The 72089-nt window shown below is 33.0% G+C and overlaps 3 protein-coding genes across 9 annotated transcripts; all 3 read right to left on the bottom strand.

Annotated features, from left to right (window-relative positions):
• Positions 1–1182: 1182 nt before the first annotated feature.
• Positions 1183–10092, bottom strand: LOC148613681 (uncharacterized). The gene is made up of 5 exons (XM_088587184.1): positions 9884–10092; positions 6051–6164; positions 5611–5732; positions 4145–4195; positions 1183–2996 (listed from the first exon to the last, which is right to left on the bottom strand). The coding sequence occupies exons 1-5, from the start codon at positions 9946–9948 to the stop codon at positions 2611–2613; spliced, it is 738 nt and encodes a 245-aa protein (XP_088443310.1). The 5' UTR covers positions 9949–10092; the 3' UTR covers positions 1183–2610.
• Positions 10093–17115: 7023 nt separating this feature from the next.
• Positions 17116–26500, bottom strand: LOC148613680 (uncharacterized). The gene is made up of 5 exons (XM_088587183.1): positions 26254–26500; positions 22728–22835; positions 20442–20563; positions 18170–18211; positions 17116–17677 (listed from the first exon to the last, which is right to left on the bottom strand). The coding sequence occupies exons 1-5, from the start codon at positions 26313–26315 to the stop codon at positions 17256–17258; spliced, it is 756 nt and encodes a 251-aa protein (XP_088443309.1). The 5' UTR covers positions 26316–26500; the 3' UTR covers positions 17116–17255.
• A 3957-nt stretch (positions 26501–30457) lies between these two features.
• Positions 30458–71215, bottom strand: LOC148613679 (uncharacterized). 7 transcript variants are annotated; one of them, XM_088587175.1, is made up of 16 exons: positions 71055–71215; positions 57587–57739; positions 56228–56337; positions 55726–55830; positions 54922–55029; positions 53671–53775; positions 50319–50645; positions 49030–49275; positions 43038–43256; positions 41356–41442; positions 38114–38335; positions 37453–37497; positions 35774–36028; positions 34584–34823; positions 33364–33435; positions 30458–32650 (listed from the first exon to the last, which is right to left on the bottom strand). In XM_088587175.1, exons 1-16 carry the CDS (start codon positions 71123–71125, stop codon positions 32280–32282), a joined length of 2736 nt encoding a protein of 911 aa, XP_088443301.1. In that variant the 5' UTR covers positions 71126–71215; the 3' UTR covers positions 30458–32279. The 7 variants fall into 7 exon arrangements, with proteins under 7 accessions (XP_088443301.1, XP_088443300.1, XP_088443304.1 ...); XM_088587174.1 differs by lacking the exon at positions 71055–71215 and adding an exon at positions 63581–63818; XM_088587178.1 differs by lacking the exons at positions 38114–38335; positions 71055–71215 and adding an exon at positions 63581–63818.
• Between the last annotated feature and the right edge of the window lie 874 nt (positions 71216–72089).

Here is a 72089-nt window from a genome sequence, read left to right as displayed (position 1 = left end):
TCTACTGGAATAGTTCCCAGTCTCATGGTGTGCGACTTTTTCCAACGCTGTTGTAAAATTTATTTTGTACCATTTGACGTCTATAGAAGATATTTTTCCTGACTATCAAACTGTTTCCCAATCGCAGTATCATGTGTTATTTAAGAAATAAATCACAGAAACTCTATTTTAGCATTGATTCACCACACCACAGGATGGCCATTTATGTCGCATTGAGCGATACGGAAGGGTGAAATAACGACATGAATTGCCAGCCCGTGGTAAAACAGTGATAAAACGGAGTTTCCTTGATTTATTACGATTCTAATATATTATGGAATAAACATAGCCTATATGTTGCACGAAATTAGTAAAATTCCGTTGACACTTGTAAAAGTGGGTAAATATTTATACATGACGTCGCTACAAAGACCGTCATACGTTGTTCATATGTTTTATCACTTTATTACCACGGCTACGGTCTAAAGAGGTTTAAAGCACATCATGTTATAATATTTATAATGAAATGTAGAAAACTATCAGCGTGTGACGACTTATAAGAATCGACGGCTAAAAAAGCAGAAGACGCTTATCCTACCTTTGAACTAGGTAAATGTCCCAGTTTTAAGAGAAGTCTGGTTTGCTAACTTTCTGTCATGTTATTTTAGTTATTTTATGTGTTTTGTATGTGTCTATATTCTTTGTCTAGTTGTATTTCCTGGGTAATATTTTTATATAATCCCAGTTCGTTCCCTTGATTTGTTGTTGCTTTAAAAAGATGAAAAAAATATATACAAATACGTAGTGCTTGGTAGAGAATTGCGAAAAACAGACAGTTCACTGAATGAGGGTCTCAAAGAAAATCAATAGATATCCGATGATTTTTTTTTTCATGATTGAAATGATGAAGAATATTAAAATGTCTTCTTTTTTTACTCAATCGTTCCAATTTGACGAATTCACTGATTCTGTAAAACAATTTAAATATTTGTAAATATGACAGAAAAGAAACACGTGATTGTTATACAACTACAGAGTTGAATGATTAATTTGGAAGTACAACGCCATAGTGCATATATTCATTATCATGTTTATAAATGCAAATACAATTTTAATTAAGTATCTACATTGTTTAAAAATATTATCGTACTAGACGGTGAAATTACAAATCGGTACAAGTAGCCTTTCAACAAACATAACTGATTAAAAGTAATCCATATTTTTATCAAATTACTACCGTACTAGTTACAGAAGTCACACGTTTGTACAGATATTTTATCAATTAGCTCAAATGATTAATAATAACCTTTATTTTAATCAAAATACCTCCACACTCACTCATGCGATTATATCGTAAAACAATCGGTAGTGTATTTTGTATTCTGTAAACAGTCAGTCTGATCAATATCATTTTATTTCACAAGTGTTCAAAACATTCAATCGTTTTTGTAAGAAATTCATCAATTAAGAGGGTATCCATGCAAAAAAAAAAACAGGCAGTAAGTTGCACATGACTAATTTCATTTTCAACTACATTTTATTTCATATCACAAAGGCATCCTTTAAAGAGGACGCTTACCCTACCGGTGCACCTGGTCCATGCTCCCAATTTTTAGTGGACTCCGAATTGCTCATTTACTTTTTTTTACTTTGTATGTATGATTTTAGTTACTTTATGTTCTTTGTTGTGTATGTCTGTTTTCCATGTCTGGTCATTGTCCCTGGATTACATTCTTTTGATTACCGCTATAACCTTGGTTCCCTTGATTACTTTTTCTACCCCGGACTTGACTTTTTATGAGCAACTCGGCGGGTGTTTCTAGAAAAGCAGAGGACGCTTACCCTACCGGTGCACCTGGTCCATGCTCCCAGTTTTTAGTGGAGTCCGAGTTGCTCATTTACTTTTGTTACTTTGTATGTATGATTTTAGTTACTTTATGTTCTTTGTTGTGTATGTCTGTTTCCCATGTCTGGTCTTTGTCCCTGGATTACATTCTTTTGATTACCGCTATAACCTTGGTTTCCATGATTACTATTTCTCTTCTCAATGAATGTGGAATGTTGGATTTTGATTAAAAGCAACGCTTAAAGGAAAATACATTACATAAAAACATTGACTTCCATTTAAAAGAGAGATAACTCTTTATTTTTGTGCAAAACTTTGTTACTTAGGGAACTTGAAAAAACACTTTTCGAGGCATTCAAAATCAACTTATATATTTGGCATACATATTATATAACATTTCATTAGAACAAATAATACAATAAGATAAAATTCACCATGCGCCAATCATATCATGCAATCTGTCTGATGTTTTCATGGACAGCTTCTTATTAAACTAATAACTAAGTAAATATCGGAAAGTTTACTGTATCCTAAAAGCAGAGGACTCTTACCCTTCCGGTGCAGCTGGTCCAAACTCCTAGTTTTTAGTGTAGTCTAAGTTGCTGCCGTAGGTCGGCGTCATCTTGGATTGGAAAACATTTTTACTACAGCATGATCCCGACCAAGTTTTTAAAAGAAAACAATTGAAAATGATGATAAAATCAGTAAACGATTAACAAAATAAAGCTACACAAATCATAATGATAGAGCGTTATCATTTTCATAGGTTGTAACAGCTGTATAATTCATTGGCAAATTGTAGACCCACTGGCTGTTTGTTCATTTGTACATACAAGTTGTGCTCCTCTTTCATTATTTACAGCATTGGACTTCACGTGAGACGACTGTGATTCTTCGGTCCTTCCGGCCGCTGCACAGAAATTAGTATTTTCATAGGCATGAGGTGATTGGTCGGTTTCACTATACGCGGGTAATTTTGATTGGATAACGATGTCGTAAGGAGGTGGTTCATTTTCGTATATAGTGTAAATTGACGACTGTCCATTTGCATTTGTAGAATCTGTTCTTCTATTAAAAATGAGGTTCGATGTACGACGAGCTTTTTTGAAACGAAACATACACACAGAAATGATGACCAATATCACAATTAGAATCGCCACTAGAATTCCGGCTAAAAAGAATAAAATAAAAACATATGTGAAGTCGTTTTAAGTAAGAATTAAATGTTTTGATGTTTCATCAACATTGACCGTTATACAATTTCAAGGAAGCGTACTAGTGATTGTCAACGCCTTTTCACGACGATGAAACATTTAAACTGAAACATTCATTTCTACATGTTATATATATATATAAATATTTATATATCTTTATTCATTTCTGTTTATATTTTTTAGAAATACATAAGAAAAAGTAAATACAGTGTTCAAGTAAACTAGGCAACTAATCGTAGTCATGTCCTGTATAAAGGGCCAGAGGAATTGTTTCGGCAACCATTAAAACATTACGTTTTCATTTATAAAGACAATTGAGAAAAGCGTATTTTGATGATAATTGAAGTAAATGTTATTATTATTATATCAGCCTACTTAAACAATTTTATGTATTTAAATGGGCGTGTTGATATTTCTGTTGTAAACAATTTTTGTTATTGTTATTGACTTTATAATGAGGACTCAAAAGCTTAAAACACTAGCCATATGAAACCCTACCGAGAGTGACATCAGTTGGCCTGGAAGATTTAACCTGTCCAGCTCCGCAAACAGCACCCATGATATCGTACAATAGCATGGCCAGAACATGGAGACAGGAAACAAGGGGACATATAACAAACCGAAACAAACAGATAACTTATAACAATTGAAGTTAAGAGTTAAGGAAAAGAAGACGTCACAAGTAACACTTAAAGCACTAGGAAAATGAATTAAAAACACAAGTCATAAAAGAGTGCCGTCATCAAAAATTCACATTTTGACTATACATGATGTATATGAAGTAAACTTACATCACGAATATTACAAATGAATTTTGTTTGAAAAATTTACGATAAAAACGAATAAGATTGAGAGAATAAATAATCACTATTAAAAAATGGGACAATACCCTATATATTATAAAAAAAACTCGGGGTTGAACATGAACTTATCAATAAATCATGGGAAAAAATTAACATCGTGCCAAAACTGTTTTGTTGCTTAGGATATTATTGGTGTTTTTGTGTGTATTTGCACATTAATTTGGATATGTTTTGTGTATTAAATTTGGCGCCGTGGTATCAATGTTTATTGCTTTAAGTGTTTATCTGAAAGTTTAACATACTTATCACTGTTGGTACATTCAGATGTTTCTTACTTGACTTGCTGTCGGATTCTACAAAAGAATCAAAATGCTAATAATATCTTTGGGATGATTAAAATAGTTTCTTAATGTTAAATATAGTGAAAACTTGCATATATTTAAAAATTGCGTAAAGTTCCAAATAAAAAAATTACGTTATTCTGAAATCACCCTTTAGAACCTATGGGATTGAAAATGAATCAAGTTCAAGGCTTAGTACATGGACAATGTGTAGAAATCCCAAACGAGTAAGTATTTTTACAGTGTTTACCAGGACACTACAGAAAAAAATACGTTTGTGTGACCTTTATATTTGTTATATTAATTCTGTATTATTGTCAAAATAAAAAAATGTTCTTTGTTTAATCATATGACAGGATGTTGTTGTGAAGAGTCTAATATTATGTGAATTATTAAGTAGCACTCCAGCTAAAAATCATGCAAAATGTGATACATGGGTAAAAAACCTAGATATTTTAATATTTGATATTTTGTTTGAATACCCATAGTAAACAGAAATTTACATTCAGTATTTCATATAACCCGTGCTTTTAGGAGATAAAAATTATACAGAATGCACTATAGATTTCAAAATGAAGGGAGATAACTCTGTAAATAACACTCAAATACAATAGAATCTATTGGATTTTAAATGTTGATTATCTCCTAAGAGCAGGCAGATTTAAATGAATAATTACACATTTCATAGTATAGACCTATAAAACAACTTAATTACAAAATTAAAATATGTAGCCTTTTTCGGGGTGTATCACATTTTGTTCTGATTTTGCAGGATTCTTACAAAGACATCTACTTAATAGTTTAATAATGTATCATCTTCATCATGAGTTTTAAACTGTTATACACAGCAGTTTTCATAAAAACAGACAGGAGGAGAATCAGGAAACAAGGGAATCAAAATTCGAGCAGAAATCAAAAGAATATAACCAAAGGATACACACTACATAAGAAAAACATGAAAAAGCCAAAATTATACGATTAAAGAAACAAAACTAAGTGAGCATTTCGGACACCACCAAAACTAGATGCACCGATAGATAAACCTTGACTATTCTTGAAACACCCACTGAGTTGCTCATAAAATGTCGAGTCTATGGTAGATAAAATATAACTTTGACATGGTGAACAGATCGAATCTCATGGAGGAGATGGATACACCGGTAAATCAAGCATGCCAAAAACCGCCAAATTTACTTTTATTTCTCGTTCAGATACAGTTACGGATTACAAACCGTGTTTTGGTTTGTTATTCGGTTGTTGCTCTTTCAAGATAAAAAATATCTAAATTGAGCATGCAACATATCACTTGGAAACACAAAAAAAAAACATTCGAAAAGGGAAGGGGTTCGGGAGTCTGTACCTTGAACCACGTTTACCTCAGGCAGTGTCTGAAATGTGTATAGATTGGTACTTAAATGAACACTCACTTATTGATATGGAGCACTTATTAAACTTGTCTTCTTTCCAGCCACTGCAACACTGACGAGAACATATTGGACTAGGCTGCCAGCAGACTTTCTTTTGTTCAATACAAAATTTTCCTTTTTTCCTAGAAAAATAAATCATTGCTTATATTGCAAATGCTTGCAAAGACATTAAGGAGGCAGACCTAGGGTAAGGGACATAATTCCTGAAATCAGTGATATGCTTGTATCGTATTCCATTTCACCTAAGCCTTTCAAGCTTTCCTTTGAAACATATTTATGTAAATAGTATTTTTATTTTTTATAGTATTCTTATTAACATCACCGTTCGTGTATGCTATTTTTGGTCACCAGTGAGGTTAAGTATTTACCGGTTGTACTTATCATATATGTGTTTTCAGTTGGTATTCAGATTTTTTTTTTTTTTGACTTATTCAACTTACTGACAGTTTCCCAACCCAACAAGTTTTTGGATAAGGAAACAACTAAATTTCCTCTCCACTAATGTATCACATCTATTTGGGTCATCGCCTCTATAGCATCTGTTTGCAGTGGCACTACAACGAAATCAGAAATAAAACTAAGATGATGACCATTTGATGTTGAGGGAAGGGCTTGGAATTTTTTTCGGTCCAGATTTTTTATATTCAACATGAGAGTAGTAAAATTCACATACATTAAAAAAGAAAACAATCTATTTTCATAATGTTCATATATGTATAAAAAAATATATTCAGATCTGATTGATATGAAAGGATAAAATATTTTTCTTATTTTTAAAATAAAAAAAATATTAACGAAAAGTCTGAGACTAAATATTTATTTTATTTTTTTTCTAAGCACTCTCCTCGTAATCACGTGATTATCCCCTAAAGATTTAAATTTTGTTACTGCAGATATGATGTATTTAATTTGAAAAAAACTTTCACGGTGTAAATTTTGCGATTTTGTAAATTTTGGTACTACAGATTTTATGTATCGCTCATGATGTTTTCTCAAATTTTCTCTGGCTAAATTGTGTTCCGAAGTACATCGTTTTTGTGTTCTTTCACAATTGTTGGGTGTCTGAATTTAGCCTTTTTACCATGAAGATAATTATTAGGCAGATGAAACCTTAAACGTCCCTGAAGTATACTAGTATGCAAAATGCCTTTTTCAATTTATGTCAGCCCTGATCTGATATTGCTGCTACACTTGTATTGTCCACAATACTGGTATAAAAATGTTTCAATATTGTGATTTTTTTTCAAAAATTATTTATTACTGGTGTTGTAGATTTAATTAGTACATTAGTGTTGTTTTCCAGTAATGTATATAAGACAAACATGCTATGTCATAGATATTGTATTTTTATTATGGAAATATGGTATTGGATACTGTAAAAAAGTACTATTGTTCTTAGGGAACGAAAAGGAGATTTCCATTGATGTGTATACTGAAAACCACAAAACAACGAAATGAAGAACTTTTGTTTTCGATCCCTTATACACGAAAATAGGTATCCACGAATTTATGTACTTTCACAGTACATGTACAAATACAATAAATACAATGATGTAAATTTCCTAGATATTAGACTTTATTGAATTACTTGGCAATCTGACGACTCCTGATTTCATGAAAGACAAATATGACGCCTAAAACTTTATTCGTAAACGCTTTAGTGGTTAAAACCAAGTACAATCTATTTATATGCAAAACTCATAAATCGTATCCATCCACACAATAAGAATGCATTTGTTCATCGTGTCATATTTTCCTTTCCTGGTTCTTGGCTCGATGGTCTGAGTGTAGACACCTGTGTCGGGATCTTCAAAGATGACTGGATGGGTTCACAGTTCCATATGTCAGATTTAGTACGGACTGGTTTTTAGTATAGGCTCTCTATTGGTCTAAATGAATAATCGTGCCTAGTTTTGCTGCCTTTCTGATGTTTGGGCGAAGAGTGGCTACATCTCTTCTTCTCTACTATTTCCAGGTAGGTGATTGCAGGCTTGTGTGATGTATCTGCCAGGTCAAACACCCACTGCTCTTGTATTGGACGCCGTCTACGGATGTGTTTTGATTTATGATTGAAGAGAAACTCGTCAATTTAACAAATAAGTCTAAGCCGGCTAGCTGTATTGGTATGTTTATTAACTTGAACGGACATTACGATGGTACTGATATATCTGGATCACCGTCTTCTCTCCAACTCTAACTGTTTACGTATAACTGTATGTAACAATCAGGCAAAATGGAAAAGAAATCAGAAACATTCATGTCAAAATCCCACCAATCGGACAATAAAATACCACTCAAAGATGCTTTCTCTATTTGAAGTGACAATTATTAAATCTTTGCAACATGGGATATGCTCAGAAAAAAGTCAATAGAATGTCAGAAAAATGTTCATTTACAGTGTTTTTCATTGAAATTGTTACCAAATGGTCCGGCAGGATATGGAAACCTTGTCTGTTTTCCTTCATTCTGATGGTACTTATAGTAAAATTGCACTTTCAAAATGATGTTTTTTTCATACCATGTTTCACCAACTGCCTGATTCTTAAAGAGACTGACACTTAAGAGTTGCACTGAATTTGGTCTGTTGACATCATATATAAATGACGTACAGAAACTATTTCAGCAGAGAGACTCAAGATTTCTTGAAGAAGGAGCTAATTCTAATTGTTCTATTGGTGTGTTTTTCGGAACATCGTTGGTTGGTGCATCGGTATTCGAACCCATCTGAAGTGAAACTGACAGTAGTACGGACTGGTTTGGATACCATTTCCATTAGTCTGTTGCGGGTTAAACAGTTGCATGCTGTTGTCAGGAGCTTATTTTCTTTCATATAACAACTGGCCTGTTTTTTAAGTAGAAAGAACAGTGAATCGAAAGTGCCAAGTATCAAAGAGAGTCAATCTATAGGGAAACTAATAATCTTCCGTTTAATGCCGTCGGAACCCTTGATTACCCTTTCACAAAATTTAAATTTGAAATTAAGTTCAATTTTATAAATACCAGACAGGAGATGTTTAAGTGTCAAACATCCACGAAACCATTATTTTTTTCATCGTGTAATTGACCTTTGAGGTAAAGGTATATTTACTATGTATGAAATAGGCATTTTGCAAGAGTTACAGATTAATTTTCAGTTGGTTGTTTTAAGCGGGAAATGAATGCATGGTTTTCTCAAAATTACAAATCTGTCTACAGAAAGCACTATGGGGTGGCCTACATATAGACTACAAAGTTATTGTTTGTTCAAAATAAATTCTGCATCTTTCACCACCACTAATATCTGCAATTTGAATTTCATGTGAATGTGTACTGAAGTTGTAAATTAATATTGTTTTGAGTTTCTGGGATGATCAGTTTCAATGCTTTGTTAATATCAAATACATGTTTTTAAATATTACAACAACCTGCTATGTCCGTTGTGTCGTTATCTTCATATAATATATGTATATCAATGAGATAACATATCAGGTTGACATATTGCTGTCGTATTAATCGTGATATATACAATAATATAAATGGGTCTTTATCAGCTCAGGTATTTATTCCTCCTCTAAACCAATACTTGAAGAATAATTAATATACAATATTTTTTTACAAAGAGCTCATACTAAAACTTTTCTTTGTTTCTAATTTCTAAAGCTGTTCAAAATTTTATTTTTTTCTTTCTAACCGTCTTACTGTTACTTTTCAAACATTGTAAAGTTTTATTTGAATGAGATGAATAGTGTAAATAATTGTATAGAATTTCTTGATGCAAAGAGCTAATAATTAGAACCGTATACATTTCTGTTTTTTAAGTAAACTTCTGTTTTTTTGTGTGCCTAGTCGTCTCCCTGTCCATATGTATGTCCCAGCACACATGTTGCTAATTCCGAAATGTCACTGAAGGATTCCAACGACGGTTATTAAAATATGTATTTAGTTGAAAGATTTATTTTGTTTTAAGTTTTTAAACGATAGTCATTTTTTTATGATTTCGTAACATCCCTTCATTACAATAAAGACATGAATGATTAATACAAATGACTTTTACCATCATACCCTTCAACATCGATATTGTCAAAACAGTTTCGCTGATGTCACACAGACAATATAGTCCTATATTCATATTTCCAATAAAAAAAATCTACCATTATAAAAGAACCGTTCTAAACTATAAAGGTATACTTTCTATATCAAATAAAAAACAATTACTTACAAACAAATACATATAAAGTACCGCAAAATGTTGTTGGTGACTGGCAGCATTTTCATTATTCGCAGCAAAACTTACCAAAACAGAAATGAAGCCACAAGCACAGCACATAGCATAAACTTCTCCCTGAATGCAGATCCCATTACAAATATACACGTTTAATTACAAAGGGTCAAAATTTATTTGGTTTACTAGTTCAAAAACCAAACAGATATAACTGGGACTGTGTTAATATCAGTTCGATTATTTTAGGTGTATCCATGTCCAGTATATTTACAATAAGAAGGCAGATAAGTTTTGATAACCCTGAAGTCAGTGATACATAAATGCATTTATATGTATCCGAGTTACAAACATGTTCACATAAATGCAATGTAATTTGATAATTAGAAAGATATATCTGGGTAAATATTATTTTTGAGTTTCAGAATATGCAATTGTTGATAAAATGAGGTATTTAAAATAAATTATTTATTGTTTTCCGAAAAACAGCATTCTAAGATATATGATATATTTGATTGAACATAGTTTAAGTCAATATGTCTGTTCGAGTCAAATTTATTTGATTGCTATACCTATTTCATTTTGGAGTATTTGAAACCTAATAAAAGTAACTAACATTTTTGAATATTTAAAGTCAGAAAATATATCGTTTTTTTCAACAAATTTCTTCTTAAGAGAGAACCTTGTGACTGATTTGTAATTTACTACGTACCCGTATCATTACGTCTGGTCAATGAAGACAAATTTTCTGAGAAAATAGACATCGCTAGGTAATGATAAAACTCTCTTTGTTGTTTTTGTGCGGTATGGTATATTTAATGGAGTAGAGTCTTGGAGTTGAGTTGTGGAGTGGTGTCAAATCATGGAGTGACATCTTGGAAAATATTGAGATTGAAACGTTCATTTTCAGTGCATTTCAATGAAATTGTAACTCAATGGTCCAGCATGATATTGAAAATCTTGTCTGTTTTCCTTGATTCTGATGGTGAAAATATTCAAATCAAAATGGTGGTTTTTTTTTCATACCATATTTCGCTCACTGCCTGATTCTTACAGATATTGACACTTAAGCGTTAAAATAGTTAATTCATCGACCAGTAGGATATCCTTTCTCTTCTGACAGTGTACTGTGTATTATCTACCACATTTCATTTGCTATTTGAGAAAGAAACAACAACATTCAATCAATTGCTAATGACTTTCCGTGGTGCTGATACAAAAAACCATACAAACGAAGTTTCCTTTTCAATGTGCCATATTCTTACGTAACTGTAGCCATTTTTGCAAACAAGTTTGTGTATGCAGAAAATAATGAATTCATCTACAACTTAACTAAACTAGATCAAGAACGATTACTTTTTTTTGCAAAAAGCCAACTGTAGGTACAATCTGTACAATTGTTTTCAAAAAGGGCAAACCAACGAAAATTGTTACGCAGTCGGTAACTGCCTCTTCACTAAACAAACACTTATTTTTAAGGGTTTTGACATGCATATATCTAAAGTGATTGTATTATTGCATTTATCTAAGTAGTATTTTTTGTAAGAGTCATGCAAATTCTGTAATATGTGATACAACCAAAAAAGGCTACATATTTTAGATATTGTTATAAAAATGCTTAACAGGTCTATATCAAGAAATGCATAATTATTCATTCTAATCTGTCTGCTCTAAGCAGATAGTCCACATTGAAAATCAAATAATTTCTATTGTTTTTTTTTCATGCCATCTACAGAGTTATCACCCTTTATTTTGAATTCTACAGTACATTCTTTACAAATTTTATCTTTTAAGAACATGGGTTATATGAAAAGCAACATGTTAATTTCTGTTTACTATAACATTTTAACCAAAATTTCAAAAATAAAAATATGTAGGTTTTTCAACCATGAATTACATTTCGCAAGACTCTTATCTGGAGTGTTACTTAAGTGAAGAACACAACAACATTGAGAGGTATTCATTTTGACCTGTGGCAATTTCCTTCAGTCACTGTGAAACTGGAGTTCATATTACAGCTTCAACTTTATAACATAGCCTGCGGAAACAAGGATATAAGCTATTTGAACAAGGTTTGTTAACACCATAATATGGTCATCATTTGTTATTCTGTTAATGTCCAGCATGAGAGCAATTTTATTCTTAATACCGTATTTTAATCCCTGATTTGACACCACACGCGAAACTCTTAAGCAATTTCAAAAGAAGGGAAAGCTTCGTTTTCGCCTAATTTGGCTCATATTTCTATGAAAACATACGTTGCAATTTGTCCTGCGCTTTCCAAAGAGTAATCAAGGGAACCAAGGCTATAGCGGTAATGAAAAGAATGCAATCCAGGGACAAAGACCTGATATTAAAACAGACATACACAACAAAGAACATAATGTAACTAAAATCATGCATACAAAGTAACAAAAGTAAATGAGCAACTCGGACTATAACTAAAAACTGGGAGCATGGACCAGGTGCACCGGTAGGGTAAGCGTCCTCTGCTTTTCTTAAACACCCGCCGAATCAAGTCCGGGGTAGACAAAAGAGGAAAAGCTATGACCCGTTGAATAAATCGGTTTTCATGGTGCAGATGGATACACCATAACGATCCACGAGTTCATGATGATGACCATAAAACTTCCGTAGTGATGACTTCAATCTTGTAGCAACATAACCCTGTTCCAGAAGCCTGTTTGTTAGAGTTCTAGCGCGATACAAAAAGTCTGCGTAGTTTCGGCAAGCTCTGGCATAACGTATGAGTTGTGATATGAACACTCCATATGCAAATGCCGAAGGGATGTTGCCACAGATGAAAGGACAGTTGACAATTCTGAATGAAAAGTCATCACGTCTGTCTTTATCTCAAGTTCTTTGGGGTAGATGCGGTGTATCAAATCCTCGAAATTAGGATTGTTTAAAGATAATACGTCATCTATATAGCGGAGATTAAAGGATCTAGCCAAACGATATTCTTTCTTTCAGACCAAACTGCGTTCTCGGACCACGAATAGCAAATTTCTTTATGTTCACTACATTTGAAAAGAAATAAAAGATAGAGAACAAGGCATTTTTTACGTGCATTGTGCTAATTTGTAAAAGTTGACTATTTCAATGAGAAAATAAGATTTGTTAGAATAGTAAACTCTATCTATTCATTTTCCAAGAATAAATTTCGAAAAAATAAACCGTAATGAAAGTGGGAGGCTAAGCAGACCATAAACTTGACTTCGTTTGAATTTCTGAAATTCTTCAGAATCTCGTTCTAAATAAAAATATAAAAGATGCCATATTGTTTAACTTTACATACAGATATATTGATGTATTGTCCATTAACAACCCTTCTTTCGACAACTGACTACCTTCAATACATCCGGCAGAACTCAAGATAAAGAAACATCTTCCTGGATCTTTTTTGGACCAACATCTCGCATTTAACAACAGTTATAATCTCAGCACAACGATTAAGAGTCGATTTTAACTTGAATATTATAATTTTTCCTTATTTGTGCAGTAATATACCTTCATCTCCTGCATATGGTGTTAATATTTAACAATTGATTTGCTGTGCTAGAGTAGGTACTAACTACTCTGATTTCCTTGAATGCCATCAACATTTGCGTAACAAACTCCTGAAAATGGGGTATGACGAAAGTCTTTTTAGATATCACTCCGTGGTTGAAAAATACTCAGTTATTTGTAAAATAAAATGTAATGATTGTTTTTTATGAAATTGTTCTGTGCGCAGATGTGACCGCTAATTTCCCTATTATGACGCAAATACTAATGATTTTTAATCACCACCGGTATATCATGTATATTCAAGCGCAATGGAAGAAGAGATTTAGCACGCTATAAACCCTACATTTAACCCACCATTTCGTTTGAAATGCCTGTACCAAGTCAGAACAATTGCAGTACAAAGTGCTCCTGTGGTGTAATATTTATTTTGCCAGATTTGTTTTGATCTTGACCTGATTATGGATCGGATCAGTTTTCGATAATTTTGTTGTTACCCTTATTAATTCTCCATATCTGTTGAAAGTGCCATTACTAAAACGAAGCTATTGCAATTGTTTTCAATTTACCGGGTACCCAGATATTGCCAATTTACCGGGTATCCAGATATTGCCAATTTACCGGGTACCCAGATATTGCCAATTATTATACGGACTTTTATTTTTGATTCCTCTTTACTATTGCCTATATTTATCAGTTTTCAAAAAGAGGAAGCTAGCGTATACTGTTCTTATTTTTTTTTATTTTCTTTTGTATATAGTAGCGATATATCAGATTTTTACTTACCTTTTCAACATATTTCTCTTTTTTTTGCCTATATATTTACAAAACTTATCAGAAACCTGTACCATATACAGTCTAATTATGTTTCAATTCATAAATCGAAACACAATTCTTCTAATGAATTTATTCAAATTAATTAAAAATTTTACTGAAGTGATTGAAAGTTCAAAATGTTTATGAAAGAGACCTTTTAAACTGTGTAAAAAATCTTTTTTGCATCATTTTTGTATACATTAGTATACATCAACTGACTGGATAGAAATAAACCCTATTTATAATGACAAAAATAGATAAGTTTAGAATTACATATACATACATGAATGAGTATCCAATAGAATTATGACTGTAACAAAATGTTCATATTAATAAAAGGTGTGTGTTAGACGGTAAAATGATTTACATTTATTCTTTATATTTTTTAATAGACGCAGACTTTGTGTAGCAAGAAATGTTTGTCATATTTTAACACTTTTTTAACCATGGCTGTGGTCTAAAAAAAACTTTGAAGCACGACATATTAGAATATGAGTATGTATTCTGTCTTAACTGGCGCTCTTACGTTATTTATAAAAAGAATATGCATTTGTGCTATTAATTTACTGTTTGTATCTTCATTGATCGTAAGTGACGGTAGCAATGATTATTTTAAGTTACTAGGAATTAACAATACCCATAAAGAATAACAAGGCTTGTTTATTTCCTGTCAAATTCTTCATTATTTTTTTATTTAGTTACGAAAAGTATCAAGGTGTAATATCTTCTCGGTGACAATGTTGATCAAAATGTAAAGAATTTTTGTTTCTTTTATATAATACAAAACCTACATAATTTATTTATACTGTCAATAAACTTCCACTTGAAATGAAAAAAAAAGATACGTGATACAGATTGGGTTTAAGAAACTTTGATGATTCTACTCTTGAACATTACTGAAGATATCGTTGTTTCTCAATACAACGTTTTTTGACAGTAATTTGTTTTTGGCGTAGTTGTATTATCTTTATTTATGTCGTAATATTGACAATCTATGTCGCTTCGTAGTCGTCCGATTTAAAAGGCAGAACATCCAGTGTTTCTCCATGAAAATAAAGAAAATATGGTTAAAAAAATATTAAAACCTTATACTCGTTTGATGTAGGTTTGATTTGGGATTTGGGATTTGGGATTTAAAAAACATCCAAATCATATTATATATTATAGTTTATGGGCTAATTTAGGCAATATATACTTGTAAGTTATTGTGCAATTCATTGAGGATGTATTCTGGAAAGTATTACTTATACTTTTACTATCATTTTCTAATATACATGTATAAATAAAATGATTTATATTTCCTGGATATCAAACAGTATTGAATTACTTGGTAATCTGACGTCTCCAGTTTTTACATGAAAGAAAAATACGACGCCTTAAACTTTCGTAAACTATAGTGGTTAAAGCCAAATACAATCCATTTAAATGAAAAACCTCGTAAATCGTTATGGTATATCCATCCACGCAATGAGAAGCCTTTTGTTAATCGTATCATATTTTCCTTTCCTTGTTCTTCTACTCCGGACCCGAAATTTTATTAGCGACTCGGATGTTTTTTAAGATAAAAATAGGGGACGCTTACCCTATCGGTACACCTGCTTCCAGGTTTTAGTGGAGTTCAGATTGGTTTGCTACTTTTGTTTTTATGCACGTGTTTTTTTTTTTATTTAATTCGTTTTCTTCATTGTGTTTTTCTATTTTCTTTGTCTAATCATTATCCGTGAATTATTTCCTATTTGATTACCATTCTCCTTCTGATCCCATAGATTCGCCTTAGATTCAAGTAATTCAATTTCAAGTAACCCATCCCCCTTTCAAAAAAGGTCATTAAAAATACAAAACTTCTATCAGTGCTTATGAACGCTTCTAGAATCCTTGAAGATGTTTTTTTCACTTGTACCTACAAATAAACTTTGTTTTAGTGTAAGTAACATAGATTTTAACTCTGAAGTAATGATCTGTAATATATTACACTATTTTAATACAGAGAAAAGGAAACACAACTCATATGTAAAAATACAAATTTATAAAAGCAACAAAACAGTAAACAAACATAAAAATAATTACTTTGGTTTGTTATATTTAAGGAGGTAGACCTAGGGTAAGGGACAAAACTCTTAAGAAATCATTGGAATGTTTGTATTCAGCATATTACATCAATGTTGTGTAAGCATCAAAGTAACTTGGACTGATTTCATTCTGTTTCAAATGAAAGCTTGATGGGATAAGGACAAATTGAATATGATACAAATATATCACTGATTTCTTGGGTTATGTCCCTTACTCTAGATCTACCTCCTTAAATTAGTAATGCCAACGTTTTTGCTGATTAAAACGTCTCGCGGAGTTGCATTATTGCTGTTAGATTTTTACCAGATTATACTCATTTGCATTAGGACCGCTGGGGAATCAGGACATACTTACCCTTCCGAGACACCTGATGTCACTCCCAGATTGTGTTGGAGTTCATATTGCAAGTGCTTGAGTATTTTTGTGTAACGTCTTGTTTCCCTTATCCTCAGTTCTTATGTTATATAGTTTTATCTGTTTCATGTGTTCATGTTTAGGCCATGTTTTTTGGATTTTAAATCATCCCACTGGCGACGTCAGAATTTTGTGTTTTCTTGGTTTTTTTTCTCTTTTTGCCCATGTTTGGTATATTTAAAGGGGTAGACATAGGGTAAAGGACATAACTCTTGAAATCAGTGACAGGCTTGTATCATATTCAATTTCACCGAAACCCATCAGGCTTTCATATGACATGGAATGAAATCAGTCCAAGTTACGTTGATGCTTACACAGATTGATATAAAATGCTGAATACAAACGTTCCAATGATTTTTAAGAGCTGTGTCCCTTACCCTAGGTCTACTTTCTTAAATTAGCAATTATAACATTCTAACTGTTATCACATGTCAAATCTCTAGAATTGATAGCATGAGATTTAAAAGGAATAGTGTTAATGACAAATAAAAGTGCAAACCCAAGTTTAAAGATTTTTATGATACCATTTGTGTAATACATTTGGAACGCCACGCCGTCAAGTACAAAACAATAATTTCGATATTACTTTCAATATCATAGTGAAGAAATAACCACCATTCAAAAGAACAGCATAATGATGTCAGGATTTGAAAGTATTATTTGTAACATGTTCATCTGCTTCGTTTGCAGACGATGTTGTACCTTGTTGTGCACTTGGACAGACTAGTTCCATTTCACGTACACTATTCACATGGCTTGATTTGAAGTAAGGCATTTGAGAAGAATCTGTTCTTCCGGAAGCTGCGCAGTTGTCGCTATTTTCGAAATAGTCCGGTGGATCATCAATTTCAGTGTATTCGGGCAGTTTTGATTGGATAACGATGTCATAGGGGGGCGGTTCATTGTCGTAAATAGTATAAATTGACGAACGTCCATCCATATTTGTAGAATCGGTCCTTCTGTTATATCTACGGTTAAAATTACGTCGTGCTCTGTTGAAACGAAACATTCCAACAGACATTACACCCAAGATGACAATCAAAACTACCACAAGTACTCCAGCTTGAAATATAAAGAAAGGTTTCATTTTAAAAGACACATTTAGATGCACTAATAGTTTTTTAAACGAATACAGTATATTGCAGAAAAGTTGTGATGTTATTAAGATATTGCATCCATGGTTGCCTTGTCAGTGCTCTTTGTCCATGTTCAGAGTTTAAGATGTATTTCCAATGGCTCATTAGGTTTTAATGTTTCCTTTTTCAATCGGTCATATAGTTTGTATGTTGTTTTCTGTCGCCATGTTCATAGCTTTGTATTCCTTGTTTAATTTTCTGTTTCCCTTTGGGTTTTTCTTCCAAGAGTTATTCGTAATAGTTGAATTATAAATAAGTTAATTCAAGTGCAAATGTCCTCAAATAAGTAGATATTTTTTAGTAAAAGTGGGCTGATGTAGTCTATGTATTTCTGAATGAAGAGTGATTGAAGTCGAAAAACATTTAGATTTTTTTGTTACATGGAAAGAAAGTAATTGATAACAGATCTTGTACTTACTTATCATTGTCGAAATATCTTTATGTTTTCTTATTCTAGCATCTGTAAGTAACAACATTTTGTACTATATACTCACCATATTTCACATCATCGAACAAAGTTGTTAATTGCAGGGACTTCGCTTACACGTTCATGTATATAAAGACTTTTACACTCTGGTGGACGCCATTAAGATAAATATTCCAGCTGTTTTCAGAAAGCATAGGACGCTTACCTTAGCTCTAGTCCACACTCCACGTTTTTAGTGGAATCCGAGTTGTTCAGTTGTTTTTGTGTCTTTGTAGGTATCATTTTGGTCATTTCACGTTCTTTGTAATGTGTGTTTGTTTTCACTGCCTAGATTTATTCTTTGATGATATTTTTTTCTGATTTCTGCTCGAATCGTGGTTCCGTTGGTTACTCTTTCATATTTAACTTTTCTTCAAACAAATGCTTAATGATGTAACTACGGGGCGCCGAATGGGACTCTTACGGTTGTGTACTCAAAATTCAATTTTGTACAGACAAAAAAAGTCAGATTAACAAAATTTATAACATACTACATATTTTAAATTTTGTGTCACAAAAGTCATTTTTGTATGCAAATTAATTTACAGAATCCTTTGAATATGCAAATGAATTCTCTCATCACGATTTTGTAAGGAGGTTTAACATTGGATATAGTAACTGCAGGTCTTGCAGACGCAGGTTTCCGATTACTTCGAACAACGCAGGACGGTTAAGGCCGTTTTATGAGAAATTAAAAAAAAACTCTTTTCTGTTGCATTCTACGGTAAAACTGTTTTGAAATGACAAAAATTGCTATTATACGTTTTCTATGAGGTTTGTTTGATAAACAGGTTTTACATTTCGCGATTGTTCTACTTTCGATTCACTGGGATTTTCCCTGGTGAGTCACGTGATCATTTCCTGGCATCTTTCAATTCAACTATAAAATGCTTTCGTCCGACTTATTAATCCCAACCAAATTTGGTAAAATTTAACGACATAATTTGTATTAATGTACGTGTCCCAAACTTTGCTGAAAAAAGAAAATCGCATTTGAAATATGTTGTGTTGTGAAATTTGTTAATCCATCAAAGTCGGCGAAAGATTATTTTGTTCCATTATCACTCACAATTTTACGCCAGATACAGATATATTTCTTATTTCATTCCGATTCTATTGATGTATGACAAAAAATCAGTTACGTGGAACAGGTCGGACGAGATGAAAAACAGACATAGTACGTGTCTAAGTTTCATTTCCCGTTTGTTTACAAACGCTCAAATGGTCTAACTTTAGATTCTAAATTATTTTTTTCACTTTACTTTAATCGTGCCCATTCGTACCATATCTACTGTATTGCAGTGAATGCTTTAAGTTTGTAATACAGGTGTACATGATGCTGCACATTTTGAATTCATTTCCATATCCAAAGGATTATGTAAACTAATTTGCATACAATTGCGACAATTGAATAAAAATTGAATTTTGTCTCACTGAATTGAATTTTGTGACACAGAGTTGAATTCTGTGACACAGAATTGACTTTTGTGACACAGAATTGAATTTTGTCTCACTCACAAAATTGAATGATGTCTCAAAAAATGAATTCGTCATTACAAAATTTAAGTGATCATAAAACAAGGCTGTGTAACATAGTTTTTGTACTACAAAAATGATTTTGTTGTGACGGAATTCACTTTTGTGTGCACAAAATTGATTTGGATTACAAAAAGATCAAGTCTCATTCGGCGCACCGTAGTAACAAGGTAAAATTGCATTGTTTATTTTCATTTGAAACAGACATTTGGAGCAAAATGAGTAGGCATATATATAGGTGTCTATTTTAAACATTTTGAATTTTTTCTCGGAATTCAAATGGTTGAAGCGGAAAAGAATTAAAATGTACATTGAATGTAATTTCCAAAAATTCGTAAAATATTTAGCTTTAGGATTGTACAAAAAAGCTTTATATCAGTCAAGGGAATTTGATAATTACATATGCTGCATCTAAATAGTAATGTGCGTGTTTCATGCACTCCGGTTTGAATCTATTCAAAAGTGCATTTGCTAGAAAATGAGGTTTTCTCGCAACTTGCAACTACCTGAAATGATATTATATCTGAAACAAATTAATTCAACGCATCTTATTTTATAAGTATGACTTGTTCTTAGCTTCAAATTCTAAGGTTAACGTACTCTCAAGAGAATGGTACAAATCAACTGAGCTCTATTCAGAAGAGGGTCAAAGTTTAGTAGCGGCATAACCTCGTGAATGACAACTTACGTTCTGGTATAGTACATTTGCCAAAAGTATCTTCCATCCATCCACTACAACACTTCGGTGTACATACTGGATTCAAATTTATACATATTTTCTGCTTAACAAGACAGAGACGTACACCTTTTCTGAAAGATGAACAAAGATTAACAAATCATTTTATAGTTTTTTCTTTCTTATTTCGTTTTACTTCATGAAACAGTAAATTGAAAATAACAGAGTAATGACTTTACCTATAAACGATATAGGACTATACGAAAATACAAGGGTGAGCCGATTTCTTATGTGATTTTTCGATCCATTTGGTACATTGCCCGTTGCTTGTATATGTTGCAACAAGAATTAGAAGATGGAAAAAGTGTTTAAGGATGTTCGTAATCTGGTTCCCTGGTCAATATCATAAGCGACCCTAGGATCGCTAAAATATAGACTCAGGTCATCAGCGACGGATATGTACAATATATGAGTAAATTGCTGTTTATGAAATAAAGTAAAAACCAAGATGAAATTATCTAAATTAACCTATCTATTGTGCAAGAAATATTTAAACGTTGCTTTTAAAACCTTTGAATGTTTGAATGTATAAAATGAATAAAATAACGTCATATCCACTCAACCAATCAAAAGACAGAACACGTCACTGGTGACCCGGAGTTATATTTGAGATAAACTTGTGGAAGGCAAATATTACACGGGCTGCCAGGTTAAGGATGTTCGCTGCTAAGGTTCAGCCAATTTCGTTAGAGTTTTGGAATTCTCTTGTTTTGTCAATTTTACAGCATTAATATTTTTGCCCAGTTACCTCAACTTTTCTTTCTATTACATATCATGTAGTTTGAGAAGTTTTTATAAAATCCTTTATAAATTTGAACATAAAACCTACCAAGCAAAATCCTATGGAAAATCAAAAGAAATCATTTTCCGGCTAAAATTTCAAATGCTTATATCTTTAAAAAAACGAGCATACTGGCCAATCAATATTTCCTATTCATATTGTAGCATAAAAGATCTTTAAAAGATTTCACAACCATTTGTAACCTTTTTTTTATTTTCAAACATAGCAGCAAGCATCCTTGAGGCTATCAAAGAGAGTCGTAAAACAATGTAATATTTATGACGTTGTAACCGTATATTACTTGTAATCATATGGTAAGTGCATTCGACTCCTCAAACGGTTACCGAAAGCATGCTTGTATTGCAAGTGGCGCTAATTTTATATTGTAAATATAATGATAATATGTGGTTGGCACTGAATAGTCATTTTGCTTTCGTCAACGAATTAATGATATTTAGTCAATGAGTAATCAAGGCGACCACATTTATAGCGGAAATCAAAATAATTTACTCCAGGAGCAAAGACCAAGCATGGAATCAGACACACATAAGAACATCAAAAAACAAAACTAATAATACGGACTCCACTTAAAAATCGGAGTATGGACAAGGTGTTCCGGTAGGGTAAGCATCCTCTTTTTTTCTATAAACACCCGCCGAGTTGCTCGTGAAAAGTCCGGGGTATACGAAAGAGGTATATCTGGTATTCATTTTCAATAAAATTATTTTGAAATCATTCATTGTTTCTTTTTGCTTTTCTAATATGTATGCAAAACAGTAGCGAACATTGGGTAAAATACCACCATTTACAGAAATGGGTTGCGAATATGTACATAAAAGAAATAAAAAAGGTAAACACGAAGAAGAAGTAAAAAAAAACACCATTCACTTCGCCCATACCCACAGACTGTGAAAAATGATCATTTTTGGACCCATTATCGACCTTTAATAAAAATGAGAAATGTTCATTTATCCAATTCTTCAAATCTCAAGTTCAGAAAAAAAACGGAACTATAATATAAAACAAAAATAATTCAAAACAATAAAAGATTATATAGAGCTTTATAAATCTTAGTTCATGAAAAAAGACATGAGCAAAAAGAAAGGGTGGGTCGATGAGCGCTAACTCCCATCTAACAAATGTAAGTAAGCCAAAATTAATTCTAAAATGTCCTAAGTAAAATGCAAAAATGCAGTGTGGGAAATGCGTGCAATTGCAGACACGCCAGCTTCCTACCTTTATTAAACATATTGAAAGATAATGCCTGACCTAATTGAACCTCAATTATAAAAATATCTAAGATTATAAACATTAAGGTCGTTTGCAAAGACGGATTTTTCCGTAAATTAACATAACGTAAATTGTTTAATCTATTTTCAAATATTATTAATGCAATATATGTAGCATTTTTCAAATAATCTTATAAAAGCTTTTTTTTTTAATCTTAATTTACTTACGGACAATTTGTTGTTATTTTGTGGATCCAGGAACAGTGTATGTCACCCTTCACAACTTGATCACACCGTTTTGGATCATTGCTTTTACCACAGTTAGAAGCAGAGACACTACAAAAACAACGAAAGTACAATATTGCATTTTGTGGCTTTCAATTTGTCACAAATATATGTAACTTCAAGTTACACATTTATTGGTTTAAATATTTCTCCATCTAGGAATCAGGCAAAATGTGTATAAAGTGGGGCGCATAAAGTAAAAATACACAGAGATTTTATTGCATTACCCAAGTATTTATACCTCATTACCTTACGAAAAGACTGCCAAAGTGTTTGTACAGTTTGTCTTTTTAAGATATTGATAGGTCAGATTTAGTTGAAATGCACTATAGAAAAATTGCTCGAATAATTTTCCGAACTTTTTCCTTATATAAGCAGTCAAAAAATATCCTCGTCACCAATGCTTCAGGATAAATTTAAATAGCATTATACTTGGTTTACATTTAATATAAAATCCGTTTGAGTTTTATAAATCTTTGAAAAAAAATTCCTATCAATCATTTTTCGAAATAATGCAATTTTTCAACTGCATTTGGTTTTCTATAGTGCATACGAGTTTGCGAAATATTTTCAGAATTTTATCACAACAGACTTAGGCTTAATCTAATTCTAGTTTTAAGTATTTAAATATAACTTCGTCTGTTTGAATGTTGGAACCGCTATTTGATTATTTGATGTCATTATAAACAAAAAGCCATTTGTTCATACAGGCTACATATTAATGATAGGTAACGTCAAGTAATTTGAATAGCTTTACATGTCAAAACAGTTTTGAGATGATCGATCAATCGACATTTTTTAGAAAGTCAAATGAGTTGATGTCCCATGAATATTCAAATAGCTCTTACAATACTAAGCAAACAAAAATAATAGAAATTACATAAAGCCTAATAGGAATTTTTAGGTTTATTGAGATAGAATTCTGAAAATATTTTGCAGAGTACGTGTTTACTGTTGAAATGAATCTGCAGTAGAAAGTTTAAACTATTTTGAAAAATGAATTTAAAGAATAATCAAGGGTTATAGCGGTAATCAAAAGAATGTAATCCAGGGACAAAGACCAGACATGGAAAACAGACATACACAACAAAGAACATGAAGTAACTAAAATCATATATACAAAGTAACAAAAGCAAATGAGCAAATCGGACTCCACTAAAAACTGGAACCAGGTGCACCGGTAGGGTAAGCGTCCTCTGCTTTTCTAAAACACCCGCCGAGGTGCTCATATAAAGTCAAGTCCGGAGTAGACAAACGAGGAAAGGAAAACTATGACACGTTGAATAAATCAGTTTTCATAGCACAGATGGATACACCATAACGACCCACGAGTTCATGATGACGACCATAAAACGTCTGTTGTGAGGACTTCAATCTTGTAGCAACATAACCCTGTTCCAGAAGACTATTTGTTATAATTCTAGCGCGATACAAAACGTCTGCGTAGTTTCGGCAAGCTCTGGCATAATGTATGAGTTGTTATATAAACACTCTAACCGCAGGTGGTGACAGGAAAGTTGACAATTCTGAATGAAAAGTCATCACGTTTGTCGTAAAGTTTGGCTAATAGTTTTCCTTTACCATCGATTTCTAAGTGTAGGTCAAGATATGAGGCTGAATTCGCAGTGTCTGTAGTATCCTTTATCTCAAGTTCTTTTGGGTAGATGCGATGTAGGATGTTTAAATATAATACGTCATCTATATAGCGGAAACTGACATTAAAGGATCTAGCCTTTACGATATTCTTTCTTTCGGTTCAGATCAGCTATATAGTCAGCCTCATAAGGGGGAAGGAATAGGTCAGCAAGTAGAGGAACACAATTTGTTACCATTGGAATGCCGACCGTTTGTTGAAAAACAAAAACATTTTTGTTGAAGATTTATAAAATTAAAAAGGATTATTGTAACAATCGCAGTTTAACAACGGGTAAATGTTCTATGGCTCGCATGTGTTTGCCATCGCTAGACGAGAACACCAATTCATGTATTGATGACAAAAGACCAATACACAAATTCTAATGTATTAATCTGTAATATTTAAACTGATATCAAGATTGACTGACTTGATATTTAGTCTATTTAACTGTTCCAAATAGCGGGTAATATCATCTTCTACAATAGCATATGTCAATGTTGATAATTTGGTCAATTTATTTCAAAATGCTACAAAAACTTAGAGTTACAGAAGGTGTGTGCATCAATCATCTTAGGTTAAAATGAATATATATATATATATATATATATATATATATATATATATCGCCACGATGCCTAAATTTTTCTTTATCTATGTAACTATCAAAGCAGAATTATCCTTTAAAAACAATCATACTGCATTTAACGACGTAACACATATATTTGCTTAAATAAATGCGTTAGTATTACAAAATTGATATATTAACAGCTACATAAGGAAATATCTTCTTCCTTTTTCCATTATGTTATATTTTGACAAGACTTTACTTGTCATATTTTTTTGCACATTACTCTATCACTTCCGGTATTTCAGATTTAATGTTTATTTGTTTGTTATTCGAATTATCTGTTATTATTGCTGTGATTTAATTGTCGTTTTTTTGTACGTTTTCGTATTTATCAGCTTTGTACAAACCTGTCAATTTAACTGCAAAACTATTGTCCGTGCATATTGAAGGGGAATGTTCACTAAAAGAATATTAACATTTTGGAACATTAGTACGAAATACAATTATTATCTATCTGAACAACTACCATTACTTGTCCGGAAAAATTCGATTCTATTCCCTGACGATTTTCACCTACAACGATTATACCCTAAAAAAATTATATCTTCTGAAAATTCTACCCTGGAACTATTCTTTTCTCAGACCATTCTACCCATGACAATTCTACCCTATAACAATTCTACCCCGTTACACCTTGACCGATCTACCTTTAACCGATACAATCATTTTACGATTGATTCAAATAGTAGAATTCGAGAGTTATTCGTCTATTGTTTAGAACATTTTCAGACAATTTTATTTTTTCAATGCCCATTCTTTAACACTTTTATGACGGTAAATGAAGTTGGAAAATGAAATTAAAACTTTCCAAAAGTTGATTTTATTCTGCAAGTAAAAAGGTATGGAAATAGACTTTTGTGATTTAGCGACACAAGGTTCAGATATAAGAATGAACAGAATGTTAACCATGTTTTCGTTGTAAGTACACACTTCTTGAGGTGTATCAGTTTTTACTTTGAAGTTACTTTTTTTTCTTATAATTCTGTCATTCAACCCCCTACGCCCATGTCGGGTCTATGCTAGATGGAATCAAGATGGTTATATTTTCCATCGATTTCTCAAAAACCGTTATAACAGCTGAAATTTCGGAATGGTTGGTGTTGACAAACTTTAAAGATCCTAACCTTGTCAATAAAATATGAATCTCAATCCTATCAAAAAACAAAAACTCGCATAGTCAACTTGATGTTCATTGGTTAACTTACCTAAATACGATCGACACCACATACAACAAAATTATAATTTTCTTCTTAAATCCCGAATCCATTGTAAAAAATCACATAATAAAATATCACCAAAAGCAGGAAAATACACTTGATTCCTTTAATTTGACTCTGTTTTAGAAACGCCGTCACTGAATCAGGTCTTGGTACTTGAATTGTCCGATAAAACTTGACAAAATGATAAAAGAAGTAAAGTAAACATGGCTAGAATGATAACACTAATGTCCACGTGACATGATACGTTAGGTTGATAAGCCGTACGAATATATAATAGATTTACGTCCGCATATACGGGTGTGTATCAGAATACTTGTGTATAATGAATAAACAAATAAGACATTCAGACATCTCTTCCTGATCTTTAATTTCATCAAGTGAAAATTTGATCATTTGACCTGGATATACACTGTTTCTAGTTAAAAAGTGATTTTTTTTTCTTTTGTTAAATAAGTTGTAAGTGCGACACTATTTAAATTTTTAAAAAAAGAACAACAACTGGGATATTTTGATATTTCACCACTGTTCTAACATTTTAATATTCCTTGTATACGCACTATCGTTTGATAACGTTTTTTTTTAAATCCAAATCAGTGTATACACTTGGTGATAAGTAAACAGAACGTCTGGTCTCCTATGGTATGTAAACGCTTACTTGCCAGAAATCGACGTAGCACAAATTAGAAACTTGTCACATGACACGCTTACAATATAACAGAACAACGTGCGTTTTATTGTCATTTCTATTATAAACACTGTAACATTTACCTAGTCATATCTATAAGATATATAGACATTTCAACTTACAAATTAGTATTAGGAGAAATGTGAAACTCTCTTTTGCTTAAAAAATTTAACCCATCTTGAGCTCGGATTATATTAGAAATTTGTCTACAGAAATGTGGTTTTGCATTTTGACAAAAACTTACATTTTTTCATGACTATAGTAATCATATGGAATATACAATATTACTGCACCCTATTCGTAAAGCTCTTAACTATCCGAATATTACAGATGTTAAACCACTTCTGTCTTTTTATGACATTTAGAAAAAGAACGAACACCGCGTAACGCGTGTGCAACATTTCATTGTTATAGACAAATAGAAAATGGTCATAGTTATTTAATATAAAACTTTTTTAGAATACGTATACCAAATCATTTAAAATGCATCGTTTGCGAAAAGTACAAAAGAGTTGTTGTGTAAAGTTGAAACCAAATGTTTGCATAATTCAATGGTAAACCTTTAGTACTTATTGGTCGTCCGTAAAAATTGGAGGCTTAAAATGCCCTTAGTGTCTAGAAACGTGTCTAAGAAGCAAACTTTCGTCTTAACTATTTTATGCAAGCAGGCATATTCTTACGTTTATTTAACATCTACCTATATTGACTGTTTTGGACAATAATTTAATGATTTGACCTTTTTGTCTACTGATGAAAAACTTTTATGTTTCCAAATCAATAATTCTGTATATAATCTTTTATATATGCTTTTATCTACAAATATTTTTGATGTGAAGTTTTTATGATCTTTTAATGGGACAAAATCAATATCTTTATATTTATCTACAGCTCTGTTGACCTTTTTAAGAGGGCGTCCAGGCAGTGGGTTGTTCATGACAAAAAATCATCTATTTCTTATCACAAATGAATCCTTTCTCGAATTGAATGTTGGTTTTTTATTAACTGCAAGAGTAAGAGAAATAAATTACATAAAAAAACACCGAAATTCATTGCGAAAGGGAGATAACTCTTTTTTTGTGCAAATTTGGTTGTTTTCTGATTTAAAATTATTTTCTGAGCCATCCATTGTCGATTTAATAAAATCTTTGTATTACTGGATATACATATGATATAAATATTATACTGGAACAAAAAAAATCAGTGGGATAAAATTCACCATGTGTCATTTGTGTTATCGGAACAGCCTGGTTTCTAAATGGATAGCCTCTTAAATGTATCTTGCTATACTCTTATGCGATTCGTATTTCTATATTAGGCGTTTAACAAAATTCAAATTAGGGATTATGAGAAACGTAACACTAAAGGTGCAGTGACCATAAGGAAACAGGATAATTGGTAGTAAAATTGTGAAATCCATTTAAAAACACACTGTGACTACATAAAGCACGAAAAACTAAAATGAAGTGAAATCAAGAAGTACAGACAAAACTAGAAGTCCACTAAATATAAATCGGAAAAAACACCGAAGCGTCAGCAGTGAGATAGAATTGTCGAGGGGACCAAGATTCTAGCAGAAATCAAAAGAATGTAATCCAGGGACAAAAACCAGACATGGAAAACAGAAACATATCAAGTAACATAAAATAACCAAAATAGAAATACACAAAAATGAATGAGCAACTTTGACTCCACTAAAAACTGGGAGCATGGACTAGGTGCATCGGTAGGGTAAGCGTCCTCTGTATTTCTAGAAACACCCGCTGGGTTCTCATAAAAAGGCCAGGGTAGACGAAAGAGGAAGGAAAACTATGACACATGAATAAATCAATTTTCATGGTACAAATGGATTCACCGTAACGATCCACTAGTTCATGATGACAACCACAAAACTTCTGTAGTGATGACTTTTAGCAACATCATTCTGTTCCAGAAGCCTAATTGTAAAACGTCTATGGCGATACAAAAATTCTACGTAGATACGACAAGCTCTGGAATAACGTGTGATTTGTGATATGAAAACTCCATACGCAGGTGCCGAAGGGATGTTGCCACAGATGAATGGAACGTTGGCAATACGGAATGAAAAGTCATTGCGTTTGTCGTATAAATTCAATACGTCAAAATCATACAGGAAACCAAGACATACACAATGTAGCCAATAGAATAAAATAGCATGTCCTTCTCCGCCAGCGGCATTCGTCATATTGCAAAACATGATGAAAATAATGGACTTCCACCATAAACTAAGCAACCGCTACCTTTTTTACGGATCAATACACAATTGATTTAAAGCTGCGTTGTGGAGGATGCCGTATTTTCATTAGGCATGAAAGCTGATGGTACTCATATTGTACTTCGCAGAAAAGGTTGGAAAACAATGTATGTTTCAAAATTGCCATTGCAAAAGCGTTACAAAATAAACATTTCTTCAATAATTGTGTATGCAGTAGTCAATATCATGTGTTCTATTGAATGCCTAAAAATATTGTGAATAAGACGGTCGTCCATTAGCATATGTTACAAGAAATTGATACTCTATTCATAGGCCTCATAACTTTCTGTTGGTTACAATTTGGTTTTTTGTTTTGTAAAAAAACGCAGACATAGCAAATAGATAGCAAGAGTTCAAATATGAATTTACAAATCAAGGTAGTTCTTTTTGCATTTTTGGGAACTCATTCAGGACTGGATATTTTTTTATCAAATTTATCAATAAAATATTGTTTGTTACTGATGGATTGGGGTATATAATGGCAAGGCTATAGGGCTTGTAAGTATCGTTTTCGATTTATTTTTTATTCAGACATTTTTCTGTAGAAAGCATTGAAAATAGAAGACTGATACTTATTAATGTTGCTATTTCTGGGTACATCGATACGCTGCTATATCACTGAACTTTTAATGGATCGATACAGAGATTATATGGAATTCTGGGATTGCTTCTTTTCATGACGTCCTTGATTGGTCAAGATGTATTTTACGAGTATGTTTCCACTTGCAACGTTGTTAACGAAAACAAAATAGAGGAATAGTTAAGGGTCATATTTGCTTTTTGTATTTACGAAAAACAGACTTTTGTTGATACTGTTGTAGTCAAAACTCTTCAAACAACCAATAGGGACCCTTTCTCGTAAATTCAGTCATGAGACGAGACTTGCTGTAACAATGACATACAAGATCAAATCGACTATTTAAATCTTTTGACTAGCTTCGGTTTTCATGAAATATGAGAAACTCGTCATGTATTACTGAGATAAGAATTATTTTAAGGAGGTAAACCTAGGGTAAGGGACTTAACTCTTGAAATCAGCGATATGTTTGTATTATATTCAATTTCACCAAAGCCTATCAAGCTAATTCATTTGAAACAGAATGAAATCAATCCAAGTTACGTTGATACTTACATGAGATTGATGCAAAATCCTGTATGCAAACGTTCTAGTGATTTGTAAGAGTTGTGTCCCTTACCTTAGGTCTACCTCCTTAAACTACAAATAACGCAGATTAGGTATACAATATTTATTACAAAAACATGCGATAAAACAATGAAATATTGTACACTCTATCGTTATCATCAAACCATAACAATAAACCATGTCGACATACCAGCTGTCATCAAAGTTTCAATAATATATAATGGAGAATGATACGTGTATATAATTATATAGTTGGTACTGGGAATATACTTGTATTAAAAGCTACTCATAAATGAAGCGGATAAACTGAGGACAGATCAATTGTACCTAATACATTGACTTCCTTTATCAACAAACATTTAAATTACCACTTACAACGTATCAGTCCGTTTAATCTATCCAATTGTTTTCACTATAAGATTGTACACCAAACTTATTTTTACTATTAGAAACTTGTTCTTTTCGCGGTATTTTACAATGTATTATTTTCGTTCCAAATTCCTATGTTATATAACGTCCTAAAGGTCATCACAATCTCTATCCATCCACTTGTAATGTCAGTCAATGTTTCACCAAGGAAAGACATGGTTGGTTCATGAGATTTATAACATTTACAAAATAAAACCATGGAACCGAAAAACAACTAGGTAAAACCACAATCCCATGTAAAATATCACAGTAAATTAAGAAATAATTGCAAGGTGAATTATCTTGTTATGATTGCTATTTTTGTATTTAATAACCACTGGGTCGAAACCACTGCTGGTCCCTGAAGGTATGCACCACCCCAGTAGTCGGACATGTCTGACCCCTGATTATATCAGATTTTATTCATCCTATTTGATTTAAGGAGGTAGACCTAAGGAAGGGGACACAACTGTTACAAATCGTTTCTGAAAGTATTTCAGATCTGCTTTTGAGGTTATACTGTAGCGCATTTGTTACGTTTCCCCCTTTCCAGTCTTTTTTATAGTGTGCAATAGGCAAGCTTTAAGTGCATATTGATATTTAGGTCATTAACTAATAATTAATATTTTAAATAAAAGAACTGTTAGTAACTATTTACAAAAGTATGTCCCATTTTTGAAATGGAAATTAGTGTTAAGACTGTAGAAATTCATGAAAATTCTTGTTTTATTTTCTTCAACCCGACTTTGATTAATCTTTCGATCAAGTCGCATAATTTAACTTGTCAATACCTCCTAGGAATTGCTTCTAATGCTGCTGATGAGAGATTACACCTAAAATCACAAGTGCAGCATACCGACATGTATAAATATGATTGGTATTTTTTTTGCAGTTGAACAAATTTCGTTGTTTAAAATAAGAAAATTATATTAACACATAAATCAAAACTGCCGAATGTTAAAGTATGCATTCTCTGAAACAATTAACATTAGAATCATACCCTGTAAAAAGTAATTGACGATATACAACTTGGAGTACCTTTTGTGGATGAATTATTGTTCTTTGGGAATAAATTTTCGTGAAATTAATGGTTCGTTCATACGACAATTTCAAAATTTCAAATCGAAACAAAACGTTATAGCCAACACCGAAAATGGTCGGACTAAATCGAAATAAAACAATCCACAATCTACAAAACTTATGACAAACGGTGAAAATTGATACCTTCACAGTTATTTCTTGATTATTTTGACAATATCAAAAATAGAATAAAAATAAGAACAAATTTCATGTGTAAACCCTTAAAAATATGTTAAATCAATGTTGGTCAACTTATACTAGAACTTGAATACAATCTGTACAAAAAGCTATATAAACACACATTATCATAATGATAAAGGTGGGATTTTGGTTTGCATGTTGTCAGGCATATTCTGACACTTAAAGGTTACTTCTATGTCGGAAATAGCACTATTGATGTAAACTGCATCTCTGCCAAAATCTTAGGCGTCAGCATCTTCTCTCAGTTGAAGTTTCACGTTGATTTGTTCAACATGGAGATCATCTGAAGTGTCGTAAATCGGATTGTCAACACCGCCATTTTTCTTGAAGACTTGAACTAAAACTTCATCGTAAACTGGCGGTTTTTTATCATCCTCTATATATTTTGGTGGAAGTTTCATGCCCTGGACTGGAGAAGAACTGTAAGACGGTGGGGGTGTACTTGGAACAGCGTAGATATTGTTGTCGTAAGCGTGACTGTTGGGGGTTGTCATATGTCCAGCATTGCGTTTTTTGATATATCGTCTGCAGAAAGCTAATAGGACAACAGCGACAAGTAAAATTAGCCCAACAAGAACACCGACTATTGGCCCTGAAATAAAAAATGAACAATAAATCAAATCTAATGTCAACAAAACAGAGATATATTTCTAAATTCAGTCCTATTTGGCGCTCCGATATTGATTCGGTTTAGATAGGCGTTCGGTATACACAGGATCAAAATTCATTTAAACTAATAAAGAGATACTGTTTAAAAAACATTTCAGGGTTCTATTCAGACAGCTTTCACTGTAGTAAAACCATTCAAAAACACAAAACTACTGAAGCCAAACAATTTTGATTATAATTTAATTTTTTTTCGGTTAGCATAAACACATAGAGTGTTGTATGAAAACTTTTTTTTAGCTCAAAAACTTATTCGCTAAATGGCTCACATTTATTTAAAAAAACATTTAAAAAGATGAATTAAAGTCTATTTTGTGTGTTAACGACTACAAAAATTGTAAGACGTTGTGTGGAAAGAGTTGTGTGGCTATAATTCGGTAAAAACTTGAAAGTTTACCAATATGAGTTCTTTTTAATTGTTACTTTCAGACATTTAAAATAAGTCAACAATATTGATCATGAAGCATTTACTTTTGAATAGTCTGATTAATATTGTGGATTTCAAGTTTTTAAGTTATCAACGCCTAAAATTGGTACGAAAAGGGCAATTTAAAGGAAATAAGCATGTAACTTTAGAAGTATAACTTTTTTGCCACTTTTAATTAATACATTTCAAACAATGTCATAAATTGAACATACATATAATTTTATTTCGTCTCTCCAGTTCGTCTTCCCTCTTTAGCTGGTTTGGAACTGTTGGGTCACTTGTCCCTAAAACAAAACAAATAGTAGTTTTTTTTCCTCAACGTAACACTCATACCACATCTTTTTCACATCATTATTTTCTTCATGGGTATTACATTTTCTGAGGACTATGCTTCTATTATACAATTAACGACATTATTGCCAATTATACACGTTAAATGTTACAAGTACTCTTTTTAAGCTCATTTTCTCACCTTATAAGTTCATGTAAGCAGTTGCTTTTTTCCTTTGTTCCGGTAACAATTATTAAGTAGTAACCTATATTAAGGTTATAGCGGTAATCAAAATAATGTAATCCAGGGACAAAGACCAGACATGGAAAACACACACACATAACAAAGAACATAAAGCAATTAAATCATACATACAAAGTAACAAAAGTAAATGAGCAACTCGGACTCCACTAAAAACTGGGAGCATGGACCAGGTGCACCGGTAGGGTAACCGTCCTCTGCTTTTCTAGAAACACCCGCCGAGTTGTTCATAAAAAGTCAAGTCCGGGGTAGGCAAACGAGGAAAGGCAAACTATGACCCGTTGAATAAATCAGTTTTCATGGTGCTGATGGATACATCATAATGATCCACGAGTTCATGATGACGACCATAAAACTTCTGTAGTGATGACTTCAATCTTGTAGCAACATAACCCTGTTCCAGAAGCTTATTTGTTAGACTTCTAGCGCGATAGAAAAAGTCTGCGTAGTTTCGGCAAGCTCTGGCATAACGTATGAGTTGTGATATGAACACTCCATACGCAGGAGCCGAAGGGATGTTGTCACAGATGAAAGGAAAGTTGACAATTCTGAATGAAAAGTCATCACGTTTGTCGTAAAGTTTGGTCAATAGTTTTCCTTTACCATCGATTTCTAAGTGTAGGTCAAGATATGAGGTTGACTTCACAGTATCTGTAGTTTCCTTTATCTCAAATTCTTTTGGGTAGATGCGATGTATCAAATCCCCGAAATTAGGATTGTTTAAAGATGATACGTCATCTATATAGCGGAAACTGAGATTGAAGGATCTAGCCAAACGATATTCTTTCTTTCTGATCAAATCATCTATAAAGTCAGCCTCATAAGAGGCTGACTTTATAGCTGATTTGATCAGAAAGCATAAAATATGAAATCATACAAAAATAAACACGTTTTACATACCTCTCTTGTAGACGGAGACCAAGAACCTACAAACACCAACGTTTCCTTCATAATCCGCTGCTACATACATCAGGACATGATCACCTTCAGTAAACTTAGTATTGTTCTTAAAGTCGGATATAAAACGCTCCGACTTGATTCCAATGTTATCAACTACTTCCGGTTTTTCCCATGTGACCACCTCGTCCTCGAATGCAGTAATTGTTGATGGACATGAATGGTATACAGGGGGATGGTTGTCTGAAAAAATGTATGTTTATATATAATTCTGTTTTATTTTTTGAAAATATGGGTCCCTTTAATGTAGTTCACACCTATTACACTGAGTATTCTTTTCTGTCATCTTACAAAATCATTCACACTTTTTTTAATTATACTGTTTAATTTATTTTGATAGAATTTTTGACTTTATAATGTTTGGTAAAATTACAAGCATTTATTGATTTAAGCCTCTTTTAAGAGGAAATAAATGGTGGAAAATGTTCTATAGAAATGTGACGTGAATTTTAGTTGTTTTTTTTAATATTTCAAGAAAAAGAGTTCGATCACCTCCAATTTTCGTTTTGAAATGTGAAAATAAAATTATGTGAATTGAAAAGAAATTTTATCTACAGCTTTTTTGATAGTTTGTGAAATAGTGAAATACTATCCATAAAAAAATTGTAATTATTACGGCCTAATTATCTCAAATCAAGTTCGATAACCAATGTTTTTACATTAAAATCCTAAAGCTTGTTCCTTCAAGGTCATCTTCCAGTAAAACTAGCAAAATTTATCTGCTAAAAATATTAGGAATGGTTAAATTTTAAACTTAGCTTTCGTTATATTGTATGGGAAATTAAACAACTTCTTCCTAGATTCAAAAGGGCATAATTGCTTTACACATGGGCTAGATTAACACAGGGATTTAAGTATTGTTTTCTGTCTGTAGTATCTAAGAATGTGTTTTAGTGGGTTAAAAACACTGTTTATAAATCAAAAAGGATAACATTCATTTTTTTAATAAATTAAAAGGAATATTCTAAATACATTCAGTAAGCAACTTTTTTCTTTTTCATTTTCCTGGAAATGTGCTGAAAAATGGTACGTTGTCAAAGACTGTCTGAATGTATATTTTATTTAACTTAACTACTGAATAATGCAAATCAAATGATTTTTTTTTCATGCATGAAAGAAACAAATTAACTTACCAACTACGTGAACGGTGAAAACACAGGTAGCGAATCTTCCATAACGGTCAGTTGAAGACTGAGCAGTTATTATGTGAATGTTTTCATTGCAAGCACAAGGAGCTGTTAATATCTCTGTCTTTGAGTATGTCACAGTGTACGTTTTACCCTCTGCGTCATGCGCGACTAGCTTAAGCGTCTCTTGTACTAAGACGACGCGTTTTTTGTGTGTATGAATGATTACTTTTTCGTTTGGGCATTTCCTAAATCTTGGTCCTGAAAAATAAAGAGGAAATATACTTTAAACAAAAGCTTCGAATACCAATAAAACTGAAATACGTCCATAACTAATAAGTACCTCAGGTAGACATTTAAAAACAAATAAGTTACTGCTTCGAATTCATTCAAAAATGTTACTAAATACAAAACACAATATTTTTTCAAAGCCTAAACACTGCACAGTAGGATTTTGTAAGGTAGCGGGTACAATTTGTTACACGAATACCAAACGGTAATCATTGATGTAACAGATTACCATAGTTGTTAAATACACAACAATGTCCAATCTTATATCCTTTCTTTTTAATAGAAAAAACTGTCCGCCTTTCCAGAATATTTGAGTTCACACTTGTCTTTTCTTTTGCTGTCGTTGGTAAGGGGGTAGACCTGGGTTAAGGGACATAACTCTTGAAATCAGTAATATGTTTGTTTTATATACAGTTTCACCAAAGCCTTTCAAGTTTCCATTTGAAACAGAATGAAATCAATCCAAGTTACTTAGATGCTTACTTGAGCTTGGTGTCAAATGCTGAATACAAACATTCCAAAGATTTTTAAGAGTTGTGTCCCTCACCCTAGGTCTACCTCCCTAATTTAGAAATGTATTATCGAGCGTCATTTTGTTCATGTATTTTCCTTTTTTGATATATCTTTTTTTTCAATTAGCACTCAGTACTTTTGACAGTGAATGTCTTCTTCATTTATTATTTAAATATTTTGTTGTATTTCAATGGAAATTTCTTTTAGGATACACATCCCGTCAAACAATACATTTAGCATATACTTGTAATTTGGAGGAATTGTGAAAAATTATACTGCATTTTCATATTTACGTCTAAAGTGACTTTTTTTTTATTTCCGTTTCCTTTGGGCTAGATGTTATAAATATTGACCTATAACCGCGTTAGCTGTCATTTATATTCAGATATTTAAACAGAAACCTTTACAAAAAGCAACGATACCTGAAGGGTTCATAATTAAAACAATAATTTGTAATAAGTACCACTCCATATAAAATTCAGACACTGTCCATATTAAAGTGATTCATTGTGAAGAAAAACCCCACCGAACAAACAATGCTTTACAATCTATATATGCCACATTTTACATATGAGTTGTCCTTTCCATACTCAGATCTGTACTTTTGAAAAAAATCATACCTTTATCTCCTACTAAAATCAACCAAATTAAACAAAAACCAAGAACGATTATTCTTTCGAAGTGCAAATTTCATGTGCAATCTACACAGATTTTACCTCAAAAGAGCAACACCCAAATGAAAAACTACGACTGGTTATGTGGTCTGTAACTGATTCTAAAAAGGAAATAAAAGTGAATACGTTGGGTTTTTGACATGCATGAATAACCTCCTGTCTGATCTTATAAAGACTATACTTTAAATTCTATATCATATTATTTACCAGTGCTAGGTGCAATAGTCGTAGTAGTCGTGCTGGTCGTTGTAGCTGAAAGCAGAAATACATATTTTCAAATCAAATTTCAAAGAGACCACGAATGACTATTTTTACATAAAGCAATACATAATTTCCCATGAAACTCTGATAATTGACTTTGAGACAGAGACGAGAAATTGAAATGGAATAAAACAAAATCTGCTTCTTTAGTACATTTATACGCTTTAAGCTTAAATACGACATGCCCTCAATACATTTTAAGGATAAACTCATCATTATATTTCCAAAGTCAAAACCACATTATTATTTTTATTGGGAAGTATGAGGTTTATATTAAGATAAGTATGGGGTTTATACAGTGGGATTGGTATTTTGGAAAGTGTGAGATTATAAATGAAAGAGGCATCAGATTTATATTGTAAGAAATATGGGACCTAAATTCTGGGAAGTATGGGATTTAAATTGTGGGAGACATTGGATTTACATTTTCGGAAGTACAGGATTTAAAACGTGGGACGAATAGGATTTAAAATGTGGGAAATGTGAGATTTACATTGTGGGAAATCAGACAAAAAAAACCAAATAAAATAAAAATAAGTGTTATTAGGTGCCCCGGAAAGGTTGATCATATCTTGGTCCGTCAGCAGCAACCAAGTAAACAAATTACCTGGACAAACCGGACAGCATTGCCCTGGTGGAGGTATAGGATTTTCACAAGTGGTTGGTTGACAAGTAACTGACATACAGGACCAGTCTAAATATCCACCATATTGATACTGACATGTACACTTATTACATGCATCACCTGGTCGTTCAGCCATGTGGGGATAAGCCTGACCGTTATGATAACACATAGGGGCAGGGGTCGACGTACGAGAAGTTGGAGGAGCTATAAAAATAAACAGATAAAAAAATTCAACAATTTAACTTCTAAAGTAACACGCTTTCTGATTGGATGAAAAAGATATTTTCCATCGTCTCATGGACCAAATTGTGTCGAGTACCTGTGGCTTCATCAACCGTTTCTGACAATCTACTCGATAAATTCGATTCTAAAAACTATATTATGAGGAATAACATATTTTTTTCTGTCAATTTGAAGTATCCCAAATGACACTAGTACCCCCTTGAAGTATCTAATTTAGCGTGCATCTCGCATGATTGATGTTATTTCTTCATAAACAGAAACAAATATAACAGACATTCCTAAATACCTTTAAGTACCAGTCCACATAAAATTCAGACACTGCCTATGATACATGTGATTTATGGTCTACAAAATCCCACCGAATAAACAATGTTTTTTTTCGGTATTCAGATGCTAAATGTTTGATACAATAGCCTTTTTGCATTCAAATTTGTATTTTTTAGGAAAACCATACATTCATCTCACACTAAAATCAACTAATTCAAAGCAAACTAAGAACGATAACTCTTGCAAAGTGCAAATATCGTGTACAATCTATTTAAATTTTATTTCAAAAACGCAACAACGAAATAAAAAGCTCAAACTGGTAATGAGGTCTGTAACTGGTTCTGAATAAGATATAAAAGTGAATTCGGTGAGTTTTTGACGTGCATGAATCATCTATCTGATTTTTATAAAGGCTGCTGCTTAAAAGTCACTTACATGTACATTAAAGTTTGGTGAGTGCAACCACCCCCTCCCTAATTCCAACATTTGTAAGGGATTGTTTTAAGTTTGTTAGGATTTAAAAAAAGAACAAGTTGTTTCACCTAAAAAATCATACGGACGGACTTTCCTAATACTAGATAGTTTTGCCGTTAAAAATATGTATGTGTTGTTTTTGATTGCTAACAATTGTGTTTTTACAAGGCCACCAATTCAAGATATACAGCCAGATCTTATTGCGCTTTGCAATTGTAATTTGTAATTTGTATCTTGTTATGCTTGATAAGAACTGCATTTGAATAATTTATATCATATATATATTCAGTTAAAACAGCGGCTTATATGGTTACTTTAGGAACAGTTTAATAATTTTAAAATACAAGTCCATATAAATTTCAGACACCGCCTGCAGTGGGGGATTCATGATGTAGAAAAACCCACCAAACAAACGATACTTTTTCAGTCTACATATGCTACATTTTCGCATAATGATAGTCGTTTCTGCATTCAGATCTGTACTTTTGAGAAAATAATACATTTATCTCACACTATAATCAACCAAATCAAACAAAATCAAGAACTGTAACTCTTGCAAGTGCCAATCTCAAATTGCAAAAACCCAAATGATAAACAAAGACTGCTTATGTGCTCTGTGTTTTTGAACATGATATAAAAGTGAATCCGGTCGGTTTTTGACATGCATGAATCATCTCCTGTCTCTTTTTATACAGACTGATACTTGAAGTTTAACAACATATAATTTGTAATTATATAGATACGTCGGTGTGATAAAGGACGGAATTGTTAGAAGTTATATTGGAGAAACGTGTCTAATAATAATATTTAATTATCCGATGTTGTTGTTGTTTGTGAGTTAAAGATGATGAGATTACAAAGGAAAGCTAAATAGACGTGCAACATACTGACACATATCAATTTCCCTTCAGTAAAGAGTAGTTCTAAGTGTCAGTCTCTGTAAGAATCAGGCAGTACGTGAAACTTGGTATGAAAACAAAATCATAAGGAAAGTTTAAATTTACTTTTTGCACCATCAGAATCAAGAAAAACGACAAGATTTTTCCTTATCACTTTGTTAAATTTAGTTATCATTTCATTGACATGCACTGTAAATGAACATTTTAAGGCAAATAAAAAATTCATTTTCTAACATTCTATTAAAGAACTTTTCAGTAAATCCAGAAATGCAGAGATCAAATAATGGACTTTCCAAATAGACAAAACATCCCTCGGAAATTATATTGTCAAATCGGTGTGTTTTTGACATTCATGTTTTTGATTTTTTTCCATTTTGCCTGATTCTTTCAAAAACTTGAACTTAATTATTGTTCCACTAGAGAGAGAGAACCAATCAGATTTTCAACATCCAGCTTTAATAAGGTTTACATCTTCGTATAACCAAATAGTGCATGTGGAAACAGTTAAAGAGTAATCAAGAGAAACCAAGGTTATACCAGTAATCAAAAGAATGTAATCCAGGGACAAAGATTAGACATAGAAAACAGACATACACAACAAAGAACATAAAGTAACTAACAACAAACGAAGTAACAAAAGCAAATGAGCAACTCGGACTCCACTAAAAACTGGGAGCATGGACCAGGTGCACCGGTAGGGTAAGCGAGAATAGGCAGCAGACGAATCTGTAAACAGGAAACATAGAAATTATATAACAGCAGGAAACCTCTCGCAAGATAATTTTAGTAGGTAAAAATCACGTGCAGTTTTAACCATGGGTTAATAATTGAAAGTACAGTATCACACTATCTTTAAAGTATGCAGAACCAATAGCTAAAAAAATCAGGTGACAATGCCTAGAAACATTGGTTTAGACAAATGAAAATTTTCTAGCTAAAATTAGAATACTGTAAAATCTGTAATTTTATCAAAATAATAATTACGAATTTACAATTATAGGACTCATCAAACATTCTCTGCCAATGAAACATAGATAAACATTGATAATCTGTTCGGTGCTCTTGTTAAGTAATGGAATACCAGCTGTATGAAAAAATACCAAATTCACGAAGAGTCAATTTTAATCTAATCTTTTAAATATTATTGTTTGCAAATTTTGTTAAGCTAAATTAAGGTGTAAAATACTCCTATAGTGTATTTTCTCTCGTTTAAATTATACTTATTTGGGCAAAGTGCTATTACTGATTTAAATTATATATAACTAGCGTGAAATAATTAGTACAACAAACCATCAAAAGTATTGTGAATGATAAGACAACATTATACCACACAGTACATACTTGTTCTGCACGCGCAAATAGGGCATCCGTTATCATCCTCCTTAAATCCGTATTGACACCACATTTTGCATAATCTTCCACATTTGTCTTAAACAATAAAACCGAACGCATAAATATGGTTGTGATGAATTATGTTGTAGCTTTTCTTTCTTAAAAACACACCATGACGTGTGAAACTTGATAGCCGGTGTTGATATATTTTTTGAATCAATGTGCTTCATCTCGCAGACATTATATTACCATACGATAGTCATGTAATTGACCATCTTTTTTTTCTGATTTTACCGTAACTGTGCCAACTAATGTATTATTTCAAGTTTACCTTTCGAGTTATTTTGTTATTAGCTTTATTTGCAAGTATACCTGTATCGATGCAGGTAGTAGTTAATAAGAAATAATTGTAATCCTTGTTCTGAAATTTGAAATAATAACAATGCCCGCAGTGCTCGCTTGAAATTAACTCACGTTGTACGCAAGTTATTTACTGTGTACTTGTGGCTGAGGGTTAGATATAAGAAATTATTACTTTTATTACATAAATTTTAAAAGGGTTGCGTTTTATACAAAAAAGCTCATGCCATATCTTCCCTGTTAACTGAGACATTCTACCCAAGAAACACAATTTCAAACCCCTAATTAGCTGCTTTGTCGATCAAAACATAGTTCGACATTTCATATGTGTCATTGGGACGTCATAAAATTGCAAAGTTGTAATTTATTTTTACTTACCGGAAACATTTTTAACACCATGTTGCAGATTTTTACTGGATCGCAGTGTGTAAGATCATTTATATATACTTTACCACGTTTTGGACTTCTTTACATTTAATTTAATAATTCGCTGGAGAAGGAGACATATAAAACGAAAACCTATGTGACAAATGAGATAAATCTACCCTCATGGATGAAGACCGAAATAATCACAGTTTATTTAGGACAGACCTGTCATTGATGGATTAGGTAACAATCATTTATTAAAGGCAGTCTATCATCGTGGAAGGAGATGGAAACACTCATACAGTAGTACATTAAAATCGTCATTGATGGGGACGTATGTTTTTATTGATGAAGAAGGTAATCATCATAGTTCATTGAAATAAGACAGCCTAGCCTCATGGATGGCGTAGAGAACAGTCATGTTCTTTGAAGACAGCCTATCAACATTGACGGAGAGGGGAACCATCATAGTACATTGAAGGCAGCCTATCAACATTGATGGAAAAGGGAACCATCACAGTTCATTGAAGGCAGCCTGTCCTCGAGGATGGAGATGGAAACAATCATAGATCATTGAAGGCTACCTATCGTCATCGATAAGAAAGCCATCATAATTCATTAAAGGCAGATTATTCTCAGAGAAGGAGAAAACAATGTCACAAACTTGATTTCTTAAATTTCAAATTTCAAAAGATTTATCACTTTTCAAATTAAATCTGAGAACAAATTTATTTTTTCAAACATTTAAACACATAATTATTTTTCCTGTGTAAAAACCCGTACTAAAACAGAGACAATGAATAATTACCCAATGAATATTTTGATATATAAACTAGTTTAACTATATAATATTTGCGTTCATAGTTTAAACTTAATTCAGAAATTAAAAAGATAAAATTAGGGCTCAAAAACTAAAAACGTCTGAGCACAAAACAAAATTGACTTGAGCACATCACTTAATATACCTGAGCAGACCGGACAGCATTTCCCATGTGGTGTCTCCTGATTTTCACATGAAAGTCTCGGACAGTCCTTGTGTCTACATGTCCAGTCGTACATTCCGTTCCCTTGATCCATACATGTACAGAAACTACACACCTCGCTCCTATTATAACCGACTGGATACCGCTGACCGTTGTATCCACAAGTTGGATATGGTGCTTGTGTTGTAGTTGTCGTTGTATCTAGAACATTTAAGAGTTGAATACTTTCATCGTTATTATAAATTACTATGCCCATCCTCGTTTTTTTTTAATTTAACCTTGAATTGGCAGATAATAAGTTTTTGGAAAACAAATGGGTTCCACGCTTTTATTTTCCAAAATTTGCATTTTGCCGAAAAAAGCAGTAAAAACCCCTGGATCCTCCACTGAAAATAATGTAAAATCTGGAAGAATGATAATTTCTTTTCAGAAGTCTTAAAATATTTGAAACAAAATGAATTAAAACAATGTTACGGAGACTTATATGATATTGTTTTGATGCAAATGATATAGCTAATGTCGAAAAAGAATATTCAGACTATTCAACCATGTTATATATATATATACTACATTGATAATGCCAGTGAATATATGCAATTTTATAGAAAATGAATGTGAAGAAATGTACTTTTTCCCCAACAATGACGCATGTCGTGAACATATTAAGGAGGTAGACCTACGGTAAGGGACACAACTCTTAAAAATCATTAGAACGCTTGTATTTAGCAATTTACATCAATCTCATGTAAGCATCAAAGAAACATGGATTGATTTCATTCTGATTCAAATGGCAGCTTGATAGGCTTTGGTGAATTGAAAATGATACAAACATGTCACTGATTTCAAAAGTTGTGTCCCTTACCCTAGGTCTACCTCCTTAAACAATGAATATTACAGGGGTTATAAGAACTACATTTTGTACAACTATAAAACACAAAGCTCCGTTTCATAAAAAAAGTCATCAAATACTTTCTCAACTCAGATTTCACCAATTGGATTGCTCGAAATATAAGACGTAGAGAAAAGGTAGGAGTTACGGGAAATTTTAATTTTAATAATTGTTTTGTTTTGTTTTGTTTTGTTTTTTTTTTTTTTGTTTGTTTGTTTTTTTTTTTTCATGAAACGGGGCCTTATGATCAAAGCAAAGCAATAAAGAGACACATGCAGATAAGCGACTGAATCTGTTACACAAACATTGTCATTAACATTTTTTCAATCAATAAAATCAAATTTTATATTCTAGAATTTATTTATTATTTTAAAAGTTGCTTTGTCATTCCTAAAAACGACGTTTCCAATCTTTTTTTTAAATTAGTATATTCTGAGTGTTAACTCTTCCTGTCCATCTGTTTTGTGAAAAAATAAAGTTTTCTTTTATAGTGTCCATCTGTTTTGTGAAAAAATAAAGTTTTCTTTTATAGAAATTTGTATCTCTTATTTCCCCATAAAAAAGATGGTAAAATGGTGGAGAACAAGGCATATTAACTATAAGCAGATTAATGTCCCTTAACTTCTAAGATGTCCGTAATAGTCAATGAAATGAGTAAGGCAAAAATGGAGAAAAGCAAACAAGAGGCTCCAAGGAGCCTGAATCGCTCACATGGTTAAATTTTTGCCTTTTAAGGACAATAACTCTAACAAGGAGTTGCAAGACAATTTGGACTCCATTTGATTCATTGGACACATTTGTAAGCCTTATAATAAGGATGATTTCAGCAATTGAAAGCTATTGGCTAAACTTAACAGATTTGGAGATGTATGCAAAAATCTGCTATCTGACCACATTGTTCTATTTTGTTAGAAACGGCAGCCATGTTTTTCAGCGATCAAAAATCTGTCATTTCGTTAAGGATACCCTATAAAACAAAAATGTCAATTTTCATTGAATTCTGTAAAGCAGTTTCTGAGGAGAAGATGTTTTTAAGTAATAACATCATAAACAGAAAAAAAACGTCCAAAAAGGGCAAAAACTCCAACATGGGTCAACAAATTTTCACCAAAATTTGACCACAGATAGATCTCTTCATGCTGAATAATTTTACATCGAGTCAGATTTTGGTTAAATCTAACCGTTTTGGAGATATATGCAAAAATATGCTGTCTGACCCCAATGTTCAACTTTTAGTAACAGCGGTCATGCTTTTTAACAAATCAAAAATTCAAACGGTCATTTTGTTAAGGATGCCCTTTAAAACAAAATTACCCACTTTCATTGAATTCTGTAAAGTAGTTTCTAAGGAGAAGATTTTTAAAAATAATAACATGAAAAACAGCAAAAAAAAAGTCCAAAAAGGGCAGTAACTCCAACATTAGTCAACAGATTTTCACGAAATTATGACCACAGATAGATCTCATCATGCTGAACATTTTTATCGCTGTCAGAATTTGGCTAAATCTAACGGTATAGGAGATATATGCAAAAAAGTACTGTCTGACCCCTATGTTCTAGTTTTAGTAATGGTCGCCATGTTTTTCGACGGATCAAAAATCTCCACATCAGTTCTATGCACAAAACCCCAAGGAACATTCAAAGTAAGTTTGGTTCCAATTGGACAAGTGGTGTCAGAGGAGGAGAGTTTTGAAAGAAATAACATTCAAAATAGCAAAAAACACGTTGAAAAAGGGCATTAACTCCAACATGGCTTAATAGATTTAAATAAAACTTTTACCGCAGATAGATCCCATCATGCCGAACACTTTTACCACGTGTCAAAATTTGGCTAAACCTAACAGTTTTGGAGATATATATGAAAAAAAACTACTCTCTGATCTCTACGTTCTATTTTTAGTAAAGGCGGTCACGTTTTTGTCGGATCAAAAATCTCCACAGTTCTATGCAGGATACCCCAAGGAATATTCATACCAAGTTTGTTTTAAATTGGTAAAGTAGAAGGAGAAGAGTTTTGAAAAATTGTTAACGACGACGACGACGACGACGGACGACGACAACGGACGCCAAGTGATGGCAATAGCTCACATGGTGTTCGGCTAGGTGAGCTAAAAAGGAATTCAAGGGAAAAAAGAACCGAAAACAGTTATCAGTAAGATATATTAATATAAAAAAAACTTCAATTCAAAAATAGACAAGAGCAAAGAAAATAGATACAAAAAACTATGATATCATCTAATTGAAAGAACAGACATGACGTCATGACACTGAGAGCGACAGAAAGAATTAATACAATGATAACATCACATTGAGAGAAAATATGAAAACAAAACTTTGAGAGAATGTTCATAGCAAAATCATATTGACTAGATTTTATCAGTTCGGTAATGTTGTTATAAACCTTCATTGATAAAGAGAACATGATTCCTTCACATTAAGAGAATAAGCATGAGAGAGTAAACATAAAAACATCATAAAAAGAGAAAGAAGAAAGGTATTGTCACTTCATGGTAAGGGAGAAAGAAAACGTGATCACATCATGAAAAGAGAGAGAAGAGAAGACATTGTCAATTCATGTTAAGTGAGAAAACATGATCACATCATATCGAGTTTGAAAACATGATCACATCACATTTACAGAGAAAATATGATAACATCACTATGAGAGAAAAAATTATAACGAGATATAAGACATGTCACATCACATATGATCACAATACTTTGAGAAAAAGTACATTTTCTTTTACATAAAGAAAAAGAAAATGTTAATAACAAGTCAAGAAGTAAACGTGATAACATCACACTGAGAGAGTAAATACAAGAACATCACATTGGGAGTGGAGACATGATAACATCACACTGGGAAAGAAACTATTAAGAACTTGGATATAATTAAACAGACCAAAATAAATACTTATTGAGTGTAATTGTCTGAGGCTGTCAAATGTAAATACAAAGCAATTACAAAGGGGCACTCAACAATCTGGATTACGAACATGCAAATAAACAAATAAAGCATGACAGTTGGGCAAACTTATTTTTCGAATACAAAAACTAAAATCACATGAGGGTTTATTTGCAACATCAAATAACAGTTACCATCACAAGTTAAGTACGGACAACATGGGTCTTCATGCAGCCGTATATTTGAGCATCCTGGTAAGAAAGGTAAACTTGGACAATCGATGATGGCACAATTCCAAGTGGCATTATTTCTCGCTACATTCATATAGCATGTGCACGGTACGCATGGCCTTTTGATAAAGTGTAGGGTAGTCCCAATGGGATGTCTTATGCCAGTTTCTGTATCAACACATGTCAGTCGCGTTGTCATTGGCAACGGTGATGTTGTCATTGGAGGAAGTGGTGTTGTCGGTGGATCTAATAGATGTTGAAATTGTTGATGTATTCAAATAATGGCTTACATGAAACCTTTTACTCTTATCTACCAAATATTGATAAATCAAATGCATGTGTAGTAGTCTTTCCATAAACCATTGCTACATGTATTTATGTTTTCCATATGGCATCAAAAAGTAACAACATATGAGTTAGTAATTCATAAACAAGCCATTGGACTAGAAATCAAGAACATACTTAGAATTCAATTTGAATAAGAATTCGACAAGAAAACATGCAACAAAGGGGGAGATAACAATGATGTACGTAATAAACTTTGGCCTGGTTTTCTAAGTGTGAATTTTTCAAGCAAAAACTGTTTGACAACAAGTAAAATAAATGGAGCATATTACATGGTTAACTATGACAAAATTACGTTGTCACTAGATATAATTGTTAATACAAATAAGAAATACTGTAGGTAAGAAAACAATGAGATCTATCAACTGTTCCATTCAGTTAATGCATGTAGGATCTAACAACACTTCCTTCTACTTTCTGTTGTGATGACCTTTTTGATCAGCCAAACAGAATTAATCTTTCATGATTTTCAAGGTGTTGTTAAAAGAGAAAAACCCAAGGATTCTGCAATGGTCATCTGAACAGAAAGTAGAATGGAGTGTTGGCAGATCCTACATGCAGTGACTGAATGGAACAATTGATAGGTATGATTTTTAATTAGATTGGTAATGACAGTGTATACTTTTTAGTAACGTAGTTATTGTGTGTAAACCTCATGACTCAAAATTTTCTTTTTTTTTAATTTACCGCATGGTACAATTTACCCGACAATTATGCAAAAATTACTCGGATTTATGGTATCGAGCATTTAATATATCTTAATACAAGGCACCTTCACAAGAACGCTAATAGGGTATGTAAGTCTCGTCACGTGACTCCGCGGTTTCATGGGTCCTCGTCTACCATTCAAATGCATTGAGATTCGTCATTAACATATCACTGAGTTCAACATAAAAAGCAAGAAATCTTTCTGTGTAAAAATACTGATAAAAAAGACAAATATCTAATACAGGATAAAAATGTTAAGAAAGGTATAAAAATAGAAGAATTTGCTTTGTGATGCAGTGCTTCGATTTCCCGGAAGTAAACAATAAATGCAGATCGGTCCCCGGATTTCAATTCGTTCTACATCGAAAATTCCGGAAGGGGAACTGAAAATAGAACGAGACTTACAACCCTATACGTCAATAGAAAACGGTTTTATCAAAACTAATTATAATATTTGTCAAATAATGATAATTTATTTTCATTTTTAACTTGGAAAATTCTATTGCTTTTTTCCCTACATTTTTGTTTTGTTTTGGAAGCCAGAAGGGTTCATTGGTACGCACAACTTTCTAGCACCATGGAAGAAGTTCTCAAAGGGGAATAATTTCAAATAGGGTATCCTGACTACCCAACGAAAAAAGTCAGCTTCCAACAATTTTGCCCTTTATAAGCTAAGAATTTAGAATATTGACCGAATGTTTCAAAAACCTGTATTTAGAAATGCTACTACAATGTATGTAGCACAATGCTAAAAAAGGGTCTTAAATTCCAATGACAATCTCCGATTTCTTAGAATATTTTTTTTAGATTGCTAAATAATATTAAAGTATGTTTTGTAGTGAGGTTTACACACAGGAAGTTATAAACATTGATTAATTGTTTCACACTATTTTTTACCATCGCAAACTGGGCAACATTGGTTTGGAATTTGTCTTATATTTTTGCATCCGGTTACAGGAAGACAATCGATCACCATACACTGCCATGATGGTCTCGTTCCCGATGTTAAATAACCACAGGTACATTGTTCACAACCGTTGTTATAATATTTCGTGTGTCCAATTGGGTATTTATTTCCGGTTTTCTCGTCCAAACACGAAGGCCTTTCAGTGACAGGTTCCGGGGTCGTTGTGGTTGGCACATCTGATATTTAAATATAGTTTTCAATGTCAAGGCCACAGGTGACATAAATAACGTATCCTTGGCCTCATTTCAAGAAATTCTGTTTTGAGCATACTAGGATGTTTAGAAATCTATTGCATACTTGTAGAGAGAAAATATGTAAAAGAGTGTTGTATCTACAATTGCATGAACAATCAAACTAAAATTTAAGATTAAAAGAGTTAATTTAGTGATATTATGTACATGACACTTTGATATCGTTGTTAAAGTTGAGCATTAAAAGAGAGCTTATAACGAAAAATAAGCATTTAGGTATAACTCCCTCTAAAAACCATGCAGGGGAATATTCGTAACTTATCATATAAATCAAATCTTCGGTATCAAAGATGTATTTAACAGACCATTCCAATAATCCTAAATTGTTTCCCTATACAACGGATGCTGTATATTTGAATGAATTTTAACAGGTTATAGCCTATAGTGGTGTACAAAATTTGGTTTGAAATTTATCCTTACACTTTCATTGTATAATTTAAGTAAAAACAATACTGTACAATTCTACTTAATTCATTTATAAATGACACTTTCATTTATAAAAACATTGTCTATTAGGTATTTTAAAGAGTTCACAATTATAGCCTTGAGACAGAACAGGGGGCATGAACGACTAATCAAATGCGTTAGCATGATGCTTACGTGGAGCTGTAATATCTACAGGGAATTGTGACATAAATTTAAAGCAGAATTCAAATTACAAATTTGACCTACTTATTCATAATATATCTAAGGTATGCTCAAGCAAAGCAAGGCTATTGTTGGCAAGACAAACCAGTTCAAAATAAGCAAATGTATATATGCGATACTGTTGCCCAACTCGAACATGTCATTCTAAGACTTATTCAGTAGGGGCCAGTGTAAATACCTGTATGCCAAATTTTGTGATGATATTCGCAATTCATATGGTAACTAAATTTTATGACGGATGGACAAAGGAATGGGCGTACAAGCTCAAATGATACCTGACCCACCCCTTTTTCTATATTTGTACTTATATATGTACTTACTATCACAAATGGGACAACACACGCCAGAAATTTTGATCACTTTAGCACACGGGAGTCGTGGACATCTAACGGAAGTACACTCCCACTGTCTTGGACTATTTGGATCTTTGCAAAAGCACGTGCTGCAAGTGTCATTCTGAATCCAACTTCCAACTTGGTACTCCTGGCCATTGAAACTACATGTGTGTTTAGCTGGTTCTCTACAGACACGTGCACCGCAGCCATTTTTACAACACTTCTGCGCATGCGGGCATTCAGAATCACAACTGCACTCTTCGGCACATGTTCCAAAACCGACAGCTGGAGGGCACTCGCCATCTTTCACCTCTGCAAGAAAATGCTAAATCTCATAGTCTTTATACTGTAGTTATTAGTGAAGGTACTGTACATAAGTTTCGTTCTCGATTTTTATCAGAATTTCTTTTTTTTATAGGATCCAACATCGTGACGGAAGACCGAATCGTATTTAGTTAGCTACTTCCGGGTACATCAATATGATGTTTTCTATTTTATGGTATTACCATACGTACTGTATTATAAATTAGTTAAGCACCTTTTTTGATCACTTTATTGACAAGATTATAGTATTCACGGTATAAACACCAATTGACTGGAATAAGGAGTCCATTTTCATAAATTCATGTGGTCATGTCACCATACTAACCTATAAATGAATTATAAGTACTTTATTCGGTTAAATCTAGCAAGAGTTATTTGGTAGACACACAAACTGAGAAAATAACAAGTTTCTTTAAAAAGCTGAACTCGATTGACCTGTGCGAAGGAAAAAGAAAAATTTGTATTTTAAGTTTGATTAGAGCCATCCCAGTCACACTGCCAAGCGAGAGAAATGAACGTGTATAGATCGTTAATATAAGTCAAGTACTACAGTTTGGTCGTGAATGGAGGATGTTCAGGATCGTGAACCACTACTTATGAAATTTTCAGTTCATTTTTTCCTTTACTTTTTCAACAATTACAGCTAGACTGCAACTTTTTCAAGCAAAGCAATGGTGTCTGTCAAAAAATAACCATTTAGAAAGGATATGAAGAAATGTTTCCTTGATTTGATCTTGATAAACATCTTACCAGAAAATGCAAAAGGCAACATTTCTCTATACATTTTATCATGAAATTGAACATATTTCATTAAGATTTCCTCAATTTGCAAGCAATTAAATTTTAAAATACATGTAAGCGTCGAAATTAGTCCATGGGTTGGGAGAGTCCACCATGAACTCCTCCCACTCACCAACTTTATGATAATTTTCAGGTACTTTTACGAATTAGATGGTCATCAAAAAATACTCTTTGATTCTATTTTAGTATAAGCCTTCATTTTAGCATTCTGACAATAAAAATTGCAACTAGTCATCAGAAGAACCCCCAAAAGTGTCAGATGTGATACTACTAAAGCTGAAGCATGAATAATAGATTTTTCGTTATAAAAGCATTTAACTCAAAACCGGAAAGGAATTTTCTTGATATCAACGTATTTTTCTGTCTAAGAATCAGGCAAAATGTGAATAAAGTTTGGCACCTGAAGATAGGATAGGATAGGTCAAATTCAGTTGAAAGGCATTATGAAAAAAGACAAGAAAATGTCCCCGTACTCTTCCTTATATAAGCAGTGAAAATATCTACGTCGAAGATGCTTCAGAATAATTGTATATAAAATAGTTTTTCGATTCTTTTCTAGATGAATTCAATATACATGTATTTGAGGCAAAAACGACCGAAGTGAGAGAACATGATGTGCCACTCATTGCCTGATTCTTACACAGAATGGTACGTATTAGCTTAGATATTGGGGGATATATATATAACGTCTCAGAAAGTGACGACTCTATTCGCTACACTGCTCCATCGGATCAAATTGATAAAGTTTGTTTGTTTGTTTGTTGGGGTTTAACGTCCGAGCAGCAATATTTCAGCTATATTCAGACAATGAACATGAAATGGATGATTAAATGAACATGAAATGAAAAAAAGGATGGGTCACAAGGATAATAGGGTCGACAAATCTTGATTGCCACTGGAAAAAGGGGGGATGGGTAAGGTAGGGCAATTTAGCCTCCTGTGGCGGAACGCAAAGGTTCCTACTCCTATCGAATACCACAGCAGGGTTATTTAACGTGCGAGGAACGTGGCACCTTTCCCAACACGGTGCACCACTATGGTTTGCGGTCAGGTTTTCCGTATTATAGCCTGAAAACCCCAGCATGTAACACACCAGGGGTACCCCATTCCACCACCTGCGGCACACATCCCAGTTGCTCTGTCGGCAGAGCGCCTAGCCCCTGGTTTCTGAGCACTATTTAGTCGCCTTATACGACAAGCTTAGCGCTGCTGCAGGCCTATTCTTTTAACACCCGGACCTGCACGGGGCTCAAATTGATAAAGGGATAAAGGGAAGATAACGTAAACTTATAGAAGGGTATGAAAATGGCAAAAATTTTCAGTCAACAAATGACCTTCTTCAGTGCCTTAAATAAACTGAGTGTGTATGAAAGTAAATGGTCTGTAAACACAACTCACTACCTAATCAGGTGAATACCTGTGACGTATAAAAATTTTTTACCGACAGTAACGAAGATCTTGAACATTGTGCTATAGACACACGTTGTGTGTTGTTCTTGAATACTGAACTATAAAAATAAAAATATTTACTGTTATAAGAAACTATACAAAATAGGAAGAACTTAATGATTTTTGTTAATTCCGTGTGGGTGTAAAACACGGATTTCTTTTATCCAAAATCCCTCCCGCTTCACTCTCTGTAGATCGCTCCAGATCCACTGGTTGGCAGATTCCTTATATATATATATCGATTTACTTCCTTCAGTAGAATGTAGAATTTTGAAGAAAGAACACAATTTTTTTATTTTCGTCTTAATGAGATGGAAAAAAACAAGTACTATCTTTTTAAAAAAGTTACCCGACGCAATAAAATTTTACTTCTAGGTTTCTATATTTCTTTCAAGAAAATAACACATGGCTCGCAATTTCAAGTTTTCGATACTGCTTTTACGAACGTAATTTCAAATTTTCTATACCGTTTTTATGAACGCCACTAAGTCATCAGTATTTGGCCAATCGGGAAACAGAATTGCTATCAGCTGACTTGCGTTTCCATAGAAGAGCGTCCTCAAGGTCAAGGGATAAAAAGCGACACTATACCGACTGCGTCGGTAAAACGCTTCAGCTAGTTTATTTTTGGCGACAAATTGATTCGTAAATCCGAGGTATAAAGGTATCTGAAAAATGAGTGGGAGAGGTGTCCGGGGGTTATCTCTGCAAACTTACAAACATGAAGAAATGTTCATAAGGAAGTATTCGTTGAAATATTTACCCTTTTCACATGACACTCCTTCAAATCCATCAGGACAGAGACACCATGCCTCATAAGCTCCAGTCGTGCAAGAACCTCCGTTCTGGCAACCTGGGTTACATATAGCTGTAAATGAGAAAATTGATGTTCTCTTTAATGGCTTGAGGTGTTTTTATTTACTGCATTATATATTTTTAAAAGCCATCAATAATTTATTGAACTTTATATGGACCAAAAATGTCCATTTTTTTCAATAGCTATACAATTAATCTATTGGCACTGGCATCGCCAGAAAGCAGTACTCTGGACAGTCACAATAATGGGTGTGATTAAAGTTCGTAGAATATAGCTTATCCATTTTTCTTTATCGAAATTTGTGATCACTGGAACCTTTTAAACAATCTACTCCGATGACCTATAACAGTTCATAGTAGCACCATTATCTGGTTTGTTGAAGGATACGAATACAGTTCCTATGTGGATAAGATATATTTTTTTTAAAATAATTTAGATATTTTCTCATAGAATTTCTGATTAGTTTTGGCATATATGGAAGTCGAATAATAGAAACAATTTAATAGTGTGCTAAATGAAATAAAAGTACATTTAGGTGCATCAAAAAATGGTCAACTAATTGCATATGGAAGCCAATTTGTATCATTTTAGGGGTCTTTGTATTTAGGTACCCAAATGAGAAAATAATTGGGAAAGTTTGAGGTATATTGAATTATCTAGCTTAAAATTCCGTTTGATTTGCAGTAACAGACTTTTTTCAATTTGAAAAAAAGTTATAATAAATTATTGTGAACCTGCATTTAATTCAATAAATTAAGTAGCACTCCAGCTAAGGGTCATGAAAAATGTGATTCATGGGTAAAAAGCCTACATATTTTTATTTTTGATATTTTGTTTGAAATGTCATAGTAAACAGAAACAAACATGTGGTTTTCCATATAACCTGTGCTCTTAGGAGATAAAAATTATATAGAAAGCACTGTAGATTTCAAAATTAAGGGAGATAACTCTGTAAATGGCGCTCAAATACAATAAAATCTTTTGTATTTTCAATGTCGATTACCTCCTAAGAGCAGACAGATTTGAATGAATAATTACACATTTCATCATATAGACCCATAAAACAACTCAATTACAAAAATGAAAATATGTAGCCTTTTTGGGGGTGTATCACATTTTTCAGATTTTGCATGATTCTTACAAAGACACCTACTTAAAACCATCCCCTGACATCTAGAAAAGATTAACGTTACTTACGCGTTTCACAACGAGGACCAGTAAACTTTCCTTCTGGGCAAGCGCACACTGCTTTTCCATCTCTTCCAGTACAAGCTCCATTATTAAGACAGTGTGGGTCACACTTAGCTGCAAAAAAACAAGAAGATAAATATATTATTAAATAGTTATTAAACATTATAAGGCGCACCAGTATTATATGTGAATAAGACAGTGTCCATTTGCAGTGTGCATATTGATCCTAAGTTAATATTTTTGTTGGTATTGTTCAGTCGTTTCCAACCTTTACACTAAAGTTGCATTTTCTCGTATGCAAGTCTGTTTAGAGACTTTATATAGAAAGAACATGATTGTCAGTGGCGGATCCAGAGTTTTAAGTAAGGGGGGCCCAAAAAAAAATTTTTGACAGGATCACCGGTGAGGAGCACGAAGTGATCCGAAATTGCTAGGGGGTTTGGAAGCATGCTCCCCCCAAGAAAATTGTGAAATTTTAAACCTCAAATCCTGCATTCTGCGGATATCTTAAAATAATTTTTCAACAATTTTTAAAAATTGCAATTTTCTAAGGGGGGGCCGGGCCCCTGGGGTCCCCTGGATCCGCCACTGCATGTATGTATAACTGTTTAAATGTGCTGTGTAGAAATATTTCCTTTACTTTTATCATATTTATAAAAGACTTCTTGAGTCTAATTTTCTTTTTTTTAACAGATTTTGTGTTAACTTTGATTGGATGGATTTGATTAAGAGAATGAATCAAAAATAATGTTTCATGACATTAGGGTGAGTGACATTTTGTTTTTGAATCCAACATTGCCCAAAACTTACGTTTCTCACAGCGTATTCCTTCAAATCCCGTCGGACATGTGCATCTGCCTCCATTCGGTGTGCCGCCATTCTCACAAGCAATAGTGTCGTCTGATCCGTCATCCTCTGAAAGCATAATTACTTGTATATATCATGTGTCAAATACATAAGATAGCTGTCAATTCGATTGACCGATTTTACCCTAACCCTGACACACCCCCTCTTTTATTCGAATATTGATGTGTCGTGCTGGTGTCAAAACGATGTACAATATAACGTTGGAATTTATTCTACACATTTCAATGAAATTATCGGACACTGAATCAGCCATTTTAGATCGGTCAGAAACCATGAGAAAACACCCTAGGTCCTTTTCTTACTTTCTGCTAGCATGATCTTTTCTCGAAAAAATAAACATTAAAATACCAAGCAGTCAATCAAAACAATTTCATATTTTCTGAAGTAAAAGTTATTCCGGAAATTACGTAACTGATAAAGCTTTAACAGTTTTGTGTTTACTAACTTATGGTACAGTATCCATATTCATCCGGTTTCCAACCCTCGCAGCAGACCAACTGACAATGTACTTCGGTGATGTTCATGGCGTATTTATGGACACATCCTTCTCTCCAACTTGAATTAAAAATTTAATACACATTTCATTAAAAGCTTGAAGTATAATTGGTTGATTTCCTATGGTGTTGTAAGCAATTCATAGTAATTTCCTTGTACTATCAAATGGTGTTTTCTCGGGTAAAGGTAAAAGTTATGCGAAGGTAATATCGAATATGAAAATTCTATGACGTCAAGCTATCCTTATATTTTAGGAATAAAACTGTTTTAGGGAGTTCATCGGTGCATGGAGAGATTAAATGCACACGCAAAATAACAAAACCATAATGGGATTGCTGGCAAGTTTTTCAACTTGTTGGCGAGTTCGTGCACCGATAAACTCCTTAAGAGCTGTTATTCCTAAAAAATCTACATTCTTTCAACATTTTAACTTTGATTTGAAGTGGTTCGTTCATTTGAATAAAGGGGCAATTTTATCACGTCAGAAACTCATACACCCATCCGTTCATCACAAAATTCACGAAAACAAAATGACCAATCAAAATCGACGTAACTATCAATACCAGAAATAATTTAGAAGCGCCTTTAAAATGTGTTACTGAAGCATCTTCATAGACGACAGTTCACTCATACGTATCACGATTATCAAATTTGGCAGAAAAGATTCTACGCTAGTTAATGCGACCTACGCGTTTTCGCAACTGAAGTGAAAGTTGGCAGAACCGAACTCATTTAGGACTAAAGAAGAAAGGGACAGGACAGGAGGGGCGGTGATACGGGGTCAAAAGGCGGGAATCGATGGTTGAAGGCGTGGGGATCAGTGGTGGAGGAGACGGGGACGGTGGTTGAAGGGGTGGGGAAACGTGGAGTGAAAAATACGGGAAACGGAATTATGGTTGGGAAAAATAACCGGGATAAAAAATGAAAGGGGTCGGGAAGCATTGGTGAAAAGGTGGGAGGCGGCGGTGGTCTAAGGGGTGTGAATTGAGGATGAAAATTGAGAATGCAGTACCCCCTGTCCACCCCCTCATACCTACAAACATGCCAATAATTGGATTTCAATCGAATAGAACCTTACATTAACAAAGGTGTAAAGCCAATTTACTTAATAGATCCACAACCCCTTCCTGATTTGCTATGTATTACTCCTGTATAAAATATGCGAAAGCTGAAATCGCGAATATACCATCTGCGCTCGATATTGGTGTAAAGCGTCCGCCTCAGCGAATATTACATCTAGACAGAAACTTTATTTAAAAATGTACACTTAGATAATAACAAAGGATATTTTTTTTATTATACGACATACCCTCTCCACCATCTTTGGTACTGACAAGTTTCGCCGGTTTCATATGGGTCTCCACGACACTTTTTGCACTTCTCCCATTCAATCAACCATGTCTTCTCCTTCCATTCACAGCAAATATGGTTTTCAAAGTCGTTTGACGGACAGGTCCTGCCTCTACAAAATAAATAATCTATTTTCTAGAGTGTCTTATGCAGAGCGAAATATTACTTAAATCGTAGTATGTTTATATTTTAAATAAAGTTCATATCATGAAACCATTACGCATTACACTATTGAAAAGTTGGCAGCACTTTTAACTATCTCTTTTAGAAAAGGTTACTTTTAATACATTTGTGAAATCTTTAGCCTTATTTGTACATCTGCTTACATCTTTACCAAACCCAAAAGTTTTCATGACGAATGATATTACATGTAATAGACTTGCTAAAGTTTAATATGGGATGGGAAGACAGCAAAAGATAAAGAGAAACACTTTGATTGGAAAATTTTGTGATGGTTGTTTAAAAGTGGTCCCATTGAGTCTTTTAGTACATACTTAAAATTTAGTTGGGTTCAAAGAATTATAAATAATAGCTCCGGGATTTAGCAAAATGTTGCAGAAAAAATATGAAGTTACAGTATAATTTTTAAAGTTGAAAAACAGGTTGCTTGAAATTATGGATTTGGTTACAAACACTTTTTGAGGGATGGTTTAAAACGATTACATAGTTTACTTGTTTCGAGATTTTAAAATATACACCAGTATATGACATTCCTAACTTTATAAAATGGAAGGAAAAGGGCATTGAAACATTTTTTTTACATAAAATTAAATTAGTAGTCTCTAGACTTTTTTCCATTTTGAAAAGATTATGATAAGACCACCGAACATTTGTTCTTTGAATAATCTATCATGATTTTTTATCAGCTCTAAAAAAAGCTTATTCAACTGGATTTATTAAGAAGAAAGAAATTTTACTTTGTTTTATCAATAAATCTCTACTTCTTAAGGAGGTATACAAAGGGTAAGGGACACAACTCTTACAAATCATTGGAACGTTTGTATTCAGCATTTTACATCAATCTCATGGTTGATTTCATTCTGTTTCAAATTAAAACATGATAGGCTTTGGTGAAATTGTATATGATACAAACATATCACTGATCTCAAGAGTTATGTCCATTACCCTAGATCTACCACCTTAATTTACTCATGATAATTGCTAAACAATATATCTATATGCATAAACTTCAGGAAAAGATTCCATACATCATAGATTTAAAACAAAAAAATATTTTACTACAGAAGTTTAAATTTATACAATGGAATGAAAATTTGTTCCATTAAATCTGAATTGTTTTGGGCTCCAGTAAATATAATTTTCCAATCATCGGTCTCTTAAATATATTGTTACATATTTTAAGCAAGCTTATTCGTGTTTCTAATTAACTGAATGTGTATGAAAGGATATCATATTTGTTTATTTATACATGTATTTAATGATATGGATGCATAGTTTATGTGTTTTTAGTAAGTGTTTTCTTTTATGTTTTTTGTTTTTGTTTTTTTTTTCTAGCACTTCTTTTTTTCAGCTGTAAATTGAATTATATACATTTAAATAGTCAGCTATAAACACCCTAGTCAGTTCGTAATGTAGGAGGTATTGTTCAGATCCTGACATAAGAAAAACAAATAAACGCAGATAAAAAAAATATTAAGCAGTCTAAAATGTAGACCTTATTTAGAATTTAAAAGGGGTTCGGAAGGAGGGTAGTTGAGGAAAGTTTTCTCTGCATGAATGATGCTTAAAACCAATGTTTAGCTCGTTTTAGCATTATTTAACGCTTCTGCACTCCAGTGGAAGTACCCCTTAAAACCCTGGCTACGGTCCCGTAATTGAGGCAAGCAAAGCACTAGAAACAAACTCGAACAATCGGGTAAAAAAATAAGAAACCGTTCAGTAGGGTCAGGTTTAAAGGGGAAGCTCAATCCATATATGTAATAATAGTTTACATGCATTCAGCAAGTGTACATTTATCATCAGTATTCAGTATTATTTATTGTATACACATATGTACATACATCAGTATTTATACAGTATTATATATCACGTGAACAAATGTACTTGTACATGTGTAAAGATTGTATAACTAGTACTTGAACAGAAGCGTTCAACTGTAAAATTAGATGTCACATGTATCCAGGAAAAATGTATTGTGAAAAATTGGGTTTTCTCCAACATATATATCTGAAAGAATTAGTCACGTTTTTCATTCTCATAACCATTTAAATGACTTGACGAAATATTAACAACATGTAAACAAAAAGATTTTTAGAAGATTTGTTTTATAAAATTAGTAAAAATGATTCCTTTTAGAATCACGTCCAATGAATGCAAATTAATATAGGGCGAATGATTAAAGTGTAAATTTGCTATTGGAAGACACTAATGTCAACTTCGCGATCTCTCAACTTCAACATTAATGTCAACTTCGCGATCTCTCAACTTCAACATTAATGTCAACTTCGCGATCTCTCAACTTCAACATTAATGTCAACTTCGCGATCTCTCAACTTCAACATTAATGTCAACTTCGCGATCTCTCAACTTCAAAAAAAACAACAAAACTTACCAATCTATACAGTAAAAGGCATTATATAACCTTCAATGTAGCACTGATAGTCAAATGAATAGCAAGTAAACTGTCCGTGGCCCGGAGGTGAAACAACAACGACTATAATGCACAGGACTCCAATCATCCAAAAAGTCAGTTACATGTATAATATTCTCTGTCAGAAGGGTGGGCTTTTCCTATGTTTTATTTTCTGTACCAGTCTGATTATAAAAGACAATAACACGAACAGTTTCTCTCTAGAATCCATCATTCAAAATTCAAAAGCATCGATAGATTGATTGATTGATTGATATTTGTCATCCATTATGAGGACGAGAACCAGTTGAAACAAAGAGCAATATGATTGGATGGGAAACAAGGAAAAATTGAGAGAAATTGGTAGGGGAAGATAATTTTGCCGTATGTACCGGACCAAAGGAGCCTACCCTACAAGAAATCTCCAGAAGAGATCTATTACGTATATGAAACATGAAGATCTCCACTCAGATTGGTCCATCGAGGCTAACACTACCCCATTAAACTACTTGGAATCAAGCCTTAAAAGCTCTTTGGGACGAACAACCAATCACGAGTGGTATTTCTAAGTACTCCAAGTCGCTCTCGACGACAAGCTGTGCATTGCTCCGAATACACGGGATCCGCACATATTTTAGCAGCTAGTACAAAGACAACAATCAACAGATACATCAAATAATATAATATAAAAACCAACAATGCATCAATACAAGAACGAGTTTTAAAATTGAAATGAACGAATGCATTAATTTGATACTTTTATCTATATATGATTTTATGTGGGGACGTGTTTCCATGTAATTAAATGTACGGATGAATTAATTTTAAATTAACAAAGAGCAAAATTTAAATACAAGTCATTTGGTATATATTCACACAGGTGACTAGAACATGTATACAAAATAGGCATGTCTACAAAGTCATATTTCTGTCATCGGCACTCTAGCAGAACAATGACAAATTATGTAACGAAGAAAAAGTTCATTTATTGAAAACCATTCATTATTCATTTGTAAAAAAGGAAAATTCTGAAATTGGATTTTTTTTCAATCTTACATAGGGGACTGAACATAACACGGTGTCAATTAAGTTCCAGGACGAATGATGTATACACTGTCTCGGTGGTGTATTGGTATAATAAGTCCATTTCCCTCCGAATTCGGGGAATCGTTAAGACGGTTCTTAATGGGTTAAAAATGTCCATATTCTTAATCTTATTTTCTTCACTGAGATATATTTCTTTCTCTTATAATGTCAGCCGAGTATGTCGTGTCCCCATCAATTTACATTTTCCTCAAAGGCCACTCATTATTATAAACTAGTGAATATTTAAGTTTCACCATACAAATGTAAATTATGTACATGTTTATATACAGTATATCGGTTTCGAAGAACTGTTTTGCGTCGGTCTACCACGCTATCCTAAAAACTCTTTTATATTCATATTCAGTTTTTTGTGTTTTTTTATCGTACGTTCATCTGTCCGTCCGTCAACACGTCGTATTATGATATAAAATGATATCTTGTAAGAATGTTTACATGGCTTTATAAAAGAGGACCCCCCCCCCTTTGCTCCTCCACTCTAGAATGGAAATCATGACTGAAACATCAGATTTTTTTTTGCAACGGACCATGAACATTCAAGCGTATTCAAGCGTATCTGTTATGTTTGATACATCTTCCAAATTCACTACAAACCTGCGACAAGTAATTTTGTTAATTGTACCAATTTATACGGGAACGACTGTCTCTCTGTTTTTGTTTTTATTTTTATCGTTTTCGGATTGTTTTTATCTTTTGATTCATACGACTTTAAATGCTGATAAAAGCTGGACGGGCGTATAATTACACTTTAGCGAAACTGCTTATTAAAATTGTGACATGCAGTTATAACGTTATTCATCGGGAGAAATAGGTATGATTTGAAATCAATTAAATAACGTTTCAATATCATATATACATGTATATATATATTAATTCTAGTATGTAGTATACTACCTTTTTAATCTACTCAATAATACATAAGTATATTGATTTTCATTCGATGCAAAGAATCAATACATGAACTAGAATCCAGAAATAAACAACACACTGAATTGGGGTACATTCCAGTTGTTATCACAATAATTAGGTTCATCTGCCTGTGCCCTTTATGCTTAATGATCAGAACATTGCGGTGTTTCCAAGGCGAAAATTTTAAAGGTGGTCAGGCTATCATTTGAACGGTTTTTTTTCCAAATCTTAGCAAAATTAATACACTACTTAAGGAAGGGGAGGGGTCCAACTCTAGAAATCATCGTCCCTCTGGTCCGCACCGGCAGTTTTGCAAAGATACTTGAATAACAATCCATGCCCTATGGGCGAAAAGGAGTGCAATGTCATACAAATAATCACATCTATTTAATAAACGTTACCTATGAGATCTACCCAGAGAGGCTTGCTCCCACTATCAAATATTCAGCCCCACAAGTACAAAAATATATAGGTCAGGGGTTGCATATTTGATAGTGGGAGCAATCCCATGTGATCTACCTAGTATAATTATCAATGGCAGCTACATCATCTAACCTTGATTATAATCCAGGTTTTTTGACAATGCAAAATGAACCTGCTCGCTTTAGTAGCAAAAAAATAATCGGTATATTTGAAGATTTTACTCCTTATAATTTGAAGCAAACAAGATAATAGAGGACACACAAAGTACATGTATGATCTGCTCTTTCAGATTCTGATTCCTGATTGCTTATATCATAAGATGTATAATATACAACCGTCAACTGCTTATCGTTTGGAAGGCCTTGTCTTAAATAGCTTTACTGAAAAACATATACTTTTGAAAAGAGATGGAAACATAGTAAATAATTCAATTTAATCACCGGTCGGTGGGATCCAGAGGGCGGTGCAAGGGGGGGCGCCCCTTTTAGTTGAAAAATTTGTCATTTTTATGTGTAAAATTGACAGAAATGGCAAATAATGTCCTAGCACCCCATTTTTTTTAGGAAGCCCAGCTGACACCCTTCCTTCAAAATATCTGGATCCGCCCCTGCCAACGGCTAATATCGCAGTTGCTTCAAAGAATTAAAAGGATCTAAAAAATATGAATGAGTTGTAAATTACATGTACACGTATATAAAAAAAAACACACACAACCCGGTTTTAAGTTTATAACGCTTTGACACTTTAAATAAAAAATTAGTGAGAAAAAAACATATTTCATACATCCAATCGCCCAACAGTGGGTTTTACAGTGAATCACTTTTATAACAGTAAGATGACAATATACTAGTACGTAATTTGCATTTCAAACCATCACTACATCAACAAATGATGATACCACCAGCTGTATACAAGAATAAGACTGACCTGCGCTTTTTCCTGCTCCACCAGCCATGGCTATCGACCAGAAGAACACAGACGCACAGAACAACTAGAGAAACGGCCAAAGTTCGCGCCATATTCCACCTCTAATATTCATGTAGAGCTAGCTGGTTTACCTGTGATTGATTCGATAGGTCTCTGACAGAAATACGTCATTTAAAAAACAGCAAAGTACTAAGTAATAGCTCTGAATGTAAAATAAAGAGGCGATTTTTTTCCGAACAGGGAAGTGACGAACAACCGGTTTTTAATACATTAGTTAGGACTGTTTGTAGCTATAAATAGCGCATGTTTTAATTAAATTTTCGTTGAAGTTTGCAGTTGGTATATTACTGTTAACCATAAGAGTTAACTTAAATGTTTAGACTTATGATCAAGTACATGTACTAGGAAGTCTATATGGCGGCGTTATGCACACATAAATACAAAACATATTTCTGAGATAATAGAAGGATTTTCCGCTCGGATCGCCACTTACCGGCACGCGTCCTTCAAAATGGCAAAAACAGTTGCGATCAGTTCTAACCTCTCACAAAACTGTTCTTTAAATGTCAGAAGAACAGTTCTATGGCAGATTTGGAACAGCTCTCGGACAGTTCTACAGCGAGCTCTTCTGGTAGTTCTAGCAGAGCCGACTCTACTAGTAGAACTATTCTCGTAGAACTGGCTCTACTGCTAGAAATGTTCTTATAAAGCCGTCTCTGCTGGAACTGTCAGAAAAGCTTGCTCTATAACTGTTCTATGACACCTGTAGAGCTGGTTCTTCTGACAGTTCCCCTGAGAGGTTAGAACTGATCTCATCTGTAGTCTTGTGCTAAAAAAACAAAAAAACAATACAAATCTCAACAAGATAACAATGCAACAACCAAGAGATAAACAACTTCATTATTTGATCTCTACATTCTCTGCATCACTGGACCTGCTCAGAAACTTTTCAATAGAATGTTAGAAAAAGGAGATTTTTTTTCAGTGTTATATGCCCTTAAAATTTTCCTTTTCAGTGCATTTCAATGAAATCATAACATAATTTACCAACGTGATAAGAAAAATCTTATCTTTTTCCTTGAATCTAATAGGGCAAATAGTCAAATTAAACTTTCAAAATGGCGGGTTTTTAATACCATGTTTCATCCACTTCCTGATTCTAACAGAGACTGACACTTAAATGTATTGTAATACTGTGACAAACACCAATCCGAACCAGACTGGAACCAAATCAATAATGGACAATTAAGATAGATATGAAATTATTATATAGATAAAAGTGTTATCGATATTCCCAGTGTAATAAATTTCGATAATTCACACTGTGAAATAAATTCGGTAATGTCATTCTCCGACTTTCTCCCGCCAAAACGTCACATTTTTACATCAATCCGCCAATCACAGAATTTAAAATTCATATGAAAATATCGATAAATTATAAAGAAAATCTATATAATAAATAAAATAATCAATTGGCTATCGTGAATCACCACCATATGATCACTGGCGCCAAGAACGCCAGAGGATTTATGATTGATTGATTGTTGGGCTTTAACGCCCGAGCAGCAATATTTCAGAGGACTTTACTCGTGGGCGGAACAAGTTCCGCATGCTCGTTAAATCGAGGGGTTCTTCGGCACTCGTGATGATATTTTGGTTATTCACTCTATCCAATTATTTATTCTATTATTACAGATTCAATCCATAAAAATATCAAGCCTAGAATTAACTCCGAAACGTCCTTAACCAAGGAATATGTGAAATAGCTTCAGTTCTTTTATATGTGTGATTTCGCCAGGCTTTAATTTTATTAGAAGACCCATAATCAGGTATATGTATAATCCATCGGGTCAGTGAAATAGTAGTTTTGGTAGATTTGTGTACTTTGATTAAATGTAATATGATCAATTATTTAGAGATATCATCGAATCTGTTAAATAAAAAAATGATCGAAATTAAAAGGCTACATGCACAAGTAAGTATGTAAGTATGGAAAACCGGAGTGGATTTCCAGAATGTGTACATTGGTTTTAACGGAGACAATCATAGAGATCCACTCCGGCTTTCTGAATTTAGCGTTTCATAAATGCATTACACATTGAAGACAGGAGTGGGAAGTTGATATTTGAACGATTTTAAGAATGTGTTTCACTGCAAAGGGATACACATTGAAAATTGTGATAAGTACGCACTAAAACCAAAAGAAAAAAAAAATACCAATAATGCACGCATCTCTTGTATACTAAAAGATGCAAACATAGCGTTGAGGGGTCTCATAATTGCATGTTATAACCATTTTTTTCCCGAACTATTACATTGACATCCGCTATGAAATAATAGCTTTTTTATATCAATAAAATTTAAATGAACAAAGCTTTTCGTGCTTAAAGGCAGTGTGGAAATGCAATACCACCGATAGAATATAAGACAAGTACAACTGAAATTGTTTGCGGACAACGGACCTACAGACATTGCCTTATAGCCCTTCAATAATCAATTACGTTTATCGATTTTATTGAATGACTTAGTAATTAGACCAAGTATAGTTGCGTGCATTTAGACTCTCTATGCACCTATATCCGGGAATTTTACAAAATTGCGCATTCAACTGTACGCTATAGGAAGAAGATGATTGACTTCAAAGGTTCAATAACATCACTTTAAAGCTTTAATCTTCTTATAATCGAATCCAAAAGTTATTGATCCAAATATTTTCAAATAATTTATAATATCTGGCTAAGCACATATGTCACGTCATTCGGTCCGGGATGTCAAAATGTTATTTGGCATTTTCCTTCTTTTTCATCATCTCGCAGCTCAGATGGTGAAACGTATCAAGCATTTCGAATTTACGCGGATAGTTTTCTGATAATTTTTATACTCAACTCTTTGTATTTAACAACACGTAACCAATTTTAACACTATAAATATTTTCCATTTAACTTGTGCTTAATCCGATTACATCATAAATAAATATGAATCGGAAATTTTTAACAAATGATGCATTTTGAGGCATTTAAGCAATTATTCTCATCGTGTGGTTTCACTGCATGATCAACCTGAGAAACCATGTAGGTTTCAGTGACAGTTGTCTACAGCCAATGGCAAAAGTGGAAAAACCCGTTCTAATCGATTTAATTCACGCGACATGGTTTAATTGTGGTTTTGAATATGGCTATCTACGAATACATTTACATAAATTCTAAACTTCAAAACAAAAGCAAAAAAATTAAATGTATTCGTTATACATTTATATCATCAATTATAATTCATATGTATTTACATGTACAATTAATCTATATGTGTCAATGTATAAATTTCTTCACGTTTTGAAATCATGTCATCTATAGAAGTCTACATGTAATCGACATGGCTGACGTATAATGCATATTGCCCTGCATGTTGTATATTAAAAAATACTGATATTAATTATATCAAATATTTAACAAAATTCGATTATCATATGATAATATGTGATTGATTTCTGCTTGAAGTATAAGCGCAAAACGTTGATACACCATCAAGCTACACGCAGCTTAATACTATGTCACATGCCTATTCAATGTTTACTTGCAAAATATAAATTATTTTGTCTAGCCAGCTAATAGGAACGCAGTTTGAAAGAAACCAGTTGGTTTGATAAACTACTTTTATTAATTATTAATGTGCTCAATTGGCATTTCATAGAAACATTACAGGGGCGGATCCAAACACTCTGAAAAGGTTGGGTGCCGGTCGGGTATCCTTAAAATTAGGGGGAATAGGACATTTTATACCATTTTTTGTCAATATTAGAAAATTTTATCCCAGCCAACCCCCCCCCCTCCCAAAAAAAAAAAACAAACTTTGCGAAGGTTTCTGACGATCGGTTTGCCTAATTTTGTAAATCTGAATGTATACCATGTATTATGAACTTTAAGAAGTTAACAGTGTATGTCTGAGATTTCTGATGCTTTACAAATAAAACAACTCTCACTAGTAATAGCATTTATACAAATGTAGCTGATCATTTACAGTGAAAATGTTTGAACCAAACAGTGGACAGACTTAAATTTTTTTCGGTGAAGATATGTTTTCTGATAACCAAGGTTCATCTTACATTTAAACTGATTAACTTGTCTGGTTTATACAGGTCTTCGGTATTTTGAGGGTTCAGTTTAGACAGATTTCACTGTACATGCTAATTGATGGTATTAAATGCCTTTCAGCAGTATCACTTTTTGACCGCCATTATTAAGATGTAGACACCATCGCACTGACAAGTACTCGTACCAGTGTACCAAGTCTTGATATAACATTTTGAACTTTTACTGTAAACATTTAACACTTAATGGCAAATTAAAGTGTAAGTTTTGGTCGGAAGAACACTTCCCTTTTAAGAGTTCTATTGTCTATATATAACTACTTTATGTACATGTAGCTTGTCCTTCACCTGGTTTGAGAAAACAAAATAGTGAAACGCGGACACTTTATCAAGCCTGAAAATCTGACTTCAACGCAGACCAGGTTCACTTTATGTGAAATTATATAGCACTTTTTATAAGTATCAGATATGAGCCTAGGTAATTCATTCATGTAAAACCCAGAATATTCATTTTTATTGCTAAATGGCTATGGTTGCTTTAAATATGGCGTATTTCGACCGAAAAAGCATCACTTGTTCGGTGTATTTTGTTTTGTTTTGTTTTGTTTTATTTTTTGTTTTGTTTTTGTTTTGTGTTGTTTTATTTTTTGTTTTGTTTTTGTTTTGTTTTGTTCATGAGTATTTTTTTGTACTTTGTACACTTTGTACCACTTTTACCATTAATATTGACGGTATCTTATTTTGGTATGGATTGTTACCCAAAACTTCAGCATTGAGGGATTAAAAACACTTTAATTATCATTTTTAAGTCCTTCATATTAACTCATGTTTCGTCTTTCAACTGTATTTGACTAGACGAAATGAAATAGAAAAAGACATAAAGAAATGTGACACTTTTATTAAAGTTTCGACTGGCACGGAATGGACTGTCTGGGTTAAAAACACCAGTACATGAACCAGGATATTCTTTTTACTAACACTGTTTAAATTTCTGTAACCAATGCACAAAAAAACGATTTTAACCAAATGATTACGTAGTTTGCACTTAAAGAATGTCAAGACAGCGCTCGTGGGTACATTAAGCAAGCTTTCAGTAAACTCATTAATATACAGCATGAAGTAATTCAAAGGCATCACTCTTACCAAAGTAGAACAAATCATGAACTTGTCGGGAATGGTATCTACAGAACGCATTTTTTAATGAAAATATCGAAATTTCCCTATTCACGGTATGAACATGGACTACTATTTCAAGAAACGAAACGGTTTCGTTTCTGGAAGTAGTAGGTACATTTGTGAAATTATTGAACCCAAAACGAAACTCAATCGGAACTACTCGGTCATTTCCCCTACACCAAAAAAAGTTTTTCTTTTGTGTAACTATAAAGCCAGTGGAGTTCCGATTGAACGAAACTGTTTCCTGTCGTTTCTGGTAATATATAAAACATGAAATTTGCATACCATACCTTCATATAGAGCGATGCTACATGTACCATATATAGTTATTTGATTTAAAAAATAAAAAAAGAACTGCATATGCAGATTTTGTTGCCTTGACTATCGGTGTTTTTTTCCCTGGTCTTTGTTTAGGTAATGTTGACAAAGTTCAGGGTTAAGTCAACTGCGTTTAGTTTTCGAATTCTGATGAAGGACATCTGCTACACGAAATAACAGGTTCCATAACCATCAGATACCCCTTACTACGATCACGCGAAAGCCAAGACTAGTCATAACTTTGGGCAGGATACAGAATGATGTATGATTTACAGCGTTTGTTTAAGTCCCCTTATATATTTTAAATAATTCATTTGATTTTGAACTTAAACACCAACATCCATATTGAGGCTTATCACGCTTCTGTACCTAAAAAATTTATTTCACATCATATCGAATCCCATATTATATATCTTGACTGGCGCCTCGGTCTCATATGGAGTTCTGAGATGTTGAGTAAAAATCTTTATTTATCATTCATCTACGCGAGAGGCTATACTATCGGTCCCAAGTCTTCTACAGAGCGCTCCGAGCATCTCGTTTACATATGAGATGGCTTCGATACATGTATGACACATGCATATACATGTATACAATGTATGTCATGTCTAGAATGCCTGTGTTTCATACTTTTGTTCAAGACTTGTATTAGCCATGGGCATGCACCAACCATATCTCTTCATCTCTTCCATAACAGGTCTTTATTGTGAAAGATATGTAAAAATACACATTTGGTTTAAAAGAGTATAGTTACGCATTGGTGAATAAGGGACTAGTTTCTATAATTTCAGAAGTCAACATGAGTCGACGGCGCAACTGCGTCTGCGTCCCGTTCCATTTTTTTTTCGGAAGCAGATTAACATTTTAGGTTTACTAACAAGTGCACTGCTAATAAAAGCTCAAATAATAAGCACAGAGGAAACAGCAATAGATCATTAAACATTAACACCTGAAGACCAATACAAGAAATAACATTCGGTATTAGATACCCAAACGCGCAAAGCAAATAAAATCTAACCAGATAAAAACAAGGAATTCAATAAATACAATTTGTACTTTTAGAATTTTAAAATCACATTTTCAATTAATCAAATGTATATCGTATTGAAAGAAAATATATTGCAATCCTACACGTAATCAAATTCCTTTAATGAACTTAGCACCATTCAATAGCCAACAACCACATCAAGAAAATTGGAAAGAAAAAAACGGCAAGACTTTTATAAACAGCCACTACACGGTAACCCCACCGACGAGTGTCAGGGAAAAACAGTTACCGACTATGCGTTAAAAACGGAGAAGATCTAGGGATAAACAGTCGTCATGGATCTTATATCTTTGCCCCTATTCAAAAACTACAAAGATTAAAAAAAAATCACACATGTTAAATAATTAATTTTTAAAACAATCTTATAAATATAGCAAACTTATGATGAAATCGATCGGAACGAAAATTGAAACCTGGCTTAAAAACAAATATTGTGAACAAATACGAATTTTTCCGAGAAACTGTTTAAATATATTGATTATAGTCAGAAGTATTGCAATTAGCAGATTTGACAAAATGCTATGTAGGAATTTCTACCTAATGTCAACTTGGGTAATATAGGGAGAGGGTGGGGGTCGCATTTCATAGTTACTTCGCATATAGATGTAGGTTAATTAATATGAACTTTTGACCTATGCTTTAGTTGTAAAAGTAAAAATAAAATGGACTTTTCTTTGGTTCCGGATTTTCATGTCGTATGTGTTTAATGTCATACGAAAATGTAACAAAGAAATATCCATGTTCTTTGTCTAAGCTTCTAAGTACAGATGTACTATTATGATAAATTAGAAACAATAACAATATAATTTCATTTAACAAAAAAAATATTGTGGTTGAATCACACTTACTTTCTACGGTGCCCTTCAATGGCCACTAATACCGACAAAACTACCAGAATCGTTAAAATCCTTTGCATCATTTTCTTCGGTTTATTTCATTATCCCTGTGAACGTTTGCCTGTGTATAAACCCTTTAAATAAAACTGATCAAATTGGTAGACCCGGTCATGCTCTGTTTGTAAATATTTTTTTTAAATTAAAGATTTATTTTAATATTCCATTGTATTGTATTATGTTTTCACTCATTTGAAAGGCCAAGGTCAAATTGTAAAGTCCACTGTTTTGTTCTCAAATTTAGGTCCAGTTAAATGGACATGACAATTAACTGACCCACTTGTTTGGTTTGTTTGTTTTGGTTTTCTAACACTTATTTTGGGGGGATCAATGGAAAAAAGAGAACTTTTCTTCAAATTTTAGCTGTCCCTCCTTAAAATAGTGATGAAAGTATTTAACCAGGAGACAGTGAAAAGAAATAGCATGAGTGTGTATTTTTATATATGGTAGCCTATGGAAAACGGTAACTCTTTAAAATTGACAAGGTTTGCAAGAGAAATTCGACTTTGTCTTCTTTAACGAGCTTTTGTTAATTTTCTATTATTTGCCATATCAATAATCTGTTTCCATGTTACGTTTCTGTACGAATCAGTATAGAACATCCAGAACATAATCTCTAACAATTGTACTAAAAATACCTTTAAAAAAAATTAAACACACAAGATGTCGGTTTTCCATAGACGATATAATCTAATATTTTCGTGTTTCTCATTTTCTAGTCACGAATGCAATTCAAAATGCATCACCTATTTAAAATACCAATGTTTAATGACCCATACTTGAAAATTTATAATAACATACGTATAAAAAGATTTCGTATTCAAATTTTATAGAATACAAATATAAAAAGGCAGAAGAATAACTCTTAAGCATTTGAAGTTTATATTAATTTCTCATTTTATTACGTGTAGGTAGAGTTTAAAACTTCAAATTTACACGAAAATTACATTTTGCAATAGAAATGTTTTAAGTGTAAGAGTATCAAACACC

Source organism: Perna viridis, chromosome 6 (genome assembly GCF_037379345.1).
Source record: "Perna viridis isolate PV_CMFRI_1.1 ecotype Kerala chromosome 6, ASM3737934v1, whole genome shotgun sequence".
In the NCBI taxonomy this organism is placed as follows: Eukaryota; Metazoa; Mollusca; class Bivalvia; order Mytilida; family Mytilidae; genus Perna; species Perna viridis.
The sequence above is the reverse complement of the archived record's forward strand: the minus strand, read 5'-3'. Positions and strand labels throughout refer to the sequence as shown.

Excerpts from the sequence above, each read along its gene's own strand:
- LOC148613681 (XM_088587184.1), bottom strand. The coding sequence starts at position 9,948 with ATGGGATCTGCATTCAGGGAGAAGTTTATGCTATGTGCTGTGCTTGTG. Across the intron at positions 6,165-9,883 it reads GTGGCTTCATTTCTGTTTTG|TGCCACTGCAAACAGATGCT; the intron begins GTAAGTTTTGCT and ends ATTTCGTTGTAG. Across the intron at positions 4,196-5,610 it reads TAAGTGCTCCATATCAATAA|AATCCGACAGCAAGTCAAGT; the intron begins GTGAGTGTTCAT and ends ATTCTTTTGTAG.
- LOC148613680 (XM_088587183.1), bottom strand. The coding sequence starts at position 26,315 with ATGGATTCGGGATTTAAGAAGAAAATTATAATTTTGTTGTATGTGGTG. Across the intron at positions 22,836-26,253 it reads GTGGTGTCGATCGTATTTAG|TGTCTCTGCTTCTAACTGTG; the intron begins GTAAGTTAACCA and ends TTGTTTTTGTAG. Across the intron at positions 17,678-18,169 it reads AGATATTTCGACAATGATAA|CTGGAGTACTTGTGGTAGTT; the intron begins GTAAGTACAAGA and ends TTATATTTCAAG.
- LOC148613679 (XM_088587174.1), bottom strand. The coding sequence starts at position 63,672 with ATGGCGCGAACTTTGGCCGTTTCTCTAGTTGTTCTGTGCGTCTGTGTT. Across the intron at positions 55,831-56,227 it reads ATATGGATACTGTACCATAA|AGGATGACGGATCAGACGAC; the intron begins GTTAGTAAACAC and ends TTATGCTTTCAG. Across the intron at positions 34,824-35,773 it reads TTTCACCGTTCACGTAGTTG|ACAACCATCCCCCTGTATAC; the intron begins GTAAGTTAATTT and ends ACATTTTTTCAG.